The sequence below is a fragment of the Cryptomeria japonica genome, chromosome 2 (assembly GCF_030272615.1).
Source record: "Cryptomeria japonica chromosome 2, Sugi_1.0, whole genome shotgun sequence".
Taxonomy (NCBI): Eukaryota; Viridiplantae; Streptophyta; class Pinopsida; order Cupressales; family Cupressaceae; genus Cryptomeria; species Cryptomeria japonica.
In genome coordinates this window covers 501,705,590-501,777,678 of record NC_081406.1, presented here as the reverse complement: position 1 = coordinate 501,777,678, position 72,089 = coordinate 501,705,590, and the positions used below count along the sequence as shown (strand labels likewise).

The 72,089-nt window shown below is 38.0% G+C and overlaps 1 protein-coding gene across 1 annotated transcript; it reads right to left on the bottom strand.

The window, feature by feature from the left end:
- Nucleotides 1–18,902: 18,902 nt before the first annotated feature.
- Nucleotides 18,903–65,127, bottom strand: LOC131078910 (protein THYLAKOID ASSEMBLY 8-like, chloroplastic). Its single transcript, XM_058016741.2, has 2 exons — nucleotides 64,541–65,127; nucleotides 18,903–19,528 (listed from the first exon to the last, which is right to left on the bottom strand). Exons 1-2 carry the CDS (start codon nucleotides 64,931–64,933, stop codon nucleotides 19,118–19,120), a joined length of 804 nt encoding a protein of 267 aa, XP_057872724.1. The 5' UTR covers nucleotides 64,934–65,127; the 3' UTR covers nucleotides 18,903–19,117.
- Nucleotides 65,128–72,089: the final 6,962 nt, after the last annotated feature.

Genomic DNA, 72,089 nt, shown 5'->3' with positions numbered 1-72,089 from the left:
TTATCCTGTTGTGTCTTTGGCTTGAACTGCTTTTTGTTCTTGTTGGAACCCTTTCCTTGATTCCCTTAATTAGCCACCAAAGCTTTGGATTTTGAAGACTTGACAATCCCCATGCTCATCAACTTTGATTGCTCTAACATCAACATTTTTGTGAATGAATCAAATGTTGGTGCAGTGAAAGAACTACCAATTGTCAAGCAATAGGTTTGGAAGCTAGAAACAAATGCTATATATTTTTATGGAAGCTTTCCCAACAAATTGTCGACCAACTGTGCATCCTTCTTTTCAATGCCAGAATCATTGAGCTATGCTCTTAGCTCATTTGCCTTAGTGACATAGTCTTGGATTGTATCAAAATTCTTGGGATCCAACATAGAGAGATCATTATCAAGCTAATAGCCCATAATCTTATCAATTTGACCATATAATTTACCCAAGATATCCCAAGCATCTTTATTTGTTTTACACTTTTCAATGTGAAAGATGAGATCCTTTGATACATATTTCCTCAAAGTTCCAAGAGCCATAGTATTTTTAGTGAGCCAATCCATTTGAGCATTAGGATCACCTGGTGCCATATAAGTTCCATCAATATAATGAGTTAATCCTTTTTCCATTAACTTACTCCAAGCATCAATTTTCCAAGAAGCATAGTTATGTGGAGTTAAAAGTGGAAATTTAGGAGAACCCGTAGCAAGAAAATGAAATAGCACAAGATAGAGAGAGGCACAATCACACAAAACATCCCCCCAAATTCACTCAATCGAAGAACCCCCCCTCCCCCCTCCCCAAATGGTGATTTGATACTTTATACTTAGAGCATGTACAATGGGCCAATTGCAAACAAGGGAAAAGTGGGCTTCTGATTTCAAGATTACAACTACCTCAAATAGGCTATAGTAGACTTAGACCAACAATGCACAAGATCTAAACTGAGATCTAAGCAAGTACATGTGCTAAATAGGTAAAAAAAGACAATTCTAAAAGTGATATTTCTACTCAAAATGGTGAAAACTGATAGCACCACATGAAAGTAGACAAAAAATAATGCACTTTCAAAAAAAAACGACACCTGAAAAAGAGTCTAAGCCTGAATGGAGCCTAAGAAGTTGCAGAATTTAGGATTGAATAGGTATTGTAGCATAATAAAATTGCGACCCTCGCAATTTCGACCACATCTTAGGCCCTCACTTATGCGACTGCATCTCTCTACTCGACTGAGACCCCTCTATGTACCTTCATCCCAAGTCTTCTCCCATCTCAACCCTGATGACACCTCAGGACCCTATCCAGGCCCCAAGATAGGGTGGCCCTAAGATGGGTCCATTCGACCCTTGAACCCAGTTTGTTCCTCGGGGACTTAAATCCCCCGATGTCGGCCTTCAATGAGATGAAAATAATTCTCCTAGGCTAGTATAAAAGGGGATCTAGCTCTCTCATTTACATAACAAGGAATAAGCAAAAATATATACAAGGATAAGGAGAATAAGCAGGATTCGAGCGGAAGGTCTCCATTATCATCATTAAGCATTCAAGTCCTCAAGCATCCATCAAGTTCTCTTCTTCATATGTCTTCTTCATTCATCCTTGGAGCAACATCATAACATTCATTTGCAACCATGTGTGTGTGTTAGGTTTTTGTCATGCTACATGCCATTTCATACAACATTTATGATTACATTCAAGAAGCAAAGCAACAATCATCAATCAATTGCAGATCTACAAGGTATACATTTCCATTATTTACATTTAAGCATTTGCAATTACTTTCTTTCAAGGTTGATTCCTCAACCGGGGTTTGACTGAGGCAAATCCCTATCCAGAACCATGCTTCCCTTCTTTTTTGTGTGTAGGTTGCAGGTGAGCAGCTGTAATTGCAGGTTTGGACTTCATTTGCAGAGACAAAAAAACCCTTTTCTACGTGTGGATTTTTCAGAGGACCAAGTACACTTTCAACTTAGTCCCAATGACTTTTCTCCAAATTTGCAAGGCAGATCCGTATCAATCTAAATATCTCAGATCCGAAGTTACAACACGATCCTAGACCGGTAGCTCCCTATTTCATCCATTTTTGTCTCCTTTTCTACATAGTCAACAAGTCAACATATCTATTTACAAAAAGGGGTAAATCACATTTCGACAACTTGCAATCCACTTGGTATTCACATCCTTATTTCCCTTGGATTTGGATCTAGTGGATTCAGCCCCTCTTTTGAATGTAAAGTATCCCTCAAGTGAAAATCATCCTAGTGGTTTCCTTTCTCTCTCCTAGGTGGGGAACCATTAGGATCCAATTTTCCACTTTACAAGTATAGTTGTGAAAAACTGATTTTTTTTGAAAAATCTATCTACCAAAATCAAAAACTAACCATACCACTGTAGAGAGCATGAAAAATTAGCCCAAATAAAAAAAATTGCACTGAAAAAGGCCTCAAAATGACCAAGTTATGAGCCTTCAAAGTTGGACTGCAAAATCAAAAAGCTCAATGGAGGGGTCAAAAATTTTCAAAAAGTGTTGATACATTGCTGACTTGGCAATTTACTTCATTAAATTTGACGGTCGTATGACCATCGTGCCAAAATACCCCTTGCCTACGTGGCAGTCTGTATGGTACAAATTGTTATCGTGACAATACTATCAGATGACATCAGTTGTATGGACAATGTTGACTGTGAGTATGGACTTGACACGTGTCAGGCACCAATAGGTATCATATTGTATGACTACTCATGTGAATGCTAATGTGGCGTCTGCATGGCAGTACGATCGACATTGAGTTGGTAGTGTAAGGAAGATTGTGTCAGCTTACATGGTAGGATGATGTGGCTTGCAAGGTTGGCACCGAGTAGGCATGATCTCGAATGGTGCAATGACATATGGTGATGTTGCAAGTTGTGTGGCACAAGTGATTGGACGTTACATGGCGATGACATGGCAATGCAGGAGCAAACCGGAAGGTGCCATGTGGCGCAACTCAAAGTCATCGGTGAAGGCGTTGGTGGAGGTTGGGAGCTCTGGCAGTGGCATCGGAGAAAGGGTGGAAGCCAGTAGTGGAACCAGAGAGGTGGCGGCCAGAGCAGGCGCAAACTAAAGGCACTCGAAGCAGAGGAGCGATGGGCAGCGATCATAGCGAGGTAGAGACATTAGCAGAGCTCGAAAGAACCTGCTGACAGCAAAGGACAGAACACAACACTAGAAGACTAAACATGGCATCGGAGATCCTGCATAGGTGACAAGGTATATCACCTACATAAAGGCAAATATAGGGTATGATGGGGGTAGTCTACAAACCCCCCACTAATAAAAAATTTTATTTTTGAAAAACTTTGAAATAATAAAACTGCAATTTGTATATATATATATATATGAAAAAATGTCGCAGAAAATAGAAAATGACTTTAAAAAAAAATCATATCCAACTAGGAAGGTAGGCCATATGGTCTACCCACTACAAAAAAATTGCCCCAAAAATGACTTTTGCCCAATATAGGCCATTTAGATTCAAAATTTATGGAAATGGCCTCCCAGACGCACTAGTGAGCTCAGATTTGGCGTAGGATGCTCCCAAAATTTGATACTTCTCGGATTTGAAAATATGTGAATCTACAAATGCACCAAGAAGGATACACAATGATGCTCCAATGGCTCTAATACCATGTAATAATTTGCCAATAACAACCAAGACCTAGAAGCCAATGAATAGTAGAACACAAGAGAGACAAACATAGACAAAAATAAATTGTATTCTCATCAAGATGCAAATATTGATCAACTATACAAGGAACATGAGCCTTCTTATAAAGGTAAGGCCATAAGGAAATGAGAGCACACCATCATGACATGTAACCCAATGAGATACAAGGGTAGGTAGGAGAAATAATAGAATATTCCACTAAAGGTGGATCACCCATCGGAGGTGGAATGTGATAACAAGATGACACCACAAAAGGTGAAATTTCTCCTACAACCATCTTCCCTAGATGCACAATTCTCTAAGTGTCTCATATGCAAACTACAATGAATGCATTATCTTAAGTCAACTTAAGTGTAATTATGAGACATAATTTTCACCAACATTCATGATTTCTTAGATGAGATAATTGCTCTTTTTTATTTTATCAAACTTGATCTTCATTCTAGTTATCATCACATTAGAGTTAGAGACGAAGATACACACAACTTCCAAACCCATCAAAGCCACTATAATTTTTTGGTGATGCCTTTTGGCCTCACATATGCACCATCTGCATTTCAAAGTTTGATGAACTCTATCTTTAGGTCATTTCTATAGATTTTCTTTTTTGTCTTTTTAATGACATCTTAATATATAGAAAAACGTGGGAGAACAAGTTCAAATTATATTTTGGATATTCTTGGAAAAAATCAAATTTATGCTAAGTCATCCAAGTGTGTTTTTGGAGTAAAAGAGGAGGAGTAACCTAGGTCAATTTCTTTCATAGGAGAGATTTGAGGTGAAACCTTACAAGACCAAGGCCATTGTAGAATGGAAAATTCTTTAACCCTTAAGAATCTATGGGCTTTCCCAAGGTTTATTGGTTGATATTGTTCATTTGTAAGAAAATGAAGCAACATAGTAGCACCAAAAGAAAATTTCATGAATGGTACTTATAGTGGAATGACGCAATCGTCAAGGCATTTGAGAAGTTCAAGGAATCCATGTGCATAACTCCAATTGTAGTTACCCCATATTTTTCTAAAGACTTCAATTTGGAATATGACGCTTTTGGGTTTGGCATAGAAGCAATACTCATGCATGAGGGAAGACATTTAGAGTCATGGCCTTAAAGGTAGTAATTTTTCTAATCTCATTTATGAGAAGAAAATAATGACTATCCTACATTTAATTAAACAAAGGAGACCTTATCTAATGGGAAGGCACTTTAAGTTAAAGATAAATCATGATAGATAAATGTAGGAATGCAATTTGTCATCTACAGGAACAAAAAAATGTCACAAAGATGTTGGTATATGAGATTTAATATCATATAGAAGAAATGAAATGAGAATGTTGTAGCTCATAATCTATTTAGGAGGAATGAACCCACAAAGTCATTAATGTGTCATTTCTATATTGTAAGCAAATTAGGTGGATGAGGCATAAGAAAAATGAGAGAACATGGATAGTCAAATTCACATTCAAAAACTCCAACAAGATGCAAGTGTGCTATACAAATATAAATGTAAAGAAGATGATTTGTGGTGCAAGAAAAATTGTACCTATGTAAGAATTCAACCTTTAAGGTTAAGGCTTTGGTAGAGCTCCATGCTTCACAATTTATGCTTCTTGGAAACTTGTCATATAATCAAGCAATTTTTTTTAGGGATGAGTTGAAAGGGAATGCCCATAAACTAGTGGTTGAATGCATGGTATGCCAAAAAACAAAGGGGAAACATTTGGGTTTGCATCCTATCTTCACCACAAAACTACTCAAACCATACTTTCCTCCTCTAGAGCCTACACAATCTCAAAATCCAATAGACTGGACCCTACTCAAGTCCTTCTAACAATGAAGGATGTCATCATCAACACCACAACCACTAGTCTTCGCATACAATCATTGACTATTATGTAGATTCAAGACCAACCAATGTGTTGATCAACCCAAATGATGAAACTTGGAGAAAATGTATGCACAATTTCTCTTCAAACTAATGCAATGGATATCATTGCTTTTCAAGAAGGGACAAATAATTTGGGTGCAATCACACACAGCTAAGATGTTGCAAGTTTGCTCGACTTACAAACCTGCCTCCACTCAACATGCACCAAACATTCACAACACAACTTTATGATGGACAATTATGAGTATTGCTCATAATAAAACCCTCACATAATACTAGTCACCCATATAACACAATTTGGCATATGGGTGCGCATGCCTACACCACATTTGTGCCAACCACAAGTTCAACATCTATCAAAGCATAGCATAGCATAAATCATGGAGCTCTACCAAAGCCTTAACCTTTTTGTCTATCACATTTTTGTCTATTTAAAAAGCATAGCATACACATGTAAGACCTATTAGCATATTGTTGAAGACCTAGTTGATAGCCCTTTGTATAAATAGTTGTCAAAGTACAAGGTACAAAGAGAGAATTTCCTACCAAGTTGTTGAGCAGATAATACTATACATATCTTTCATGCAATACAATTACATTGTAAATTCTTTCGCTCTTCGGGAATATGATTTGCATGCTAGGCTAGAGTTCTATATGCATATTCTACAAATTATATAGATTGTAACACTAATTTGCATCTTTGTCCTATAATCCTTTAGGGGGTTCAAATCATGTCATTCATTCTTCATTGAGTCTTTCACATTTTAAGTCTTGCTTTGGTTTGGTGCCACCAAGTCCACTTGATATTTGTTTTGGATAGTTACAAAAGGGGCTAGAAAATGAAGACTTCAAGATTGATAAAGCTCACAACTTTGAGGAGGATGTGAGAAAAATACACCTTCAAGTTCAAAATAGGCAAAAGGAGTCTCAACTCAAGTATAAGAAACATCGTGATTAGCACAAAAAAAGCATAATTTTCATGTTGGTGACATGGCTTGGATCTACATGGGCAAAGATAGACACCAAGGACCTTCACATAGACTTAAAACTTTATCATATGGTCTAATTTCAAATCATTGAGTAGGTAGGGCAGGATGCTTCTCATTGGAATTGCCAAAGTACATGAAGGTATTTTCAATTATCGATGTTGACCGAGTGTGCTTGTTCAAGCCTTCTATGTTGGCTGAAGAGCAAGGAGGATGTTTTTTTTCATTCATTGTGTGATTTTGAACCAAAGTAGATGAATAAATTGGAGAAGTCATTCTTAATAAGTTTAGGTAGACTAGGTGAGGAAAATGGGAGACATCTAGTTGATTAGTGAGAAAGGGTAGTTCTCAAGCAAGGCTATGAAAATGTTGGAAGACATGGTAGAGAAGCTCCCACATTTAATTATGTCATGCATCTTTTTGGGATGCCTCCTTGTTAGGGAGGCATGGCCTAAAATTAGCTTGCAAGGAGAAGATCTTAGTTGTTGTGCAAGAGGATTTCTATTGTTATACAAGCAATCTTAGTTCTATGCAAGAAGATCATAGTTCCTACACAAATGATCTTGGTTGTTGCCCCAAGTAGGTGTGTTTGTTGTGCAAGTATCTCTCTTGATGCATAAGATGTTTTTCTAGTTGTGCAAGTAGATGTTTTTGCCAAAATGAATATGTAGAAAGTTTTTGAGTGGAGGAAAATGTCTACAAGTGCCTTGGCAATGATCTAGAATATTGTTATGAGATTTATGGAGACATGTAGCTATTACATTTCCTTTTTCAAGGCAATTTTGGTGTTGATGACATGCCAAAGGTTATTTTAGGGTAGTGAAATGAGATGAGGACAATTTTGACTCTTCTAGCAATCATTTGAGTTTGTAAAGGATCATGTATGTTGCTTTTCTAGTGTTGGATTGTGTTGTGACCTTTTCCACACATCGCCCCATTGCTACTGGGGACCCTCTGATTTTCTGCTTTCTAGGGTTTTGTTAGCGTCCTGTGACCTTTTGTTGCAGTTTCACCAAGCCTTGTCCAGTTCAGAGCATTCCAGGCCCTGACGATTGAAAGTTAGTTTTTGCAAGTTATGTGATTCCAAAGTATGAACACCGTCAGAGTGCTTAGAGAGACCAAAGGACGAAGATCGCAATTGATTTGGACGAATTTGGACAACTTTCTATTTTTAGAAAGTTTGCTTTTTTTGCTTTTTCCTATTTTTTAGGAAGTTTCGTTTTTGGCCTTTTTAGCCCAATCCCCGGTATGGCTATTTTTAGAAAGTTTTTCCTATTTTTTAGGGATGTCTTCTTTTTTCTTTTTCGAGATGCAAACTTGGGGTTTGCACTTGTGCTACTGACCAGCTTCGACCAGAACTCAAAAATTCCAAGTTTTGACCTAAAAAAGTTGAATCCCTAGATTTTAGGCTTTTTGCTTTTTTCGGGATGCAAACCTAGGGTTTACACTTGTACTACTGACCAGCTTCGACCAGAACTCAAAAATTCCAAGTTTTGACCTAAAAAAGTTGAATCCCTAGATTTTAGGCTTTTTGCTTTTTCCGAGATGCAAACCTAGGGTTTACACTTGTACTACTGACCAGCTTCGACCGAAACTCGAAAATTCCAAGTTTTGACCTAAAAAAGTTGAATCCATAGATTTTAGGCTTTTTGCTTTTTCGGGATGCAAACCTAGGGTTTACACTCGTACCACTGACCTGCTTCGACCGGAACTTGAAAATTCCAAGTTTCGATCTAAAAAGCTAAATCCCTAGATTTTAGGCTTTTTGCTGCTTCAGATAATCCACCTAAGCATGGATTTCAAATTTCAAGTTAATCCAGTTAAATTAGATTAAGCTGTGAAATTTCGAAGTTCCTCTGAAAATCTTCTAAGTCTGGCTAACGAAAGGTTTTGCAGGTACAAATGAGGCTGTCCAGAAGTCCACCATGTGTTGAAGAGGCCATGATGGCCAGCACGCTAAAGTCCGCCCATGAGGGGATGTGTTGAAGACCGCCTTGCATGGAGCAACCATCAAAGTCCGCCATATATGCATTGGAGGTCATGTGAGAGACACCTTCAAAGTCCGCCCAAGCATGTGGAGAGATAGAAGAGCCAAGTCCGCCAAGGTTAAGAGGGTCAAGGTGAAGGAGCCTCCACCAAAGTCCGCCAAGGCTAGAGGGGCCATGAAGGAGCTAACACCAAAGTCCGCCCAAGGAGGAGCACTCTCCCAAGTCCGCCAAAGTTTGGGGGGTCACATGGGTGCTAAGCCCAAAGTCTGCCATGAGTTTGGAGGCCATGGGTGTCATAGCCAAAGTCCGCCAGGATGATGGAGACCTTGAAGGTGCCTACTCCAAAGTCCGCCCCACCTAGAGAGGCCATGGAGGAGTCAACACCAAAGTCCGCCAAGGTAAAGGAGGCCATGTGGGAGCAAGGGTTAAAGTCCACCCCAATGCCTTAGCCAAATTTTCACTTTAATGGAGGCCATGAAGGAGTTCTAGCCAAAGTCCGCCATACCTTGGAGAGGTTGGCAAAGTGCGCCAAAACTTGAAAATGGAAATTCAAAATTCGAAAAAATCCACCTACGCATTGAAAAATCAAACAAAGATGCCAGTGATGTCACTAAATCCACTGGGATTTTAAAATTAAATCCAAAATGAAGAAATATCTAAATAAAATAAAAAAATCCTCAAAATAAATCCAAAATGGAAATTTTTTTTTTGAGAATATTGAGAGAATATTAAAAAATTATTGAGATACTAATTCAAAATGGAGAGTTTTTTTTGAAGGGGAATATTGGAGGATTGATGAATATCTTCAAAAACTTAAATCAAAATGGAAAAAAAATTTAGAATTAGAAGTATGAGTTGGATGATTTTAGGGGTTTTGCTTAACCTTGTCTACAAATACTTCATTATCAAATTCATTATTACACCAAGAAGTTCAAAATTACTAAGGAGAGCTTAGTAAAGTATGTCAGTTTGAAGATCATCTGGAGAAAATTCTAGATATTGCTGGAAGTGGGATAATATTTTTGGCAGAAGGCTTACAGATTTATGGAGAAAGGCATCTTTTCTAAATTTTCTCAATATTTTGGAGAAAAGTCTAGCCTTACTCCTATCCAAGTCAGAGGTGAAATTAAAATTGTGAATTTTTTGAATATTTTCCAGAATTTAATAAATGATTTTTTTCGAAAATTTTGGAGGAAGAAAATCATTTTTTTTGACTAAGTATGAAATTTTTTGAAAGTTTTGACAGTTGGTGGTAACCACAACCAACTTTAAGACTGAAGGTTTTAAGGTGAAAATTCAATTTTTATGGCTAAGTATGAGAATAAAAAAAAAAAAAAAATGGAAAATTTTCCAACACTTAGCCATTTCGCAGCCCCGTTATTTTCAAAACTTTGCAAATCATTTTCTGACTTTAAAATTTCCATCGTTTGCCTATAGGTCCTAAACATTATGAAATTCCAGGTAGACAAAGATGCTCCTCCAGAGTCGAGAATGACTTCCAAGTGGAAGAACATCAGCGACACCAACCTCGGAACATCAGCAACACCAACCTCAGACACGTCAATCTGAGGGAGTTTAAGAAGCGAATGTTTGGTTTGGACAACCTTGTGCCTACCACCATTGCGCGAAAAATGATGAAGAGTGGTATCGTGCACGTTGTCGGCTTCCTCCCCGCCATGCAGTGCAATGAACTAGTAGTTGAATGTGCCAAACACTACAACCCCATCAGTAAGGATATTGTTGCACCTGATGGAAGAGTGTTGGCGAATGTCAGTGATGAGGCCATCAGAGAGGCCTTCAGGATCCCCGAGTACCACAATGCAGTATATATGACAAAGGACGAAGTTGACAATCTGTACCACGACCACCTGGAGGAATATGATGCCATAGTTAACCATTCCTGGCTAGACAAGCCGAGGAAGGGCACCTCCAAACTCCAGAGAAAGAGCCTAGTGCGAGCATACTTCAAGGAGGACATTGGGGACATGATTGTCTTGCTCAATAGAATAATAGGAAATCCTCAGGGAGCTCCATTCGAACCCTGGATGTATTATTTCATTAATGAAATAATCAATGGAGTGAGAATGATAGACTAGGCCTGTATGATCAGCGACAACCTAGATAGCCAGCTAAGGAATCTGGAGGTGAATAGGACTTTCTTCATGAGTTCTTACTTGTTCTATTCTTTAGCCAGGACCTACAGGTACAAAGGTCTCACTTGTAGAGGAGAAGTTGGGAACAATGAGAACCAATTTCCGGTATATGATTGCTATCCCCAGCTCCATATGGAGGAGAAGTTCCATTTCAAAAGGGTGAATGATACCTTCCTGATGCACATTACCCGGACCCTTCAAGGTGGCCTGCACCAGAGGCTCTCTCAAGAGTTTATGGACTTCATCGGTCGGTTCAGGTATTGGTACATCCAATATCCAAAGTTCACTTACCTCCGAATTCAGGGATTCTCTGGGCCCCCATACAAGCTTCCAGCTTACCCTACCAACCGAGTGGTGTTGCTCGAGGTTGTGAGACAATTGGAGGAGTATATAGTGATTCAAAGGGATAAGCAGAAGAAGGCAGGGACATCCTCACTTACAATTGGTAATGGGCTAGAAACATGTCCATCATCACAGGCTGCAGCTACCGCTGAGAAAGAACTGGCCTGGTATCCCTTCTACCAATACAAGGCAAGAAAAGATTTCGATCCATTCCATAGGATAAAGAAGATCAAAGGGACAACGTTCGAGCACAGACTGGATCTAGAAGACTACTGGGCTAATGCAGCTGATAGTTTCGAGATTCGGAAGAGGTTCTGGTCAAGAATTCCTTTGAGTATGGTGAGAGCAATAGAAGTATTCAAAGTTGTCGATCAGGTAGAAGAAAGCCTAGAACTTCAGCAGCTGGGTTTTGAGAAGATGAAGAATGAACCCTTAGTCTCCATAGATTGGACAGAGGGAGAAAAATCAGATCTAGCAGACCTCATGAGGTCGGTGGTTGAGTACTCAAGGTGGTGGGCGTCTGAAAAGACAAAACAATTGAAGGCCAAAGGCGTGGTTTTAACTTATGAATTAATGGGAGTAGATGATACTCTGCCCGTCAATCCTTGTACCTCCATCGATGATGCTCGGAATCCTGAAAGTGTTGGATCTCAAAAGAGAAAGGAGTTGGGTGGAAGCTCCACAAAGGTCACAGGGAAAAGGGCTGTAGGTGAGAGAAGAGAATCCAACGAAAGTCACTCCATCCTAAGTGTTGCTTCCATTGCGCCTGATCAAAGTACAATGGGGAGCAAGAGATGAACATCTATGTGATTGATGATGAAGTAAGAGTGCTTTCCCAGCCAGTTGAGGAAGTGGTGGAGAAGGTCTTCCGAACTCCGGAGAAGCAGATGATGAGTTTGATCGGAAGACTGTAGAACAATCAACCATTCCTAATTGGCTGAGAGCAAGGATAAAGGCCAAGGTTCCCAAGGATGCCCACTCAACCGAGGAGGTTGCCGCAGCATTCCTGGAGAAGGTGAATGAACCCGCTATAGCTAAACCGCCCAAACCAGCCAGGAAGTTTTCCCTGATTCAGAGAGACAGTGTTGGATTCAGGACAGTCCAAATAGCAGTGCCCAAAGAAGGGAAGACTAGGGACAATGTCACCGCAAATGATTACAAGATTACCACCATAGAGATGGGTAAGCCTACCCAGGACCAGGAGATCCAATATTTTGATGACTCCTGCAACGTTCTAAAGATGAGGCTGGCTCATGAAAAAGAAAAGAGGAAGAAAGTGGAAGAAGAGAACCAGCAGTGGAAGAAGTATGTTCTCCATCTTACCAGCCCGCTCAACCATGAAGTCCCCGCTACTCCACCACAGCCTCTTCAGCAGGGATCAATGAAGGACTATGATGATATGAAGGGATCATACACTCAAGAAAAGGAGTGGATTTCAGATGCTATGATACGTGCTGACACCCTAGTAGAAAACTTAGTATCAGCACATGAGGCAACTTCTTTGTTGATTGATTGTATCCAGGATCTAACATCCAATTGGGAAGAAGTGGATGAAATTCAGAATGAAATACTCCCTCACCTGAAGGTTATCCAAGGCATGTCAAAGAAGAGCTTAGTGGATGCAGGCATCATATAGACAGGAGATAGGTACGACTTCGGCACGTGGTACTATGCTCTGGTCACTCGGATTAAGGTTCTGAAGAAATCTGAGACCAAGTGTTTTGAGACAGAGGCAAGGGTTAGAGAGATCCTGGGCAAGGTATTCCGTGTGGCATCAAAGATCTGGCAGAAGGAAGCCTAAGGGAGAAGCATTTACAAGCAGAGAACCTGAGAGCCAGGATTCAGGCAAGCTTCTTCCGAGATTCAGGGATGATTAACAAAGGCGATCTTTCGAAGATTGCAAACTTCCTCTCCATCGATGACAACTTCCTCACCCAAGCAGTGGAGTGGGAAGGCATCCTTGCCACATGTGTCGACGATGTGGATCTCATCGACTTCCAGATTGGCGGTTTGCCAAGTGTCACCATGGAGGAGGTCAAGCTCGTGGTGTCCAGATACATTGAATCTCTGAAAGAGGAAAGTGGCCACTCACCTCAGTAAAATTAGCAGCTGTGCCACTTGTCACTCTTTCATTTGCTTGAACTGATAGTATTTCGGGAAACCCTAATTAGGGTTTAGGACTTTCAATCTTGGCCCTTGATCGTTGTTTGATCTCGGTCATTCATTTATTTTTGAGAAATTATATAAGGTTGCCTCCTCTCATTTGAAAAGGGTGAGGTTTTTGATGTATTGTTGCTTAAGGTCATTTCCAGATAATATATTGCATGTGCGCTGCTTTGTAATCTCTATTATTTGAATGATTTGCATGGTTTCAATTGCCTCAACACTTAGTTAGAAATAATTTAGATTTGCTTTCATTGTTGTTAATTTGAATGAAGGATTTGATAAGTGTTAATTGATGGTGTATTTCCGCTCATACTTTTGGTAAATGGATGATTTCCATTCTACCATGCAAAGTTAGTCTGAGCCCATCCCCTGTGCATCCCAACATCTCGATCATAAGCACAACCCATTGAAGATTGCACCGGCCTTGTGTAGTTGTCCCTAGTGTGGCGAAGCAAGGTTTGGTTTCTCGAAAGCACCCAGTTGATACCGTCTCCGAAATTCGTAGGATTAGATTAGCCTTCCTAAACCCTATCCCTTTTTCCATTTCTTTTGAAAGTCTAAATCCCAGAAAATTCCCCAAAAAAAGAAGAGCCTAAAATTGCTAAATCCATCTAAGTCCAGCAGTTCAAGATACTTGTCAAATGTAAGTCCCCCTTGAAATTTCAGCATACACTACCCAAGAAGCTATTCCACTAAAGTCACTTGTTCACACATATAGACCTTGGATTCAGTAGTGATTTTTCAGGAGAGGATAGAATACCTTCGGGCATCCTATCCTAATGTTTGGTAGATGATAAAATAGACACCAACAGGTTGTGTTAGGGTAGCAAACATTATTTAGAGGGTTGTTTTCCTTCAAAGCCACACAAGTTTGCCTCACCATGGAACTCTACCAATTCATGTCTATCTAGTAGGCACTAATCAGTTGGTTTACTCTATTGCTAATTGTTATAGCTAAAATGAAAATCAATTGGATTTCTTACAAGCATGTTTGGATTGTTAAATGTTTATGCAAGGTTGATAATTGTCATTCTAAGGCAACTGATACATCTCCAACTATTCCCAGACAAGAAAGGAATAAAGGACAATCAAATACATCATGTGTGGGATTGATTGACAAAATAATTATTCATTATTGTGTGAAGGGGAATGGCAATGATGTATGCCTCTTGTGGAGTGCAAGAGTAGAGTGGAGAAGGGGCAATATATTGATGTTGTAAAAACCCTAAGAAAAATAATAACAAAATTCGATATGTAATAGTATTGAAAGTAAGTGTAACGCTAAAAGAATACCTTAGAGTTTTTTACCCTCTCGGGTTTTGTTATGTTATAACGAGTGCAATGTGTTTAACCTATGACACGGTTGCTTTGTGTACATTGAATACTACTATAGGTGTGAAAATCCTTTAGGGCAACATGTTGGGAACATAGAATTGGTACTAACATAGAAATCCATTGATAATTTATCACTAGGAGTATCAATCTAGTGATTTATGGATCAATAGGAAATCACTAGTCAAGCCACGTAACACCTTTTTATGAAAAAAATTATAAGCTTTTCTCTCTTTATTTATTTTGATTTTATCAATATAAAGAAATAACTTTACAAATTTCAGCAACACTATTAAACTTCAAAAAATGCTTGATTAGGAGTGGAGAGATTTGGTGTTATTCTATTGGATCAAATCAACTAACACAAGTGCCACAAAGCATTGAAAGAAAATGTCTTGCATATTACAAGGCATTGAGGATCAAGTAATCTACCAACACAAAGACATTACTTCATATATCATAAGGGGAACCATAGTTAGTTATGGAAATCAATTAAGATAATATAGAAACCATAAGAGAGAATTATTGCCTTTAACTCTATGACCTACAAACCAAACTTTACATTTCCACTTTACTCAATAGCTCAATAATTATCTTATATATGTGTTTTTCAATTTTTAGTTGTTCATTAATGGCAAGATATCAACTCCAACACTTTGATAGGCCAATTAATTAAGGAAACTCCTATGTTTAGCCTTGGAATATCAACTTCATTATATTACAATGCGTCCAATGGCGTGAGTAAGTAGACAAGACAAGGTCCTTGGATTATTTCAGGTACAACAAAGTAAGATAAGGCAATCCCCCAAACCTACATGCATGGACTTTTACACAATATTATCTTAACCAGTTTAATTGTTGTAGTATTCCTTCTAGATTCCAACCACATTTAGCATGAATTGGACAACAATAAAATAGCTCTATGAGACATGGCAGTTTAAATCATTTGGAGAACTGGATCCAAGCAAAGATTGACACAATTTGCACTATCATAGAAGAAAATAATTTGGGCCTCCATGTGGCTATGCTATTAAATAAACTAGCTTCTATTTTGGCACCTAAATAAGAAGCTTGGCTAGGAGAAAAGAAAAACCAATCTCTAAGCCTCTTCAATGCACTAGATTTTTCCTTGTGCAATTTAGAATTACAAATTTTATTTATATAACATAAAGGTTGTTAATGTTATGGTATGGTAAAGACAACATGAAGGAAGGTTTTTGCAGCTACTCAGTTGTAGTTTGTATAATGTTTAAAAAATTCTATTTTGGCTTGTGAGCTAAATTAGAAACCTAGATAATTGAAGAGAAAGTGTTTATCGATATATTGTTGTGCCTTCCTGACAACTTCAATGGCTTTAGGTCTTTGCTTGGCAAGTTTGTAAAAATAAATTCTACTAAATATAGCACAAAGCTTTTTAGTGTTACCTAAAAATTTGTGGGAGCCCACAAAGCTTTTTAACTATGTTGCAAGGTTTGACATGATCCCACATTTTTATAAACAAAGTTTCAAAATCCCTAATTTCATCCTTAAGCGAAAATTGTGAAAATGGTGTGCACAATGAAGGTGTATGTGGTTTCAAAAACCTTAAAGGAGCTCTAATCCTCAAACAACCCCTATATTGCGAGAGGGAACACACTTAGGGCATTGCCCCTTGACCCTAGCAGGGGTGTTGCCCCCAAATCCCCACAAAGAGTGCTGCCCCTCAACCCCAATAGGGGCATTGCCTCCAAACCCCACGAGCAACAACTAATTATCATATGATCACTAGTTATTGGGATCTCTTATCACGTAAGAAACTTGATTACAATGAAGGTCGACGAAAAATTGGGATCTAACACTTGAGTGTGCTAACTTACATTGTTGCACAACTTGCCAAAAATGAAAAATCACTTTAGATTAGGCAGGTCCTAAATATGACATGGTTTAGTAGAGCCAGCATTTTAATTCATTGTAATTTAAATGAAATTGAATCGGATGTTGACTTCGATGCTGTCAATGGAAAGCAATATGAAGATTATTGAGTATTGATTGTAATTTTCATTGTGTATCAATATTTGATGTCAATAAATTATGAGTCTTTTCTTTTTCCAAATTATGAGGTATTTAAAAAAAAATTATTGGCAATTTGTTTTTAGAATATATATATATATATATATATAGATAAACCCATACCGGAGAAAAAAAATAATGGCGTGCCGACATACCCAAACCTTGAACTCGTTCCCGATCTTGTACGAAGACTGACAACTTAGCTTTTTAGTAATATGGTCCCCTAAAGAATCTTGCAAATAGATAAGAGGCCTTAATAGATCTCCAATACTAATTTAATGTACTGCAATTATTGTAATTGGCCCGAACCTGTTTCTTCCTATAAAGTTACCTAAAAAATTTAGGGAGCCCACAAATGCTTTCATAACCAATCATTTACATGCTAGTTTTGTATTCTTTCTTTGATACAAATATAATTCAAAATAAAAAACCGAGAACATTGAGATTATGCATATAATCTTGCTAAGACGTAATTCTACCTACTCTCCTACAAGTTCACTAGCATTCAATTTCACATATTGGCATGCTTTGTGCTTTTCCAGCTAAACATGTTTCTTTCATATGTGCAGAGCAAGCAAGAGTTGTGCCTTCTCAAATTCTTCTTAAACAATGAATTCAACTTGATATGGAACCAGTTAAGTCCCATAAGCCAAGAGGAGCTCACTTTCACTAGCGTAAACCAAAATACTAACGGATTTCACAAGTATGGGAGTAACGCTTTTAGGAACTCTTTCAGACAGATCTAGACAGACGTGCAAGGCCATGACACTCTTCCTATAATTCCTCACAATTTCCTTTCTCTTGAATCTTAAGCTGTTTGGCCATTGGGCTTCTGACTGTTTTGTCAGAGGACTGACCCTACACAATGAGGTCTCCAAAACTGTTTAATTAGGTCAGCATGAGGGCAAGGACAAGGATCTTTGATATACTTATTCATGTGGCTGGCCAGAAGCATAGAAAAATACATATAATTATGCTCTTGGCTTAGTTTGGGACCTTGAAGTTTCTCACAGACTTGTTCAAAATTCAGGTGATTTTCTCACACAAGATGTAGTGAATCACATTAACCAAGACCGGAGCCATGCTCAGAGATCTAGGTACATTTGTTTGTGCTCATAATTGGAAATTGACTACTCTAGATACACATTCCATTCATTTTTTAAATTTTGAAGATTTGGAAGAATGAAACTACAAAGCAATGTTGGACTCTTTTGATCAGGCGTGTTTGAAATCCTGACCATCTACCTGTTCCAGTGACCTATCTAATATACTAAATTCATGATTTAAACTTTGCACTGTTCGTGCTGCATTACTTCACACATTATCAACAATATGTATGTTCTAAGTATTACACATGGTCACCCAAAAGCTCTCATGTATAGTGTTAAGATGTTCAATATTAATACAATGCTTCTTCAACATATATGAATAAAATTCAACAATCCTAGACGTGACAGTATTACCTCCCAGTACAGAAACCTGGAATAGCAACCTTAATTTATTTTTAACCTAATAAACAACAGACAAAATACAAATGTTTTCTTCCTACTGTGTACCATGTATATTGCATGTCCATAAATTTCCAAAACAAAATAAACTCAGATACATCCACAGCCAAGTTAGCTCTACTCATGCATCTGATTGTGGTAGCTGCTAGAAATCCAGCAGGAATGGATTTCAGGCAAAAATAATTATAGATTGCTGTTGAGGCACCTCTATAAAGTGGGAGCTATATGCTTTCCATATATACAAGGCTTTGCTACCTTGTGATCATATGATAACTGCTATTTTGCTGAAGACTGATGCTAGCTGTGTATTACTGCATTTAATTTCTCTATTGTTCCAGCTTGTGATCATGTGATGCCTTCTATTTAGTCAAGACTGATTTGAAGTTGCCCAAAGAATTCTATATTATTAAAGGCGGGGCTGCTGACACAGCTTCTATTTTGAAATTGCCTTTTCTTTGCCCAGATTAAGGAAATCAGTTGCCATTTAAAAGGATTTTGCTGACTTCCATTTGGAGATGTAGATTCGTTTAACCTACTGAAATTCACACTTAACATTGTATTCATGCCTACCTTATTTCATTGTTATGCTAACAAACTGTCCATTTTTCCTTTTTGGGGTCATATAATAATAGAAGAGAAAAACTTCTGAGATCAATGAAATCAGAAAAGCCCAATACACTTGAGAGCTGTTTTTGAACTTCAAGAAGAAAAGAATTCTGATATGGTTCTTTCATCTGTCTTCATAAGCAACAAGATTTTAAGAGCAACAGGAAAAACAATTCACTAAAAAAATATGAAGAAACTGGAGCTAAAGGAATGCTTCTTAATATTTCAAAGTTATTACACAACGATAATGTAGTACATTTGCAAGTCAACAATGATACTGCTAACATAATTGTTATGACTGCTGCATCAATGAATGCATCCGTTCCTTCGCCATGAGCTTGCACCAACACATGGCAGACTTGTGTGTCTTGGTCTACAACCATTCTTGCAAAGGAAACTGACCCTAGCTCGGCAATATTGTAGTCACAACTTCCTCCGCATCGTCTTCAATAACCTCCAAGGGCTCACCCAAATATTGCACACACTCTTCCTTTACAGCATCAGAAAGTTCTAGCTCCCCTAGTCCTTTGAGGCCTTTGAACAGCACTGTAAATGTTGACTTGTCTGGGTGGCATTCTGTCTGCTTCATCAATTCAAATGTTTTCATTGCACTGTCAACCATTCCAACTTGTAAAAAAGATCCTATTATCTCTGTGCAAACCCTTGTATCAGGTCTTAGCCCTTCTTGTTGCATCACTACCAAAAGCGCCTCCACATTTTCAATCAGTTTGTTTCTTCCTAACATCGTTATCATGTCAGCATAGAGGTATAAACTGGGCTTGTACCACATTTCCTTGCGCACTGTTTCAAATACCTAACCAGGTAAGCCCACCTTCCATGTCAGGGTGCATGCAGCTAAAATTGAACTGACAAAATTACTTATTAATTCATACCCATTAAACTAAAGCTCTGAAATGTGCCCACACAATCACTTCAAATATGTTCACATTCATCCATCCAAAATTAAGCCACATCATGGTGAATATAAAAACATTTACACCATACATATCAACACATTACAGACCAGCATTTATTTTCAAGTCTTTATAGTTAAATATTTAACTGTTGAGTAATAGAAGACATTCCAACTGGTTCTAATTGAGTGACCCGTTGGAGCAGTTACCCAAGGATGGCTCAAGTTCAAACCCATCTGCCTTGCTACCAGATATAATGCAGAGATTAAAAGCATACTAGATCCAAATGAAAACATATTTCCTAACCAAAGGAAAAATAAATATGGTCTATCAGATCTGTTACATGTGATTGCTTATATCTTAAAGGCTGGTATGTTCACTTGTGTGAATCAATGGTAGCCTTGTCTGTTGGAAAACAAAATACAAGTTCAAACCCATCTGCCTTGCTACCAGATATAATGCAAAGATTAAAATCATACTAGATCCAAATGAAAACATATTTTCTAACCAAAGGAAAAATAAATATGGTCTATCAGACCTATTACATGTGATTGCATTATATCTTAAAGGCTCGTATGTTCATTTGTGTGAATCAATAGTAGCCATGTCTGTTGGAAAACAAAATACAAGATGTCAAAAATACAAATTACATAGAAGACAAAAACACATTATTTCGAAGAAAGGATCTTAAAGCATCTATAGCTTCTTTCATAGAGGATTTTTTATTTATGGTCGATTGAGTTTAAAGAGCTTAATCAACTCTTTCCAAAATAGAACACTATATTATTGTAGACATGAAAAAATGCATTCCTATTACTTTTACCAACTCATTTTGGACCGACTTTAACCCTTTGTCCCTAATGTAATAGTCTAGCTTTCAAAAGGCATGTTTCTATGCAAGAGTCTGTAATCATCCTAAAATTGAACTAAACCCGTGTCCCCATTCCCCAATGGTTCAAACCCAACCCTTGATTCTCCTTGTGAGATTTGGCTGAAAAGCCACCCAAGAAGCAAATGAATGAAGGAAAGCAAAAACAGAAATCAGATATGAGCTAAATAAACTGTATTCAACTCAAGGGAATGCAAAGCATACAATGAAATGAGAATGCCCATATGAGAGCGATGGGTGATTATATATAGGACTTATCATCCAAGAGACTAAAAACACTACCAATGTGGAATAAAGTGAAAAAGATCCTAAGTAAACTAAGTGTGAAGAGAGCTATTGTGGAAAACTAGCTAATAAAGAACTAGATAGCTATAAAACCCTATTCACACTAACACCCCCCCTTAAGTGCAACTTAGGGAGAAATGTAGACAAAGATGGGCCCCAACAACAAGGCCTGATGAGGTACCCATGTACAAAAGATCCTCTCAAATAGAAAAGGAAGGACAAAACCTAGTGGGAAAAAACTCTTGCCAAGAGAGGATGACAATAAAAAAAATCTCAAAGAAGAATGTGAAGGACAAAACCCTAGGTGAGGTAAAAAGTCCCCCACCATAAGAGAAACTTAGCATTACCCATTTGTTAAAGGAAAGGAGAGCACAAGCAGAAACCAAAACACAATCACATCAAGAGACCCCCCTTGAATTACTCAATGAAGAAGCCCCCCCAAAGCAAAAAGATTTGGCACTTTATAAGTAGTGCGATTACAATGGCCACTAGCTATAGAAAGCTAAGTGGACTTGATTTCAATGCCTTTACAAGTTCTCACAAAATGAGCATATATTGATATTACAGATTTAGGCACTAAACCAATTGAGATAAACAGCACTACTGCGAAGTACTCGAAAAAATATGCACTTTCAAAACAAGAATCGTCTCACTCCAAGGTCGTATGCAAAAGATACGACAAACACAAGTTACCATTAGTGATCAAACAACCTGTGGCGTAGAAATCGAGGCAACTTTAGAAATCAAGGTGGCCGTACAAAAATGGCACAACAATTGAGGTGGCTGTATGAAAATCTAGCATGAAAATCAAGGTGGATGTACAAAAAACCGACACAAATCGAGGTGATCGTATGGAAATTTGACACGGAAACCAAGTCGATTGTATGAAAATTTGGCATGGAAAGAGGCCGCCATACAAAAAATTCTTGCAAAAACAAAAACCTCAAAAAAACCCCAAAAAAGAAATTCCAATCTCCGATTTTGACAATATCATATGAAAATAGGAGATTTTGGGCCTTCCAGATGCAATGGCACAAAAAACCTCAAAAAAACCCCAAAAAAGAAATTCCAATCTCCAATTTTGACAATATCATATGAAAATAGGAGATTTTGGGCCTTCCAGATGCAATGGCACAGTCCATTTTGCCTCAAAGTGCCCCAATTTTTAACAAGCCACAAATATCTCTAAAAACCTGCAACTAGCAAGCAAACACAAGAACCTCATAGAAACTAGTGTTTTCTCCACATTTTTTTATTTCTCCAATTCCAAAGAAGAGCATACTCGTGCTTCAAAAAACAACCGTACGCTCTCAGATTTGTTTAAAAAAATGCTAATGCACAACTCATAACCGCTCTGATGCCATGTGAGATTTGGCTGAAAAGCCACCCAAGAAGCAAATGAACGAAGGAAAGCAAAAATAGAAATCAAATATGAGCTAAATAAATTTTAATCAACTCAAGAGAATGCAAAGCATACATTGAAATGAGAATGCACATATGAGAGCGAAGGGTGTGTTGAAGGGATAGCTTCGGTCAAAATCCTAGATCAAATGTGAAAGTGGCCTATCGGCCTTTCACATTTGATCTATAAATTAATCTTATTTAAACTTATCATATTCCAACCATATCAACAGTTGTCTGATTACGGTTAGATCAATTCATAACATGATTTGTTAAATACCGATCATATAATCAACTATGTTGATTATCGATTATGCTTATCACCGATTCTATTATCGAGTTAGTTAATTGTTAGTGAATTATTGTTATTTGTAATATTCCCACTTATTTTTTCGGTTTTCACGCACAACAAATATTACAATGCACCCGTTAAAGTTAGGAAATATAATCCCAATGCTACTGAAAAGTAACCCTTCCACTTTCTGATCACCAAGAGCCCAATGTGGGAAGGTGAGAGCATACAGTGATAAGGGGTTCGTTAGCTCACTAATCCGTTGGAACTTACAATGCAAATACAATACCGGGCGGCAAGCCAGCCCCTTCCACTTTTTAGCAAGATGAAGAACAAGAACTTGGCAGTAAACCAACCAAGGCAACAAGAGCATAACAAGACCAAATCACTCTACCGCTTATGCAGCGGGAGGACTTTTACATAAAACTATCACTCAACAGCATATCTCATCGGGAGGACAATATCACTCAACCACTTGCTCAGTGAGAGGACAAAACTGAATTACAAAACATACAAGCGGCTAAGCCATCCTCTTCCACTTGTTCAGAAGGAAATGCAACATAGAATGAATTGGTCAGTACTACTGAAGCAATTCTTACAAAGATAGAGATGCGAAAGAAGATAGAATGAAGTACATATCTCAAGAATTCACTAACACACTCTCACCATAAACACTACTTGCTGTTCTGAAATCAGATACAAGGAAAACGCAGAACCAGCCATCCCGAAACCCACTAAAATGCTTGTAACTCTCTCAAAACCGAATAGAATCATGCCAAACCAAAAGAAAATGAAGCGTATGACATAAACAAACAAATCAATACCTTGAAACTGCAACTGAAGAGAAACAACAGCAATGCACGCAACCCAAGGCAATTCTGGAAATGGCGTTTTGGCTGAATAGTTCGATCTGCAACAGTAAATTGGAGAGTTCTCCAAATGCCACACCAATGTAGGAGAATTATTGTCTCTCCGATATGCTTCCAACAAGCCCTCACCCAGAATGATGCACTCAACACACAGGTAGCTATGAGCAAAATACACTTCCAGCTGGCACACACTAGCAACACCAAAAAACTAGCAGCACACAGCTCTTCACCAACACACCCAAAAGTCACCAAATAGCTCACAACTACGAACCACAGCTAGGAGTGATATCTCACACTCGAAACCGGAAGGAAAGATCTAGGAGGTATTCACCCTCGAAGAAGTCTGGAGTCATTCCGACAGCATAACGATATATTTTCTCTGAATAAACAAATGAGGAGCCAAACACCTATTTATATAGCTTTTCAACTCTGAAATTCAAATGAAACTGCCTCCAAATTCACCTCACTCAAACTGCGTTTCATTTCATGTAGTGGACCCAAAGTGGCGCCCACTTCCCAAGTCCAAAAATCGTGCCTAAGAAGAAGACCACGATTTTGGCATGATATAATTTTGGAGTATTTCAAAAATAAAGTCTCCTTATATCCATTAAATAATTCGCCTAGGCAAGACTTAGGAAAAATATCAATTTCTGCACAATTCCCCATAACATCAATCAATAATAAAATAATTAAATAATAACCTTAGAATAAGGAATAATATTTAATTAAATCACTTATAACTCCAGTACTGATTATCAACAGAATCCAGATGAGGTTGAGCAATGAGGATCATTGAATTGTGTTGGAACGGGACCAAATCCAGAACCGCCAAAAATAGAATGCCCCAAACTGCCACTTACTAAAAATAGTAAGTCATGAAATAATGCTCTGAAAATCGTTATCTTCGCAACCAGAGAAAGAGCTTGGTGAGCTTAGCAACTCTGTACCATCCTGACGGCCAACCCCTAACTTACTAAAAATAGTAAGTTCACATTCCACCCTTGACAAGTCTGGTCGGAACTCCAAGGAACATGGAAACCCTTAAATCCTCTCTCCACATAGCCTACGGGTCTCCGGAATAGGCCAATGGACTACTGAATGCAACATCACAAGGAAGGGGTCATTACATTATCGATTATTCATAATCGATTATGCCAAGTTTGTTTGATTATACAAAACCCGATTATATAAATCGGTCTGCATTAACTAAACATTGTTTGCCTTCGTGGCTCCTTGTGGAAAAGTCACGACTCTATTGGAGACTTTAGAAATGATATATTTGTCAATGCGTTGTCCTTGGTAAAGGTAATATGGACAGCGATAATATTATAGTCTTTGCAGATGGTGAGGAAGTTGAAAACATACACAGTCGATATACATATGTTGGTGCAAGTCGTGACACACAAACGATATACATCTGTTGGTGCAAGCCGAGACAGTTGATATACATCTGTTGATAGCCGTGAAAGTCAATATTCATCAGTTAGTGAAATCTGTGAGAAAGTCGACAAGCAGCAGTCGGTCATCTATCTTCTGCAGTCAGTGGAGATAACAACAGTGGATAGATAAATTTGGATTAATAACAAAACTGATATCCAGAATTAAATAAAAAGATAAAATACTTGCTTATATAAATCTGATCCAAAACTTAACAGGGTGAGTATATATAGGACTTACCACCCAAGAGACTAAAAACACTACCAATGTGGCATAAAGTGAAAAAGTCCCTAAGTAAACCTAACTAAGTGTAAAAAGAGCTATTGTGGAGAACTAGATAGCTAAAGAACCCTATTCACTAACACTCCTATTCCCAATCCTGGGTGGCCCTAATTTTGGTCTAGAAATGCTAGGGTGGCCTTGACCCCAATTTTCTAAATTCAAATGTAATCATAGGTTCAATCTATCTTGGCTCTAACTAGCCACTATCAGCTGACTCCCACATGAAATATTCAAAATTCAATAGGGTGTTGTATAAGAGGATGAAGCCCTAGGTCATATAGAAATCCAATACATCCGTCCGAGAACACTCACAAAAGTATATCAATCACATCTAGAGAAATCACTGCATCAACATTTGCATACACGAGGATAGATGCCAAGGCATTTGCATTACACAGCGTGTCTTCAAGCTTGTTCAAACATTGTTGAGTTGATATAGAAGGCATAACTGCAATTAAGACAAGTCAGAGATTCTCCCACTTGATAGCAAATCCTACTGGTGCTTCTTAAGTACCACCTAGTCCAAATATACATAGGCAAACATGTTTCGAAGAGCAAGAATATAGTTCAGGGGTGCAAGTTACAAGATACGTCACACATAAGTTGAAGGCAACAAATCCCTAATTCAAGGCCACCAATACAGTTTTGACCCCTCAGAAAGCACAAATCATTTTCTAGTCTTTCAAGGCTCCACTAATATAAATCTGGTACCGAATTCCTAAGTTAAATGACATAGAGAGAGTTACAAACTTACAACAGAATATTCCTCAATGCACACAAAGATAAAAGCATCTATCCCACTTTGTCAGTTTAAGCATTTATTGCAGTGCTTGTCTAGACTCGACTATTTTATACAGGTTAATCTCTAAATTGATTGTAAGTGATTGATTTATTAACCTAGATATTTACAGGAGATTTTTTAGCTCTTCATAAATTGGTGAACACAACATTTCCTACATCCCCAGCGTTTGGACTGGGGTTTATATTTTCTGGTTTTTGTTCCAGATTTGATTTTTTATGAGAATCAAATTTTCTGACCAGATATTAAACTTATCTCGGTTTGCTTTGTCTTTTAGTTGCTTTATCTTTTTCTTGGATGCCAAGGTCTCAATCTACCACCCACATTCCACTAAGAAGCGCTAGGCTCAACCCTACAGCCTTGAATCAAGTTGAAGATATTGTTGAGTATATGAATACCACTGATTATTTTAATGGGGAGGAGCTCTTGACCATGATGCTCATGTTGCACAAATGGATAGGCAAGACATGGCTCTTACTGCAGAAATTACTTCCATCAACTCTTGCTAACTTGGATAATGATGCTAATCCTTAAGGTTTGATTGATGTCTTTCATATTTGTCGATAACCAAGCCATATAGATATAAGTATTACGGTCTACAGGTCAAAAGATAAGCTCATCAAGTTCTTTGATTGGTGTTTCTCTTCCTCCTCCTTCACAGGCCTCTTCGTCTATTGTGTCTTTTAACAGTTCTTCTACCATCATAGGCATGCCACATGTGTCTACTCCTACCGCATATCCATGCTTTATAGCTCGTACCACCGATGCTCTGCTTATGCCTGCTTCTCATTTCAACTCACCACTATTTTTCCCTCTCATATTGTCAATCCACCTTCATCCATCATTTTCCAACTTATCTATACCCCTCTCATCATCTCTAATGTGGCTACATACACGCCCATTCCTACCATTCCTCCTAATGTTCATCTTTCTACCATAGATATCATTGACATTCTTAACAGACTCGATGAGATGCAAAGTAAAGTTGATACCCATTCCTTCTAATGTTTATCCTTCTACCATAGATGCCATTCTTTAAAGACTTGATGGGATGCAAAGTAAAAATTACCCCGCAGTAATCAAAAGGACATCACAAAAGAATTCAAAGCATAATCCACTTTCAAATGAGATTCTTGCCTATTCATTTCCAGTGTGTTTTCTGGCCCCTTATTTTCAGGTGTATAATAGTTAAGGGGACCCTATGAGGATAAGCTTCTTACAAAGCTCTTTCCTAGAAATTTAAAGGATTATGCAATTCAAGGGCTTTATTCTCTTCCTCATGGTTCTATCCATTCTTTCAACAATTTGGTGAATGCTTTTGCGCAGCACTTCAAAGTTAATATTAGTTTAAATATTAAAACTTTTAAAGGTTACACTTTCAGACTTAGTGGAATGCAAACAAGAATCAAATGAGCAGATCTGACAAGGGCTTATTATCTACTACTCAAGAGATGATGCATCTACATAGTTACACTCTTTTATTGATTTCTGTAACAAAGCGAGACATATTGAATTGAAACTCTCTAGGCTAATGTGTTTAAATATTGACCTTCTGATACCCATTCTCAATCATCATATCCTTTAAATTTCCAACAGATTAAAAAAAGGGTACGGATAAACAAGAAAATAGAAAAAATGCTCTTCATGTTGTTAATCTACAGTCACCTTCTAATGTAATTGCTGTAAAGCCTCAAAATCAAAGGAAATTTGCTCAGCTTCAAGCTTCAAGATCTTTCACATGTTGTGTTACAAAGTCTACTTGGTGTGAGTTTGATTACCCTTCCTCCTATACAAACATTGGATACCTCAAAGTTTGTGCCTAAAGGTTTCAATGAAAACATTTTTTTCTTTTCCTTACGTGAAGTGTTATGCTACACGGCATTGTGTTGCATTGAGACATAAGTTATAAACGATGGGGTCAATTTTGTTTGGTCCCCCTAATCCGAAGTAGCAAATCTAGACAAACCCTTCCCAAAACATAATCAGACTAACAACATAGATATACTTAAATTACAATCTGATATTGATGAGTTAGTGGACATTGATTTACAGGCTGATCATTCTAAGGAGGAGTTTGTGGATATGCTTAATAGGGAGTAAGAACATGCACAATCAAGTGTTTCTCTTAAGAAGACAAATGGATTACTAGTTGAAGCTATGGGTTGCATCATTATGAATTTGGCTATTAATCCAAAACAATCCCTACTTTATGTCATATTATTCCTAATTCAGATCAACTTCATGTACTACTTGGTCATTATTGGATAGGGAAGCGCCAAGTGGTTCCTTTTATGTTATTACATTAGTGCATAAAATTTAACAGGGTTAAAATTATCACTATTTCAAGAAATGCACATGGCCACTATAATGATCAAGTTATTTTACTTTGGATACATTCATTAACACACTTAAGAGGCCGATTTACGAATGTAAGGATACCTAATATGATTTGTGTTGTCCTCATATTTGCATTTTCAAAAATGTGACAAACCCTACAATTTTTTGTCAAAAAATGAAAATTTTACTCTGACATGCTTCTCGAGGTAGAATTTTGCCCTACCCCTAGACTGGACTAATCCTCAATCCATCCTCAAACCACGTTTCGAGTTCGTTTGCTATGTTTTTTCTTCAATTTCGGGTTTTTTCTTCTTGACAACAGCTGGGAAATTTTCTTTTGTTACAAGTTTTAATTTTAAGTTATTTTTGTGACTTGTTAAAGGAATTTTATTTTCCGTTTACTAGTCTTTTGTTGAGTTGTTTAAAAATTGTAAAAGGAGTTTTATTTCCCTTTTACATGTATTTTAAACTTGTAGTTTTCTCTCACAAACCCGATTTTGCCTTAATGCATGAAAAGTGAACATATTAAAACTTGCAAATGGGTTTTAGAAACCCGATTTCATATGTTCTTTGCAAATTTTAAAACTTGTTGCCCTTCTCCAAGAACCCGACCAGCTATTGAAGTCGAATTTGTTGAAGGATTTAATCGATTTTTGTGGAGAGATTTTAGGAGGAAGGCGTTTTCAATCCTAAGCTATTTTCATGTATCTTGAAACTCTTTTTGTGCCATATGGTAGTCGTTTTTGCTGGTTCAAAGGCGTTAAAATAGCAAACACGTGTTCTTCAAATGCCACGATTTACCTCTTGGAAGTGCCACAAATCCTCCTTCTCCTAAGTCGTTTTGGCTTCTCTTACCTAGGCATGGGGATTGGAAGCTTCATTTGACCGATTCTTCATGCATTTGTTAGGCGTTTTTGCTGCATATGGCATTTTTGTAAAACGTGGCTAGGGTTTGAATCATCTTCTTTTGTCTATTTAAGAGATTCATTCTCTTCTTTCAACTCTTGGGAGCTCATTTTTGTTGATCAAAGTATGTTTTCTTCTCTTGTTCTTGCTTTCATTTCTTGTTTTAGTTTCCTTGATCAAATTGTATATCTGTTAGTTTTGTTTTGCTCTTGCCTAAAATCAGTTTTGTGAGAGATTTTTCCCCTTTGTTCCAAGTTTGCAAAGCAATTTGCAAATTGCATTGTCTTTCCTCATTTTCCCTCTTTGCTTGCATTCAGGATTTAAAAACCCGATTGCAAGTGAGATGAAAATAGTTGATCTACCCCTTTGGTTAAAAGACTTAATCCTCTTTTGCCAAAACTTCAAATTTCAAAGTTGTAAAAAAACTTGTCTTTCCAATTTCGGGTTTTAAAAACCTGATTACAAGTAAAGGTTTTTCCCATTCCCATGTGGTTGAAATGAAGACGATCTTCCAAAATTTAATTCATATCCATCCGCACTCATTAACCTTGATCACAAGCTTCATTCTCATCATTTCCCACATATCAAGATCCCTATTCCCACCATTTCATCCACTCATTTACACCTTCATTCATTTTTCCCATTTAAAGTCTACTTGTAATGCAGCTTCCAGAACCCGAAATTCACTTGTGAGCCCATTTTTGCATCAGTTTATCCCTTCCCTTGTCCATTCGGTTTGCACACATGATCTACCAAATCAATGGATTAAGGCATGGGCTTTATTTTGCAAACAGATTGCAAGATTGGAGAATGATACAAAGAAGAGATACAACAACAATTCATGGTTGAGAGCATAGAATGCTTTCAAGACAGAGATGGTCATGACATGAAAAGAGGAAGGCAGCCCTTTCCCTCTTGAAAAGCCAGTACTACCCCAAGCAAGAAGATAAGGTTGAAATTCGTTGGCCAAGGACACAAAGATCATTAAGGATGCAAATTCTCGTTCCGGTTCAAGATGTCTTCACTGATTCAGAATACTTCAAGTTCTAGCATCCTGAAGCAGCATGCAGATCATCACAAACAAAGGATGAAGCAGTTAGAGTCGTGTCTTTGGACACATAGAATAGTTTTAATTATAACTTTATAATTGCAAGTTAACTCATCACTTGCACTTTTGTGATTACATGTAAAGCAACTACAAGTTGAGTTCAATTAGGATTGTAGTTGGAATAAGTCATGGTGGTTGAGAGAATTTCTTAAGTTAGTTGGGATCCTCCCACCTTTTTCTCAAGGCTCCTCTCCTATAAATACTTGTTTATTGTAATATATATCTTTCGGCAATGCAACAAAATTCTATCAGTTTGTATGTGCACTCCAAGACTTTGAGCTTAGATGTAAATCAGATTGCTTTCAATAAAAGAGGCAAGTTGTGTTGAGACTTTGTGCCAATTCAAGTTGTTATGTGAAGACATTTTCTGGAGTTGATTGTGATTTTTGTTCTATTGTTCAAGAGAGATTTAAATTCAATCTTGCAAACTTTGAGCTACTAATTGTATTTAGAGTTATATGTTTGGTTTTCAGATTTGGTCTTGCAGACTTTGAGTTGCTTATCATATTTGAAGCTAGTGTGGAAAGCTCAAGAGAGAAGATAGCTTGTAGACTTTGTGCTACTTCTATTTTTAAGAATTGTGCATGTAAGGTGAAGTGCATCATGTAGTTAGACTTTGAGTTGCTACATACTGTGCTTGGTTACTAGAAAATCATCTAAAAAGGTTGATAGGAGAATAGATAGTTGAAGACTTTGAGCTTTCTTTTTGTTTTCCCGTCCCGGGGAAGTGACGGAGGTCTTTGTGCCTTCATGGAAACTTTGCTTCCCTTTATGTTCCAAAAATCCTACAAAAATGTCTCATTTCTGTATTTGCTGTTATTTATTTCCAATTGCTATTACTTTTCTGTGAAGAGAAAAGAGTACAGTTTTTCTTGAAAGAAAAAGAAAGACTATCGTCCCACCCATATTAGATTAGTTTAGTTTGTAGATAGGGGGAACCTTCCCTAAATTAGGAGAGTATCATACTCATACACTGTGGCTGAAACCACAATTTTTCACATCCCCCAAGTGTACAAAATTTTCAACCAACAATTTGTACAAGAGCTAACAAAAATGAAGAGAAAAGATAGGTATTTGAAAGACCAAAGCAGCCTTGAAAGATGCCAATTGAATCCTTGCTCAAGATATTTGGTTTGTTTACTGATTTTCTTTGATCAGCAAAAAGGTAGTTTTGGTTTTGGTGTGGGTTTTTGAGTTTTTTTGTTTTTTAGGTGTTTTTGCTTGAGTTTTTGACAATAATGAATATGGAATAACTTGCAATACAAGAAGGCAACAAACTGAAATAGAGTTGCAGAACTCAGAATTATTCATCAGCTAATTACATTTGCAAATGAAAGAATTATTTTTAGTAAATGAAGCCAGAGTTGGCTACCAATGGTCCAAGCTTACCCGATTGAGCCTCCTTATTGAGCTAAAATGAAAGAATGACTGATGTAGAAGTCTTCTCAAAGCAATAAAGGCTCCAATTGGCTTAATTACATTCAAGATATGTTACCAAAACAAATTGGAGGAAGAGCTTGCACTGCAAAATGATTTCTTGACCAATGCTAGGCTAAAACCCTCAAATTCAAGGTGCTTTTCCCACATAAATATACGTATTGCTTTCACAGCTGATTAAATAGCTTAAGTAACTGATGGATTGCTGTTGCTATCCCCCAACAATGGATTATGAGCCAAAACCCTGACCCAAAAGCCCTGAAATTATTTTCTAAGGATCCCCAGGCAAGAAGTAATGGTACGGCTGGCCCTGGAAGGCTTGATCTGCAAATTGGTTGGCAAAACTTGCTGGAAGAAGTCTGATAACTGCTCAGATCTATCGGACCAGACCTGACAATGTTGCAAATGTTGAATTCCTGCTGAAAACTGACCCCAATGTCCAATTACTGATCAAATGGTGCTACTGTGGTGATGTTGGAAGTGTGGGATTTCATCCACACAAGCAAATTCTGGAGGGGGTTTCGTCCTCCAATGGCTGCTCAGGCTGATACGTGCTGCTCCAGACTTTCAATATCAAATAGATGCAAAAATAATGAAACCAAGATGTCAAAAAAATGAATCGCTTTCTTCAATTAAAGCTCCCCAAACACCCATTGAACTTCAAAAGGGCATCTCCAAAGATGCCAAGGAATCTCATTTCCCTCCAAATAAACGCTCAGCCTTGAGGGTAGACTTCATCATGGAATTATAACCACCTTTTAAGTTATTTCACCTCCTAGGGAAAAGTGCAATGTAACTTTTAATATAAAATTACTTATTCCAAAAAGAAGTAACTTATAAAGTCACCTTTATTACCTTTTTCTAAATTTAGAAAAAGTAACTTTAAAACATTAATATTATAAAGTTTTATTATAAATGGTTCCCCAAAGTAAAATTTGGCTAAGTACTGGTCCCCATTGGCTAACCAGTCATCCCTTTACACTATGAATTTGCCTACGGAGATGGGTGTCAGGCTAAGTTACCGGTTCGGGCTCGGATTCAGGTACGGATTCGGGGATTCGGCAAAAAAAAATATTCTTGGGTACGGGTATAGGTCGTCCGTATATATATATATATATATATATATATATATATATATAAACTATCACTACCATTATTGATTATTACAATCCATACAAAAATGAAATATACAATGTGACTGCTGCAATGATACATTACAGCAGTTATAAACATATCAGATATTATAGAGAATAATATAATACAACATCATTCAACCACCAAAAAAGGATCCTAAGTTAGAGCACGACAGAGATGAATAAGAATAGCATTAGGACAGAAGGATGAATAGAATAAGGGCATAAATAAAAGCAGATCTGCAGTAGTCTAGAATAGCTTGGTGCGATAGAACAAGAGAATATATGAGCAGCCTTATGTAGAGGATAAGAACAGAATTCAGAGCAAACTGGTGAAGCATATTGGAAAAGATCAGAGAGACATGGGTTTACAAGTTTAAAAAATATTAAAAAAGTATTTTTTTATTGGTTTTTATGTTTTTATGACTCGTGGGCCCCGTTTTTGGGAACCCACGGGCCTGGGTCCGCCCGGGTTCTCCCTGGGTTCCACCTGGGTCCTGCCCAAGTGGATGGGTTCTCTGTGGGTTCTTTGTGGGAACCCATCCACCTGGGCAGGACCCGGGTGGAACCCAGGGAGAACCCAGGGAAGACCAGGACCGAGCAAGAACCAAGACCCGGACCTAGCCTAAAATGACAAGAACCGGTATCTTAGGTGTCAGGCAAATCTATGCATCTGGTTAGCAACTAGAGAAGTGGGGACATTACAAGCCTGCAATTATACATTGTAAAGTGGTGAAAGCCAAATCATATTATGGTAATAAACAAAAACCAGTATAGTCTACAAGACCAGAAAAGCCACATGTTATATAGCCTATAGTATTCGAGTATCAAGGTTTGGACATCTTTTTGCCTCAAAAGGGTTTTCATGAGCAAAATATTTCATATGTGCCAAGAAAGGAAGAAAAATAATATTGTAAATAACTGTCACAAATCTAGTATGTTCTCAAAGGGTAATCAATTACATGGGTTCCGAGAAGATTCAAAAACCAAGTGCAGAATCTACAAGCCAGTATTTCTTCAAGGAAAGATAACCAATGGTTATACTTATGGGTTTCAAAGTCAGAAATTGTATCTCTCTCTCTCACAATTTTGTCAAAGAAACTACTGTACATGGCAATAAAGAAGCTTTACTGAACAGATTTCAAGGATTGAGTACAAGGGCATTGAAAATAATGATTGTAATGGGAATGTGTTGATGTGTTTTTTATGCACATGCGAACACAGAATAAAATACCAAGGTATCTTATCCTCTCTTGAACAAAGTTATTTGAATGTTGAAGATTTGCCTAAGGATCAATCGAAATAACTCCAAGGTTCTGGTACGTAGGGTCTCTACGTGTGGATAAGCACAGTTGGTTTGATGTGATTATGCTGGAATCACAAGGGGACTTACGTTTGTATGCCTGAAAGCTCGATTTGCTGGAACTCAAGTCCTAACTACTCACCGGGATAATACAGAAATAGCAAAAGGTGAAAGGCTCAGAAAGTCTACTCTAAGGCCTAGAATGCAAGAAGATGGATGAATGACTAGTTGGAGTCCTATTGGGCTAGGTCTCACCATCAAACTGAACAATTCGACACTGGCTCAATGCAATTTTCTAAGGGAATTTTGAAGATGTTCAAATCGTTACACCATTAGACACTGATCACCATTCAAGTTAATGCATGAACAATAGACGCATAACAATTCGAAATTAAGCTCATTCAATGCCAGTTGACCACACAGGGCGCCCTTACAATCAGTAAGAGGCTGGTTTGGACTAGGCGGATTCCAAGCGAGTGCATTTAACAATTTTTCTCCATTCAATCTAATTATCTACCATCTAATATGAAGATTCAACAAGAAACCATGCACATTGCAAAGAAACGACATATTTCACCATATCTTCAATGAAAATGGAGTCTTTTTACAACCAAGGCAACAATTTCTTGCCTTCTCTTCCTACTCTATTCTAATTACTATCTAAGCTTCTATTCTTCTATCTTATTCACAACTAACCACTATTAACTATTGACTCCCTATTAACCTTTACAAATGAAGAGCCAGAGCCTTATATAGAGAGCTCTTTACATTTCAATGGCTCGGATTGATCTAAAATGAATGGCTAGGATTACAAGATAGAAAACCCTAATTAGGGTTTGTCACAACAAACTCCTTTAGCCAATGAGAAAATTACATTTAATGCATGAGAACCGATGGGAAACAAGGGTAGGTACATCGAAGTTTGTGCCTTGGTGCATAAGCGGGAGTCACTGAATCTGGACATGTTGATGTGGACCTTTTTGACTAGAGGAATAGTGACTGGGATGCCACCTTGTCTGGTACTTCCTTTGTGATGACCTTTGGTCGATCCTCCTTCGTCCTTGATGTATTTGAGAAACGATGTACCTTTCCTTGGCTCTCTTGTGCTTGATGAGGCTTCTTCACGGTCAAGTCATTTCTTCTTCTCTGCCATCTTGTGATTTCTTCATGTGATAGAATGAGGTTCTTCAAGATGGTCAACTCCATTGCTTGCAATTCCTTGAACACTTGAAGTCCTTCAACTTGGAAGTACTTTGAGTCCTCTCACACGCATTTGAAGTGTCCTTGATGATGATGAAACTTGAAGAGGTCACCCTTGTCCTGTCCTGATCTTCCTCCATCTTGATTTTGTTGATCTGCAAAACGAACAAAAAAATGGTGTCAAGCACTTATGATATATTCATCCTAACATGGTGTTTCTCACTTCAAACCATTAACAAGAAGGCATTAGGATCAATTTCGCTTTGGACCCTCTGGAAGGACAGGCCCTATAATGAAATTCGCTCTAGACCCTCTCTAAGGACAGGCCCTATGATGAAATTCGCTCTGGACCCTCTGAGAAGTACAGGAGCGAATTTAGCAATTTCACTTAATTCCCTAATCATAACTTGTTCTTCAAGGCATTACACTTCATAATTGTGCTCCTTCTAGGTATAGACAAGTCGCTTGCTCCCAAAAATTGCTTAGGAACGGGGTCATTCAAGGGCCTAGGCAAAACAAAAGACCTCCTAGGAATTTCGCTCTGGACCCTCTAAGAGGGTCAGGAGCGAATTTGGCATTTTTGGACAAATTCTTCACATTTTGTAACCACAACTCACTCAAATGCATGCCTAAGGAAGCCTCTAAGTTCAATCCACCTCAATCAACGCTAGGCTTGATACAAAATTGGGAGCAAAAGGAGGTTTCAAAAAAATTAGCTCTGGACCCTCTGGAAGGGTCAGGAGCGATTTTTGTATTTTTGTCTCAAATTCATCATTTCCTTTGCTTCAAATCACTTCTCAAGGCAAGTATAATCAATCTTCTCTCAACCATGCCTTAGGAACCAAGATTTCGACCCAAACAAGGAGCAAATAGAGGTTTAGGAAATTTCGCTTTGGACCCTTTGGAAGGGTCAGGAGCTTAGATGAAATTCGCTCTGGACCCTTTGGAAGGGTCAAGAGCGAAATAGTTATTTTGCTCAATTTTCCTTCATAAAACTTCATTTCTCATCCTTTTCTCATCAAAAACAAGTCTTTTGCCCTCAAAAATGCTTAGGAATAGGTTAGTTCAAAGGTTTGAGCAAGGTACAGGGCTTCTTGAAGAAATTCGCTCTGAACCCTTTGGAAGGGTCAGGAGCGAATTTTGCATTTTTAGGCTTAATTCACATCTCTTTTCACTTAGCTTTGTCTTAGACTTGAACTTTGATCCTTTTCTCTCCATGATCTTGCAAATTTGCCCTTACTTTTGCTCAAAATGACAACCATTCAATGACTTTGGTGAAGAATTAGGTCTCCTCAAGGATTTCGCTTTGGTACCTTTGGAAGGTACATGACCCTTCGAGAAAATTCGCTCTGGACCCTTTGGAAGGGTCAAGAGCGAAATTTGCTTCTCTAGACTCAACTTGCCTTGGACTTGTCTTTTCCACCTTTCTTCTATCACAACTAAGTCAATTCACCCTCAAATCTACTTGAAATGAGATTCATTCAATTGTTTGAGTGAGATAGGAGGTCCCTTGAAGGATTTCGCTCTGGACCCTTTGGAAGGGTCAGGAGCTTAGATGAAATTCGCTTTGGACCCTTTGGAAGGGTCAGGAGCGAAATTCATATTTTCACTGAATTTATCCTTCATTTTACTTTTGTTTTGACCTTGGTCTATGCTAGGAAGGCATCTTGAGGGTTTTCCTTGCTCAAATTTGGGATCAAAGCACAATCCTTGGCAAATTCGCTTAGGTACCTTTGGAAGGTACATGATCTCAAGAGGAATTCGCTCTGGACCCTTTGGAAGGGTCAGGTGCGAAATTTGACATGTTAGTCTCTCCATCAGGATTCATATATGGAATATAACATTTAAGTATAAGAAAGAAGAAAGAACTTATACTTTAAGTTATATTCCATATATATTGTCAGGATGTTTGAGAGTGGTTTTGGACCTCCAGGAGTTATAATGCAAAATCTACTTTTTGGAGAATTCTTCAATTTTCCAGACTAGTCAAATTTCAAGATCAGGATGACATTCCAGACTCCTTAAGGTGAATTCGCTCTGTCCTTGATGTAAGGGATGGGACCTAGGAGGACATTATGCATTCAACCAAGGTTTGATTTAGCAACTTGAAGTGTGACCGGATAGTACACAAAAAACACCCTAGAAATGATCTAAATAACCCTTAATCATTCAATTGACCTAACTTCTTGAGGAGATCCACCAGACTCAATCCCTTCAATGCAGAGGCTAAGACACTAAAACGACTAACAACAAAACCAAAAGGGCTAACCCCAGAAAGCAAAAAGTGGGGGTCCCCATTTGCAATGGGGCGATGTGTGGATACGTCACAACAGAATGGTCTTGTGGAAGAAGATGATTCTTCCATGCTTTTTAGTTTACTTTCTTATGCTTTTTCATGTCCTTAGTTATGTAGGCAATAAAAAGACACCTTTAGTGTTGTGTGTTGACACAAGTGATTTTGAACATTTGTTTTTGGTTCACATCAATTTTTCTTTTGTTTTCTATGTGTTTTCTCTATGGATTGGAATGATGCAAAGTTGGAATGCTTGGCAAACACTTTAATTGTGTTGACTATTAGCAAGAAATTTGGGAACACAGACCGAAGTTTTGAGCCCCAAGTACTTTCTGATTATTGTAGTTTATACCCTAAACTCAATCATACAAAGGGAGCATGGATTAGATCTGGACAAAATACTAACTAGTTAACTGAACATAAAGAACATACATAACCCAAAATGGATAGTACTCCAATGTAGTTATATAATTAATGTCTATTCAATACATTCATATATCCTTATATCTCCTTATATATCTTCCTCTATACTCTTCTATATCTATTTATATTCTTATACATTCTTATCACATACTCTTTTTCCTTATACATACATGCCTCTTTTGACATTTACATCTGTCTCTATACAAATATCTAGATAATGGGATGTGACCCATCTATCCTATCCCTATCCTAAATGGTATCTTTTGGATCTCATGCTCCACAAGTCTTTTGCAGCAAGATGTGGTAGGATTTGTTTCACGGTATCTGGACTCCTTCACTTTCTTGCCAACATCATCCTCCCTTCCAAAACATTGACTTGTCCTCAAGTCAATTCTCGTCAAGAATAGTATGATAGTGTTTAAGTTGTGTTCCTTTTACATAGCATTGTAATATTGTGCCATCTAATGTCCTTATTTGAATTGCTCCCGATTCTAGAATGCCCTTAATTTGATAAGGTCCTAGCCATCGGACTTTGAGTTTGCCTTGCCTCTTGAATTTGTTGTCATAGAGTAGGACCAAATCATCAACCTTGAATTGTTTAGACCTGATGTTTCAATCATGCCAAGTTTTCTGTCTTCGTCGCTTTGTCAAAATATGGTTTTTTGCTAATTGTCTTGCTTCATCTAGTTTATCCAATTCTTCTAGGTACTGCTTAGTAGATTCACCATCAGTGAGTCTTCGTGTCATTTTTGTCCAGAGGTTATGGACTATGAAATTTAAAGGTAGGCTGCCTTCCATTCCATAGACAAGGTCAAAAGGAGTGTGCTTGTGTTGGACATTGCTGCTGCTAGGACATGTTGTTGTCATTGATGTCAACATATTCCTGTGATTTATTGCTCCGGTGATTGCAAATTTGTTTATTGGGATTATGGTTCGATGTATGGAGTATTTCTAGTGTCATTATAACTTTCTGTATTGGTTTCAGTGATCCGGGAAGCTTAATTTATCATACCATATGATTCGGTTTGCAGTTTTGTTTTCTGATCAGTGCTTTGCACAATTCAGTATTTCCTCGGGTATATTCCGGTGTGATCAGATCTTGAGCTGATTTTTGGGAGAATGTTTGGGACGTTCATGTGTATCTTTCTTCGTGACAGTTGTTGCTATTTAAGTGTTCTTGAGGTTCAGATGTTGATCGATGACGATTTGATAAGTGGTGTTGGTGCAGCTATTGCTGATGATTCTAACGTGCTTGCTAGTGTTTCCTAATTATGTCCTATTTGTTTTGATGATCCGCATTGATCGTTGTGCAAATTGTTGGTGATTTTGCTGATCCGGTGATGTTCTTCATGTTATGCGGTATTCCTGGTGGTGTAGCGTGTTGCGATTGATCTTGGTGTGATTACCGATGGAGATGAGTGTTTGAAAATTTCAATTAGGTCCATATTATGTCATGTATATTATTATATTGGTTCGGTAGTCGATCTTTGTATCGTGTGATGTAATTTTGTAATTATGAGTTGAGGGTTTAGCCGACCTTGTTGTCAAGGTTGATGAATTGTATAAATAGGTGATTTAGGAGTCGAGGTTGTGTCTGCATTACTAGAGAGTGGTGTATGTGCGAATAAGGATTCATCTATCGGTGTGGTGTATTGTGCAGAGATTGGTGTTGCAGAACAGACAATTGTGCTTAACCGGAACTGTCATCAGGCATTAGCAAATGCTATTATTGCAGTTCCTTCCTTCCGGATTGTAGTCTGAATCTTGTTGTAAGTCAGTGAGACTTCCCTAAGGGTTGTAGCCTTCTGGGTTATTGTATTTTGAGCAAGTGAGCTCTAGGCAGTGTGCCTGAATGCTGGTGTATTCCCCATTGTAATATTTACACATACTACTGCAGAGTATCATCTTATTGTGGGTAGGTTCCCACCGTGGTTTTTTCCCTTAACCGGGTTTTCCACGTCAAAATCTTGGTGTTGTGTGTTGTGTGTTGTGTTATCAATTTGTCTATCTTTGTTGTTGCTGCAGTTTATCAAATTTGAATTTGTGCTTAAGTTTGTAGATCCAGTGAAAACCGATTCACCCCCCCCGCCCTCCCTCTCAGTTTTCCTTCATTGTTGTTGCAATAAGCCCAAAGTATCGCAAGAATTTTAATGTCACAGTCTATCCTATTCACATCAGACATCTTGGTCAAAGTATTTCCAATAATCTTACTTAGTGCTTGGATGGCCCCATTTGCTTGCGGATGATATTGGTGTGCTGCAATTATGAGTGATAATGAAATTAGCCACTAACTCCTTTATTATTTTGTTGACTAAGGTTTTCACCTAATCACTAGTTATTCTTATTGGGCATCCAAATCTAGTAAATATACTATGATAGAGGAACTTGGTTGCAGTATATGAGGTACAGGTTTTGGTGGATTCAACCTCAGTCCACTTAGTTAGGTAGTCTATTCTGGTGATGATAAATCTAGCCTTGGAAAATTTCACCGAGGGATCTATAGGTCCTATGAAATCAATAGCCCATTCCTCAAATGGGACTTGTGCTAGAACCGGGTGTAGGGGCATTTCATCTCAAGTAGTAGCTCCTCATGTCCTTTGGCACATGTCACAGTTCTTTGGGTAGTTCTTGTCATCCTCGTATATACTAGGCCACCACAATCCTACTAGAAATATTTTTCGGGTTGTAGTGTCTCCGCAAATGTGTCCTCCAGCAATGTCATTATGTGCCTACCTTAGACGTGTTCATACACTACCCTCCGGAGGATGTTATTTCTCCCCTTTTTAGATAATGTGCCTTCAATAAAATTAAAAGGAAAGGTCTTTCATAGTAATATTTGCTTATCACATGGTGTAATGGTGGAGAGTAAATGGGCAACATCATGAAACTCCTTTGGTACCACAGTTATTTGGAATAGATGAGTTCCAAGTAAATCCCCATCATCGGACTTCTCAAGTTCTTCACCTGTATCAATTCTAGATAAGTAGTTTGGTCCTTAATTATTCTTTCTTAGTTTCACCATTATAGTAAAATGGCATTCTTGAAATAGCAATAATCATCTACATATCCTTCCTTGTATCACCTATTTACTAAGCAAGAATTACAAGGGCACATGGTTGGTGTAGAATGTGAATGGTGTGGACAGAAGGTAGCGGTGGAAATTGTGCGAAGCATAGACCATAGTTATTGCCTATCTTTCAATGGTAGTGTAGTTATTTCAGCTTGAGAGAGCTTGCAGCTGGCAAAGGCAAATGGATGGTCTTTATTACCTTTTGGTTGTGCAAGGACTGCTCCTATAGCTATTTTGGAAGCATCTACATGAACATGAAAAGAAACTAACCAATCTGAAAGATCCCTGATGGATCCCCTTGCTGATCTACTGTAATTTTTAAAATAATAAACTATATTTTCCTATGATTTTGCTGATGGTCTTACAGAATAGAGAGAAGTTGCAGAATGTTTGGTTTCTTTTTGTATTTTTTTTAATATATAAGCAAGTAATGAATAAAGAACAGCAAATAAGGAAGGAAGCTGAAACAAGTAAGAACATTCAATTAAATCAGAATTGATATAAATCGTACCAGGCAGATTTCTGATTTATAATATCCAGATTATTCCCTACGCACTGGGGATGTGCTTACATCCAATAATGGCGCCAACTGAAGGGTAGATGATGAACACAAACCAAGAACACTAGCTATGGCCGAATGAAAGTCTTCACCACTTCCAACGTAAAGTGTACCTGCTGTAATGGTAGCATCAAGCTGAAACAATCACGCCCCAGCTAGGAAATTCAACCACCCTGCTGAAACCCTCACCAAGCAATCTGAATCTCCACAAGGAATAGCGCATACACTCTGACCAATAATGCCAATGCCAAAAGAATCCACTGCCAATCAATAGCTGAGGGCTATGTCCCAGCCAGTACCAATCATGGGGTTTGCGTCCCAGATTGAAGAATTGCTCTACCAAAGCAATATCGCACCAAACAAGTTTTCAATATGTCAAAGATAATGAGAAATTAGGTTTCCTTATCCTTATATCTCTTTCCTTCCAAATCAAACCCTAAAGATATATGAAAAGTGCGCTTTAATATAAAGTCATATTTCCCAATATTGGGCGCCCAAGTATAGAGAAAACACCACTTTTTCAATACAAAATAACTCTAAGCGTAAAAAGGATCCTGGCAAGTGAAAATCATTTAGAAAAGTTAAAGACCTTTCCAACGAGCTATAACACATGGGCATACGAATCCAAATGAAGCCAAAAACCCCTTATTACTCTGAAATGGCTATAGACATAGCCTTATTTAAAATATTAAAACGCTAACTTAGGAAATATTTAAATATATTAAAAATATAACCCAAATAGCTACAGAAAGCTCAAAACACACCAAAAGCCTGAAACTGAACCTGTCACCTGTCTGTGACTGATGTCGGAAATCATGGATCAACTGGCAGTCTCATCCCTAAAATCTAGGGATGCTCCTAGAAACTAGGAAACATACCCAAATCTCCTGAAACTGAAACCAAGGAATGGTCTCATGAATAACCTCACGACTGGCAACTGTCACGACCTCCTAAAATTTAGGGATATCCTCGAAAATCTAGGAACTACTCCAAATTGGCTCCAAACTGCCTGTAAAGCCAAAATCCAGTCACTATATGCACTGAATGAGTCCCAATCAACCTCTGCTAGCCTACGAGACTCCAATGATAGGCCAACTCCTCTGTCTCTAATGTCCACTCTAGAAAGGGGACATGACAATCATCCCCTCTCGGAGTTGCTTGCCCATAAGCAACTGAAACACCAATCTTCCACCATCCCAAATAAGACGTAAACAAATCATTGCATGTAACTGCTGCTCATCTCTGATATAAACAACATGCAATACCCCAATCTGGAATGGCTCCTCAAAACGCTGAAGTACCTGTGTTGTCAAATCAACACTGCCTGGGTCCCAAAGCGATGCATAGCTCCCGCTGAATACCTCAAGTGAGCAATGGAAAACTATATAATCTCCATAGATCAAATATCCATAAATGCCAAGATCACTAGTGTGTCTGTGATCACCAACATGCATAACATCCGTCATAATATCCAATGAATGCCAATCCATGGAAGACCCTCTGTGATCTGACCCCATCTGACACAAATGACACACAACTGCCACACATTGCTGCTGATGTGCCAGAAGATCTAATACCAACTCACTAGACAATATATAATACTAACTAAAATCATCACTGTCCAAGCTGGCATCTAAAAATATGTATTCACCAACCAGCAATGAAACAATCACCCTGTCTAGAGAATCAGGTGAAACTGCCACATCAACTGGCTCAAAGTACACACTAGGAGTAACATCACATAACTCATCCACGTCAGCAATCTGATGACAATCAACCTGTGGATCAACTGTCGTCCCACTTTGCTCGATAAACTGAGATGGATAGTGGGTAAACTCCAGCTCCATCCTCGTGAAATTCCGAACATACCGTCCAAGTGTCAACAACCACTATACACCCACGACTACATCTATACTGAAGTGAAGCAACCCATGTAGGATCCACGAAAGAAAGGTACTACACATGTCTATACCATGATCCCACACAAACCACCTGTAGGACATAAACTGCTCCTGCTGCTCTCCTCTGATATAAGTGCCATATAATCTTAATATCTGGAGCAACATACTATAATCCCTATAAGATGTTGTATCAAATGAATCAACACCTGGATCCCAAATAAAACTAAATCCACATCCATCTGTCATGAAGAGACAATGATAGTAAGAGGCGTCCTCGATACTGTGTCTCTCTACAGCCACTGTGAAACTCTCACACCTGTGATAACCATCCACAACAACACACCTGCTAATCCATGTATCATCCTTCCCCCATGATCCTAGATGAAGTCTCTGTGTCAAGGAGATGAAAAACTCTGACGGTCGCTGCTCATCATAACGGTTGATTGTTTGCTGATCCCGCAAACAATCCATCCCAAACTGCTGGATCAGGTGCCTGCAATTCTATAACTCTATCCTCTGAAGATGGGAGAGCACTATCGCAACATGGATAGTATAAGTCCCGAACCAACTCACATCTGCGAGCCATCCAATCATCTACAATCGGACTAAAAGAGAAATGAAGTGCACTCCTCGCAAGGTAATCTAAATGGACTCTCGTAGGCTCACTCAATGGCTCTATGTCATAATCTTGTCCATCAAACTCATCATCACTCCCACTGCTCTCAAACCATGAATCCGAAGACAACTCATATGTCTGAGATCCAAAATCCAAAATACACCTCAACTGAGCACTATGGCTCTGCGGTGAAACATACTAGTTTCCCTCGTCAGCTGTAAGAGGTGTAAAAGAAGATTTGCTTTCCAAAGAAGGAAACAAGTCAACAGGAGTATCATACTCCCAACCAGCTGACAAACTGCTAGTCGCTTGTGAAAACAATGATGGAGTAATATCGTGAGTCAAATCACAACTCTCTGGTGAATCTCGCAATGTCGCAATAGAACACTATACTGTATCTGTCGCTGATGATGTCTGTGCCACTCTCAATCTATCAGAAAGCTCCTCCAATCTGGAGTTCGCTTCCTGAAGGGACAACTGGGTATCCTCCCATGCAACAACAGTCGCCTCAAGCTCCTAAGAGAGGATATCAACTTCCTCCTCTTCCCTCAACAAAGCACCATAACTAATAAAATCCCTCTGAAGGAGATAATCTCGGTCAGCCACTAACTGTAAATACTCATGCTTCAGTATCCCAATGGCTCCATAAAGAGCATGAAACTCTGGTAAGAAGAAATCACTGCTGCCCTGCTCATCAATCATGAGAGTGCTCCAGCTATGTGTAGCCAACAGCTGGCGAGCGACATCGAAATGCTCAAAAACTGTGTCTATACTCCTGTCATCAACCTTGAGTTGTCCAATCAGGTGATGAGGAGTCCGAGAATGTTGGCTCTCATGTAACCGTACAAACTCAAAATCTACATTGTGGAAAGAAGTTGTATCTGTATCTTGTACCTCTTTGTAGTCAACATCGTGTATGCACTCGGCCATGGATACAACCTCATCCAAAGTACTACTGCTCTGTGCCTCTGAGAACACCACATCCGTCAATGATGATACTGCTGAAAATGCACTGTCATCACTCTCTTTTGCATCCCATGTGTCCGCACAACCCACTGGCTCACGATCCTGGGGTCCAATGCTACTAAGAGAACATACTAGGCTGGATTCTAAAGTCTGATCTATAAAATCAGAATCATCATGATATGAGTTCTCAACATTCAAAGCATCATTGGTACCTGAATTTTGAATACCTTCATGTGACAGCCCATTGGCACCATCTTGTAAAAGTGTAGACATTGATACCTCAAGCTGATGCAAAGGTACCTCACTACTGTCATGAAAATCAGAATTCCTAACCTCTAAATCAGTTGCCTCTTGGGAAATCCCCTGCACGGAAGGTGAGGACAATTCATTATCCAAAGCTGTCCTAATGTCTTCTTGAGTTGAATCCACATGTCTAACAAAACCATCACATAAATTCTTGTCCCACTCATCGGAACTTGAGGGCACCAAAACATTCTTATGTAGAGGTATATTACCCCTAAATGAAAGTTCTTTGTCCATTCCTGATTCCTGCACCCTTGATTCTTCTTTCCTTCTTTGCCACTGATCTGAACTTGTAGCTACCAAGTTATCTTCGTCTGCTCTGGGTACACCCATAAATTGTGTGAAGGAAAGGAGCTCACGTATCATCTTAGGAAGAGAACAATACTGATGATAGCTGCTCATAACTGTATCATTAAATATCTTGGCAGGAGGCATCCTACTTTTACGTGTTGGAGAAGATGAAACTTTGGAGTGCCCAATTTTAGTTCTAGCCATGGTATTTACTTGTACCTAAACTGACATCCCAACAAATCCCAGAGGTCAAAATAAAGTTTGTTCTCAACAATTTTGGGACTTTGGCCAGCGTATTGTCTTACCAGCTGTCAACTGTAAGCATAAATGTGTAGGCTGACAACTACCCAGTTGCTGATATGAATTATCAAAACCTTTTATCAAATACCCAGATGTTGGAATGAATTATCAAAACTTTTTATCAACTATCCAGATGCCGAAATGAATTATCAAAACCTTTTATCCAGTACCCAGATGCTGCAATGAATTATCAAAACTTTTTATCCAGTACCCAGATGTGACAATTTCTCATAAACCCTACAGGCTGGCAGGATGTAGGCTCTGATACCACTGAAAGATCCCTGATGGATCCCCTTGCTGATCTGCTGTAATTTTTAAACTAATAAACTATATTTTCCTGTGATTTTGCTAATGGTCTTACAGAATAGAGAGAAGTTGCAGAATGTTTGGTTTCTTTTTGTATTTTTTTTAATATATAAGCAAGTAATGAATAAAGAACAGCAAATAAGGAAGGAAGCTGAAACAAGTAAGAACATTCAATTAAATCAGAATTGATGTAAATCGTACCAGGCAGATTTCTGATTTATAATATCCAGATTATTCCCTACGCACTGGGGATGTGCTTACATCCAATAATGGCGCCAACTGAAGGGTAGATGATGAACACAAACCAAGAACACTAGCTATGGCTGAATGAAAGTCTTCACCACTTCCAGCGTAAAGTGTACCTGCTGTAATGGTAGCATCAAGCTGAAACAATCACGCCCCAGCTAGCAAATTCAACCACCCTGCTGAAACCCTCACCAAGCAATCTGAATCTCCACAAGGAATAGCGCATACACTCTGACCAATAATGTCAATGCCAAAAGAATCCACTACCAATCAATAGCTAAGGGCTATGTCCCAGCCAGTACCAATCATGGGGTTTGCGTCCCAGATTGAAGAATTGCTCTACCAGAGCAATATCGCACCAAACAAGTTTTCAATATGTAAAAGATAATGAGAAATTAGGTTTCCTTCTCCCTATATCTCTTTCCTTCCAAATCGAACCCTAAAGATATATGAAAAGTGCGCTTTAATATAAAGTCATATTTCCCAATATTGGGCGCCCAAGTATAGAGAAAACACCACTTTTTCAATATAAAATAACTCAAAGCGCCAAAAGGACCTTGGCAAGTGAAAATCATTTAGAAAAGTTAAAGAACTTTCCAACGAGCTATAACACATGGGCATACGAATCTAGATGAAGCCAAAAACCCCTTATTACTCCAAAATAGCTATAGACATAGCCTTATTTAAAATATTAAAACGCTAACTTAGGAAATATTTAAATATATTAAAAATATAACCCAAATAGCTACAGAAAGCTCGAAACACACCAAAAGCCTGAAACTGAACCTGTCACCTGTCTGTGACTGATGTCGGAAATCATGGATCAACTGGCAGTCTCATCCTTAAAATCTAGGGATGCTCCTAGAAACTAGGAAACACACCCAAATCTCCTGAAACTGAAACCAAGGAATGGTCTCATGAATAACCTCACGACTGGCAACTGTCACGACCTCCTAAAATTTAGGGATATCCCCTAAAATCTAGGAACTGCTCCAAACTGGCTCCAAACTACCTGTAAAGCCAAAATCCAGTCACTATATGCACTGAATGAGTCCCAATCAACCTCTGCTAGCCTACGAGACTCCAATGATATGCCAACTCCTTCGTCTCTGATGTCCACTCTAGAAAGGGGACATGTCACAATCTAGGAAATAAGTATGGAGCTTCTACAATTATTTGTTTCAAAGCGCCAAAGGATTGTTGGAATTGGTTATTCTAGGTAATAGCTTTATTAGTTTTCTTCTTGAGTTCTAAAAGTGCTACAATGGTAGCATAGCCTTTGATAAATTTCCAATGGTACCCGGTATATCCTAAGAATGTTTTAACCTTTGATGTAGTTTTAAGTGGTGGTAATGTCATAATCAATGCAATCTTCATTGGATCCACCATCAGTCCTTTACCACAAAGATGCACTTCTTAATATTCAAGGATATTTGCGTAATCCTACATTTTTCTAGCATGGTTTGAAGTGACTGAATGTAATTCATAACTAAGCCATAGACTATGCAATCATCTAGGTATACTTCCAGAAAATCATGGATGAACTCCTTAATGGTATTTACCATAATTCTACTAAAGATTGTTGGCGCAGTTTTTAGTCCAAAAGGCATGATTGTATACATGAATGATCCTGTTGTGACCTTTTTCACACATCGCCCCATTGAAGATGGGGACCCTCTCCTTTCCTGCTTTCTAGGGTTTTTTGTTAGTGCCCGTGGCCTTTGTAAGGTTTTTTGTTAGTGCCCGTGGCTTTTCTAGGGTTTTTTGTTAGTGCTCGTTCTTAATTTTCTAAATTATAAACTCTTATAACGTCGGTCGTACCATTTCCAATACATGAATTCATTATATGTTAACATAGTAGTATATACGTTAACAATAAACTATAAATAAATATTGAATTAGGGTGTTTGCCACCGGTCACACCCCTTCTTGTCATCAGGCTGAGATCAGACGATTTATCATAAATCGCGATCAGTCAAGCAAATAATTTGTTTTGTTAATGTGCAGTGATATTAGGAGTGGTACGTAGGAAGAGATGTGTCTTCCCACGTGGGAAGACATATCTCTTCTCTACGTACCCTCTCATTCACTTAGATATATAACATGCATCCAACGGGGAGGAGGACAATACCGAAATTAATAAGTGTTGTGCTTCCTTCATTCGCACTACTGCAGTTTGAAGTAAATTCCAGACTATACCTTTCATCTGTTCTAGCCTCTTGATCACAGAATTTTATTAAACTTAACATGGTATCAAAGCTAAGTTAAGGAAGATCAAATTAATTCTGTAACGATCATATAGACATTCACCGGGCTCTTAGTAGATCACATTCCTATAATCCTAATGGCAACCGGAGTTAGGTTTGAAGATCAACTAGATGGAGCATCAAATTTTGTATCTTGGAAATCCAGGATCATGCTTGTTTTGAAAGAAAATAAAATTGACTCCAATGTCAAAAGTGAAATTCCTGAACCCTCTGATGATACAGAGAAAATTCAGTGGAGCAAGGACAGTGAGAAGGCTCTTAAGATAATTGTGGATTCAGTGAGAGACCACATTGTGCCAGTTATTTCTAAATATGAGATGGCCTTTCAGATGTTCAAACTTCAAAGCCCTAGCTGACATTTATGAAATCAACAACACTAGCAGGGCTCTCACCTTGAAGAATCAACTACACCATATAAAGATGAATAAAGGAGAGAAGTTACATCCTATTTCTTGAGGATCACTAAGCTTAGGGATCAACTATCCACTATTGGACATCTAGTAGACAACAAAGAACTTGCTATGATGGCCCTAAATGGACTTCCTCCCTCATGGGAATCGTTCATTCAAGGAATCAGTGCTCGTTCTAAATTTCCTAAGTTTGATAGATTGAAAACCAATTGCATTCAAGAGGAATCTTGGCTTGTCACAAGAGGAATAAAACAAAACAATGGCAATGAGGACATTCAAGTTCTAAACTCAAATTCCCACAAGAAAGGAAAGAAGAAGAACCTTAAGAGAAAAAGGGACAACGGCTCAAATGGAAAGAGGTCTTCAAAGAAGAAGAGTGACATTTCTGAAGTACAATGTTTCAGATGTGACCAATATGGGCACTATGCAATGAAGTGTCCAGGATCAAGCAACAGGCTTCAATGGTAGAAGTTAAGAAAGGGAGTGATTCCGAGAGACTAGTCTTCTACTCAACCCTCTCTAGTCAAGTCACCTCCAGTTCCAACACATGGGTGATTGACAGCGGAGCATCTTGACACATCACTGGATTTCGTGAGCACCTAGATACACTTGTGGAAAATTCAAATAAAGAAGTGACAATTGGTGATGACTCAAATTATCCAGTTATGGGAATAAGAACCTACAATATCAACCTAAAGTCAAGCATATCCCTACAGCTGACTAGAGTTCTATTTGTACCTGGTATAAAGAGAAACCTTGTCTCAATTTCTACACTTGAAGATAAGGGTTACAGATTAACCTTTATGGAAGGAAAGGTACTTGCTTGGCCAAAGAACTCCACCATCAAGAAAGCCCACACCATTGGAGTAAGACAAGGGAGCCTCTACAAACTTTGCACCACTCCACCTCAAGCCTTGATTCATGAGACTCCAGATTCGAATGAACTTTGGCACAAAAGATTAGGGCACCTTCATTTCCATGCCCTACCTAAGATAGAGAAGATGGTGATTGGCTTACCCAAGCTAAGTCACAGTTCTGAAGGAGCATGCAAGGGGTGTGCCTTGGGAAAGAATACTAAAGGGTCTTTCAATTCTAGCAACAGTAAATCCAAAAATGTATTAGAAATAGTTCATTCTGATTTATGTGGACCCATGTCTGTACCCTCCTTAGGAGGATTTTTATATTATGTAATATTTGTAGATGATTATTCTAGGAAGACCTGGATATATTTTCTGAGGTCCAAAGAGTCTAAAGAAATCCTTTCTAAATTTAAAGAATTCAAAGCTTTTGCAGAAAACATGACAGGTAAGAAAATCATAACCTTAAGAACAGACAATGGGGGGGAATACACTTCTGATATGTTTAAAGATTATTGTATAAATGTTGGGATTAAGAGGGAGTTAATTGTACCTTATAACCCACAACAAAATGGGGTAGCTGAAAGAATGAATAGGACTATAGTAGAAGCTGCTAGGGCTATGTTGTTTGACCAAAATATAGAAACCTCATTTTGGGCTGAAGCATCTAGGACAACCATGTACATTCAAAATAGATGTCCTCATTCTCTTCTTGATAATAAAACCCCTGAAGAAGCCTTTACTGGTAACAAACCTGACATAAGTCATCTCCGGATCTTTGGGTGTCCAGTCTATATTCATGTTCCCAAAGAAAAGAGATCAAAATTAGAACCTTCTGGAAAGAAAGGAGTATTTGTTGGGTACAATGAAACCTCTAAGGCTTACAGAGTATACATACCTTGACAAAGACAAATTGAACTAAGCAGAGATGTCATCTTTGAAGAAGACATAGCATTCAAGAGGTCCAAAAGCTCTAATGAATTAGAACACCAAGATCCTCCTACAAGCATGGATGAGGATCCCACCCCTGAGATTCAGGGAGAGACCCCTGAAAACGTTGAGCATGAAGTTCAAGACTTACCTTTAGAAGAACATTATCCCGAAACTAGGAAGAGACCACTTTGGGCTAAAAAGATGCTTCAAGAAGCTGAAAATTATGCTGCTCCAAAGGGGACCTTCAGAGAAAGTAAGAGACCTAACCTATTTTCCAGTTATGCTGCCTTGATGAGTGAGACCATTGATGCAGAACCTTCCTGTGTTGGAGATGCTCTCAAGCATCAAGTGTGGAAAGATGCTATGTCACAAGAGTATCAATCAATTCTAAAAAATGATTTCTGGGATATTGTGCCTAGGCCTAAAGGCAAATCTGTGGTATCTTCTAAATGGCTCTTCAAAATCAAACATGCAGTAGATGGCAGCATTGAGAAACACAAAGCAAGGTTTGTTGCCAAAGGTTTCTCACAGAAAGAAGGTATTGACTATGAAGAGACATTTGCTCCTGTTGTCAGATACACTTCTGTCTGAGCAGTTTTGGCTATTGCAGCATCTAAAGGATGGAAAGTCCATCAAATGGATGTTAAGACTGCTTTTCTGAATGGTAAGATTGAAGAAGAAGTTTATTTGGAGCAACCTAAAGGTTTTGTGATTCATAAGGCTGAATCACATGTCTGCAAATTAAAGAAAGCCCTATATGGACTGAAACAGGCCCCCAGAGCATGGTATGAAAGAATTGATCACTATCTCTTGGAATTAGGGTTTTCCATGAATGAAGCGGATCCAAATCTCTACTACAAAGTAATAAATGGTGAATTATTAATTCTTATTCTTTATGTTGATGATCTACTAATCACAGGAGAAGATAATCGTATTTTTCGGTGTAAGAAAGAATTAGCCTTTGAGTTTGATATGAAGGATTTAGGAATTCTTCACTACTTCCTTGGATTGGAAGTTTGGCAACAGGCAGATGGTATAATCCTTAATCAAGGACAATTCACCATTGATCTACTCAAGAGATTTGGAATGATGGATTGTAGATCCATGACCACACCTATGGAGACAAATCTGCACAAGCTAAAGGAAGCAGTTGTAGAATCAGAGTTTGCAGATCCTACCCTCTACAGACAGATTATTGGATCTCTGATGTACTTGGTAAACACAAGACTTGATATATGTTATGTTGTTAATACACTTAGTTAGTTCATGTGTGCACCTAAGGAAATACATCTTGTTGCCGCAAAGCATATTTTGAGATATCTTCGAGGAACTATTGGTTTTGGTCTTAAATATAAACATGTAGACCTTGACCTACATGGATTCACTGATTCTAATTGGGCTGGAAGCGTAGTTGACAAGAAAAGCACATCAGGATGTTGCTTCAGTTTAGGATTAGGAATGATCTCATGGATATGTAGAAAACAGTCTTCAGTTGCTTAGAGTTCTGCAGAAGCTGAATACATTGCAGCATCCATGGGAGCAAGAGAAGCAGTATGGCTCCGGAAATTACTTGTAGGACTGTTTGGTCAGCCCTTAAATCCTACTGTCATCTATTGTGACAATCAGAGTTGCATCAAGCTTTCAATGAATCCAGTATTTCATGATAGGTCTAAACACATTGAGATTCCTTATCACTATGTTTGAGATATGGTGGAAAGGAATGTGATCCGACTAAATTATATTAGTACAGGTGATCAGATTGTAGACATTCTTACCAAGCCTCTCTCCAGGATCAAGATTGAACACTTTAGAGATAAACTTGGTAGGGTTGAAAATGTTATTTAATTTTGAGATAGAGTCTCATTTATTCTGATATACTAATATATTTAAGATGTTTAATGTGTAAACTCTTTTATTTGTCATGTGTGTGACTCCATGACTTCATGGGCCCTCCTGTGAACATTATTGAAGGGTGACGACTTTTCAATAATGAACACTTGTTTCAAATTGATATTGTAAGGTGACGATTTTACAATTATCAATTTATCTATCTTGATGGATATCATGTGACTTGATATTTGTGGACATGTCATGATAGTAATACACTAAGTCAATTCATGTGTGAACCTAAGGAAATACATCTTGTTGCCGCGAAGCATATTCTGAGATATCTTCGAGGAACTATTGGTTTTGGTCTAAAATATAAACATGTAGACCTTGGATTCACTGATTTTGATTGGGCTGGAAGCGTAGTTGACAGGAAAAGCACATCAGGATGTTGCTTCAGTTTAGGATCAGGAATGATCTCATGGATATGTAGAAAACAGTCTTCAGTTGCTCAGAGTTCTACAAAAGCTAAATACGTTGCAGCATCCATGGGAGCAAGAGAAGCAGTATGGCTCCGGAAATTGCTTGTAGGACTATTTGGTGAGCCCTTAAATCCTACTATCATCTATTGTGACAATCAGAGTTGCATCAAGCAATCAATGAATCCAGTATTTCATGATAGGTCTAAACACATTGAGATTCCTTATCACTATGTTTGAGATATGGTGGAAAGGAATGTGATCCGACTAAATTATATTAGTACAGGTGATCAAATTGTAGACATTCTTACCAAGCCTCTCTCCAAGATCAAGATTGAACACTTTAGAGATAAACTTGGTATGGTTGAAAATGTTATTTAATTTTGAGATAGAGTCTCATTTATTCTGATATGCTAATATATTTAAGATGTTTAATGTGTAAACTCTTTTATTTGTCATGTGTGTGACTCCATGACTTCATGGGCCCTCCTGTGAACATTATTGAAGGGTAACGACTTTTCAATAATGAACACTTGTTTCAAATTGATATTGTAAGGTGACGATTTTACAATTATCAATTTATCTATCTTGATGGATATCATGTGACTTGATATCTGTGGACATGTCATTAGAGTATATATCTCTGAGACATTATGGTAGATATCAGTTGGTTGGTATCATTAAATAAACCATAATTATGATAGAGATCTTCATGGTGAATATTATGGACATAATATTCGTGGACATGCCATGAATCATTATCAGTATGGTAGGCATCATGTGACTTGATGCCAGTGCACATACCTTACTTGATAACTATGAGTTATGGTGAGTATCATGAGACTTGATATTCATTGTTGAACCATATCTCTGGATATCACTATGGTCTGATATCTCTTCCCTTCACAATCAATGGATGAATTGTGATTTTTCTCTAACATGAAAATTGTCCTCCCTAGTTAAGAGGGAGTGTTAATTCTTGTAACGTTGGTCGTACCATTTCCGATACATGAATTAATTATATGTTAACATAGTAGTATATATGTTAACAATAAACTATAAATAAATATCGAATTTGGGTGTTTGCCACTGGTCACACCCCTTCTTGTCATCGGGCTGAGATCAAACGATTTATCATAAATTGCGATCAGTCAAGCAAATAATTTGTTTTGTTAATGTGCGGTGATATTAGGAGTGGTACGTAGGAAGAGATGTGTCTTCCCACGTGGGAAGACATATCTCTTCTCTACGTACCCTCTCATTCACTTAGATATATAACATGCATCCAACGGGGAGGAGGACAATACCAAAATTAATAAGTGTCGTGCTTCCTTCATTTGCACTACTGCAGTTCGAAGTAAATTCCAGACTATACCTTTCATCTGTTCTAGCCTCTTGATCACAGAATTTAATTAAACTTAACACCTATAAGCTCCCAGTCTACCCTACCAACCGAGTTGTGCTACTAGAAGTTGTGAGGCAACTAGAGGGCTATATGACAGTTCAAAGAGATAAGCAGAAGAAGGCAGAAACATCCTCTCTCACGATTGGAAATGGACTAGAGACATGCCCGTCATCACAAGCCACTGCCGCTGCAAAGAAAGAGCTGGCTTGGTACCCTTTCTACCAATACAAGGCAAGAGGGAAATTTGATCCATTCCATAAGATGAAAAAAGTAGAAGGAATGGTATTCGAGCACAGAACTGATTTGGAAGATTATTGGGCTAATGCAACCGATAGTTTCGAAATCAGAAGAAGATTTTGGTCAAGGATTCCCCTGAGTATGGTGAGAGCAACAGAAGTATTCAGAGTTGCTGATCAAATAGAAGACGGTCCTGAGCTTCAGCAGCCGGGCTTTGAGAAGATGAGAAATGAGCCACTAGCCTTGGTTGATTGGTCAGAAGGAGAAAAGTCAAATTTGGCAGACCTTATGAGATCAGTGATCGAATACTCCAAGTGGTGGACATCTGAGAAGACAAAGCAACTAAATTCCAAAGGTGTTGCCCTGACTTATGATTTAATGGGAATGGATGACTCTATGTCTTCCAATCCTTGTATCTCTACAGGCAATGCTCGGAATCTAGAAAGTGTTGGGTCCCGGAAAAGAAAGAAACTGGTTGGAAACTCTGGAAAGGCCAAGGGAAAGAAAGTTGTTGGGGAGAGACGTGAATCCAACGAAGGTCATTCCATTCTGAGTGCCGCATCTGTTGTGCTTGACCAGAATGCAGTTGAAGAACGGAAGATGGACACAGATATGGGAATAATGAAGTAAGAGTGCCTTCTCCTTCGATTGAAGAAATAATGAGATAGGCTGTCCAAAACCCGGACAAGGAACAAGTTCTCAATAAAGCCACAGAATTTGAAGAGCCTGAGCCCCCAGTAGTTTTCCTTGATGGTATAGTTACTGGACCAGGAGGGACAAATGGTGGATTTGATCAAAATACTGTGGAGCAGTCAACCATTCCTAATTGGTTGAGAGAAAGGATAAGGGCTAAGGTTCCTAATGAAACCCATTCTGAAGAGAATACAACAACATTTTTGGCAAAGGTGAACGAACCAGTCGTAATTAAACCACCTAAGCCAGCTAGAAAATTCTCTTTGATTCAAACGGATAGTGCAGGGTTTAGAACGATTCAAATAGCTATGCCGAAAGAAGGTAAAACTCGGGACAATATTGCCCCAGAAGATTATAAGATTACTACTGTAGAGTTGGGTAAGCCTACTCAGGACCAAGAAGTCCAATACTTTGACGACTCTTGCAATGCTCTCAAGACAAGGCTAGCCAAGGAGAAGGAAAAAAGAAAAAGAAGATTGAGGAAGAGAATCAGCTGTGGAGGAAATATGTTCTCCATCTAACCAAGCCACTTAACCAAGAGATACCAGCCACCCCTCCACAGCCTCTTCAGCAAGAGTCAATGAAAGATTAGGAGGACATGAAGGGCATGTTCACGCAAACTAAGGAATGGATCCTAGATGCTTCGGCACGTGCTGACATACTTGTGGAAAAATTGGTATTAGCACATGAGTCAACTTCTTCATTGGTCAGCAGAATTCAGGACTTAGTTGCAAATTGGGAAGATGTTGAAGAAATCCAAGATGAAATACTTCCACAATTGAGGGTTATCCAAGGTCTATCAAAGCGAAGCTTGGTAGATGCAGGTGTCATCCAGGCTGGAGATAGGTATGATTTTAACACTTGGTATTATGCTTTGGTCACCAGGATTGAAGTCCTGAAGAAATCTGAAATTAAGTGTTTTGAGATGGAGGAAAGTGTCAGAGAGATTTTAAGTAAGGTGTTTCATGTGGCATCAGAGATTTGGAAGAAAGAGGGTATACAAGAAAAACACCTGCAGGCAGAGAACCTGAGAGCCAGAATTCAGTCGAGCTTTTTCAAAGACTCGGGGATGAGTGATAAGGGCGATCTCTCAAGGATTGCAAGTTTTCTCCTCATTGACGATAACTTTCTTGTCCAAGCAGTTGAGTGGGAAGGCATCCTCGCCACGTGTACTGATGATGTGGACATCGTCGACTTCCAGATTAGTAACCTGCCAAGTGTCACTATGGAAGAGGTTTGGCTCATCGTGTCCAGATACATTGAATCTGTAAAAGGGGAAATTGGACACTCACCTCAGTGACAATAGCAGCTATGCCACATGTCACTCTTTTGTCTGTTCTGACTGATAGAGTTTTGAGAAACCCTAGTTAGGGTTTATAACTTTCAATTTGGACCCTTGATCATTGTTTGATCTCGGTCGTTTATTATTTTCTGAAAACTATATAAGGCTACCTCCTCTCATTTGGAGAGTGTGAGGTTTTTGATATATTGTTGCGTGAAGGTCAGTTTTTCAAATAATATATTGCATGTGTGCTTTCTCTTAAGGCTTTGTAATCTCCTTTGTTTGAGTGATTAGCATGGTTTCAATTTCCTCAACACTAAAGTTAATTTAGATTTGCTTTCATGTTGCTAGAATTGAATGAAGGATTTGATAAGTATTAATTAACGGTGTATCTCTGTTCATACTTTTGGTGAATGGATGATTTCCATTTCACTGTGCAAAGTTAGTCTGAGCCTATCCTCTGTGTATGCCAACATTTCGATCATAAGAACAACCCGTTGAAGATTGCACCCGCTTTGTGTAGTTGTCCTCAGTGTGGCGAAGCAAAGTGCGGTTTCCTGAGAACATCTAGTTAATACCGTCTCTAGAATTCGTAGGTTTAGATCAGCTTTCTCAAAAACCCTATCCCTTTTTCCCTTTTTGAAAGTCTAAAGCTCGGAAAATCCAAAAAAAGAAAGAGCCTAAAATTGATAAATCTATCTAAGTCCAGAAGCTTAAAAGACATTCATAAACGTAAGTCCCCCTTGAGATTTTCAGCATACACTACCCAAGTAACTATCCCACTAAATTCGCTTGTTCGCACATATAGACCTTGGAATCAGCAGTGATTTTTCTGGAGAGGATAGAATACCTTTGGGTATCTTATTCTAATGTTTGGTAGATGATAAAACGTACACCAACAGATCCCCACTCTATGCCAAATGTTGTTTTAGGTTGATCTTCTTCCCTGATCCGGAACTTATGGTATCTGGAAAACCCATCAGTGAATGAATAAATCTCTCCACTAGCAACAAATCCAAGATTTCCTCCATGAATGGGGTAGGAAAGAGGTTATGAATGCAAGCTTTATTCAGTTCTCGAAAAATCTACACATATCTGCATTTCTCCTATCTTCTAATTTTGTACTATCACGGGGCTAATCCACTCAGAATCTTCTGTCGGTTTGATAATTATTGTGGCCAACATTTTATCTAGTTTTGTCTTGACTCTTATTTTCATGGCTCCCACTTTTTCTTTTATGCCTTTCATATCGGTGAATGTTCAAGGGAATAGATATTCATATTTTGATAGCAATTCAATGATAGAGGCCACAACTAGTTCTTCCCAATAATCACCAATCTTCACCATTTTAAGAGTATGCATGGAGGCTATATTTTCTTCTCTTAGTTTGAGAGATTGGTTATAATAGTATCTTCAACCTTGGGGGGTCAAATGAAATGACTCCAAGATGACAACTTTGCTCACTTAAGCACTTGGCACTAGGCTTCTTCATGATTAATTTGACTTTAACCTATCCTACTTCCAAGCACCTACTCTCTAAAACAACTTGCCCTAAACAAAAATCTCAACACTTCATCTCTGATTTTGCAAGACAACAATGATGATCAAATGAAATGATCATCCTAGACGTTCATCTCAAAATGCTAAGGAGAGAATCAACTCAACCCACTCAATTCTAAAGGATCAAACTGCAAACCTAACCTAAACCTAAAACTAAAAGCAAAAGAGGGGGTCCCAATTTGTGATGGGGCGATGTGTGAAATGGTCACAACAGGCCCCTTAAGGCAACACTTAGACAATTATTTTGAATGATTACTTTGATCATGAGGTTGGTTTTCAGGGATACGTGTGCATATGATGTGGCAAGTTCTATGTGCGTAAAATTTTGACTTAAATAATGAATTTTTCATCACCCCTCCTCTTCAGTGCATATGAGATAACTTGTCGCACAACCCTAGATGCATGCACATGGGTGCAAGTGGGGGGGAGGGGGGGGTTTGTTCCTACTTTAGAAAAATTCTATCTCCTCATGGGCGCATTTTGACGCCTGGTATGTACAATGTTGAGCACAAATGTCACTGGTTTGCAAGGTGAGGGCTACCTTTGAACTTATGCACAACCTTGACCTAGGGCACAATTCAACCTTCTGTATGCACAACCTTGACCTAGGGCGAGATTTAGGGGTCCTAGTGCACAAAACACATAGGCGCAAATGAGGAGTAAGTGTGCACAAATGTGTGCACGGCGCATATAAGAGGTATGTTTGCACAAAACCTAACTTACACAAATTTCCATACTTATTCCATGGGTGCAATCTAGCCCCCTACATACATTTGTGTGCACAAATTACAACCCTACTCCACACACACTCAAAACACATTGTTGCTATGCACTTCCTGACTTCATTACACATCATGGACATGACATTGCATCCTAACACATTCCAAGTTTGGGTCAACACACTCATTCCCTAACCGACAAGACTAAACCATTCTCACAATCAATGCTTAAAGACTACGACCATTGCCAAGCTAAAGATGAGTAAACTAAAACACCTAAGCTAACAAGCAAAAAGTGGGGGTCTCCATTTGCAAAAGAAAGAGAAAAGAGATAAAGAAGTCAATTGGGAAGAGCTACTTGCAAAAGAGTATTTTGATAAAAAAAAATTAGAAAGAGATGAGAGCAAAGAATAGAAGCCCTATCTAGTACAAAGTGTGAAAAAGGAAAGGGATAAGGGTCCACCTATCCACAAAACTAAAGTAGAGAAGGACACCAAATTGGAATTATCAATAAAAAATCTAGTAGTCAACAAGCACACTACAAAGGTTATGGAGCACATATTCCTATTAAAATCATTGTAGGACAGAAGAGACATTAACGAGGATAAGTAGAAGTTATTAGATTTTGCATCTTCATTGAGGAAGGATGTATTAGATTGGTATAAAAAAACTTATCTCAGACATAGGAAGAGTTGGGATAAGTGAAACGAAATTTCTCAACAAACTTCGACACTTTGGATATCCCTATGGAAAGTGTTAGTAAAATGAGGGACTTGGTACAAAGGGAAGATAAATCTATGAAGGCTTATGATAAAAGATTCAAAGAAGTTTGCCACAAATTGGAGGAACTACTATCAGAAAGGCAAAACATCAAATGTTTCTTATCCAAACGATAAAGAGACATAAGGGTAGCATTAGATGGAAGAGTATTTGATTCTTACACAAAATTGATCACCATGGCATACCGCATAGAAGCCTAGTCATGGAATAGACCTCAAAAGGATGAAACAAAGGAGACTCTTGAAAAATTACAACTAGCGGTAGAAAAACTGACATTACAAAATAAAATTTTGGCAAAAGGAGAAGTGAAGAAAGCTAAGGAGATATGGTGCACTTATTGTTCAAGGGAAGGTCACATCCAAAACGATTGCCCTAATGCTTAGGAGGAGAGGACTATAACAACATTACATGTAGAGCTCAAAATCATACTAATAAAGACAAATTCATTATATTGTGGAACTTGCAAAGAATGGGATAGCCATCTCACTAAGGACTGTTCTGGAAATTAATTTCAAGTTCGGAATGCCGCAAATCATCATCCAAGATGCCCAATGAACCATAATTGTATTGCAAAGATGGATAGAAACATGACATATGTTAAAGGACTTGTATAATAATGATGTTGGATACAAACAACCACCTTGGAGAGATAAGAAAAATGCTCATGCCTTGCAAAATATCCCACTGCAAGATTATATTGAGGACAATAGACAATTAAACTATAGAGGAGGAAGAGGATGTGGTAGAAACAATCACCAGAGGAATGATGCTGCATGCTATAACTCTGGGAATGTAGGCCATTAAGTTACAAAATGTTGGGCCGAGGAGAAGAAGTGTCCATTTTGTGGAGATGATTCCCATGACATCTATAAATGTGATAAAGCACAACAGTTCTTCCAAAATGCAGCACCACAATCAAGAAGCAATGATCTACAAGGGTATAGAGGAGCTAGAGTCATAAGAAGAATGCCACAACAAGAAGTAAGGGGTTGTCAAAGAATGTATTTTTGGTCATTTGATACATAAAATGGAGAATGCTCCATGGAAGAACAACAAATGCAGATTAAGAAGTTTGGAACTAAGAAGAAAAGGCTACGATTTTGACTAGACAAGAGATTGATACCGAAAAGAACAAACAAAAAGAAATTGAAGAAGTGAGTGAGGAATCTGGCCTGAAAGAAGAGGAATATGATTACTTCCGGCCAAGCAAGCAAAATCATGATAGAGTGGTGGAAAGTGCAAGACAACAAATCATTCAACAAAATGATGGTATAGCCTGTTTTTCTGAAGAAGATATTATATTAAAGAATTTGGCCTCTTTGGCCTAGCAAAAAGACCTCCTAGTCAAATTAAAACAATTGGGGAAGTACCGAAATAAGCAAAAACACCAATAAGTCCATCAACTTACTGAGGACTAGAACTGGAAAGCCCTCTTTTAATTATCGCACACCTTAGTAATAGAAAAGTTAAACATGTGATGGTAGATCTAGGTGTGAACATTATCATTATTCCAACAACTTGGGAAAGATTGGGCAGACCCAAGTTGGTCGAAACACAAATGAATGTCAGTTTGGCAGACGGTTTTGATATGGAGACTTTGGGAACATGGAAGAATGTAGAAGTAGACATCAAAGGGCTAAAACAAATTGTAGATTTTGAAGTTGATGATATGAAAGAACCTTTTTATAGTTATAGAGCATTGCTAGGACTGAGATGGTTTGAAAATTCAAATGGGACAGTAGACTCAATGAAAGAATAAATGCCCTCTGTAGACAATACAAGAATAGTACACATCCCACTAACCAACATATTAGATAGGTCCTATGTGGAAACAATAGAAGACAATATCCATGACCTATCTACTCAATTTCCAAAATTTTCAGCACTGCACAACCTCCGCAACGCAAGATATTCAGATTTAGAGGGGTATTTATGATACAAAGCCATTTGAAAGATACGCCTGAGAGAAATCAATAATAATACAAAACATATTAATCACATCAAAAGGGGTATATAACATATAAAGTTACCAGGGTTTTCAGTAGTAGGAGATGTAAAGGAGTATATAATACACATGGAAAGAACATTTCAACATGAATCAATGAGGATTGCTGCACTTTAGGACACCCTAGTCTATAATGCAGCTTGTTGGTGGAACACACACAAACATACTATCCTTGATTGGCATGCCTTTTGAATTCTAATCAAGGCTCAATACATGCAAGGAGAATATGCCCTAATCCCCAAATATGAAGGATTAAATACCCCAAAGGATCACATTCAAATTTGCATTATCACATGGCAAAGGTATAGGGAATATGACTACTATCTCTACATCAACTGTTTTACTAGACTTTGACACTGATAGTCCAAATTTGGTACATTAATCAGGAAAGAAGAGTAGAAACTAAGGAGCGGGAAGAATTGCAACAAGACTTTATTCACACATTTTCCTTTTGGCATGATGATGCAAAAATACGTACCACCCTAAGAAAAATCAAAGAGATCATTTTTAAACCAGCTCCAGAGAACACTAGTCTTCAACAAAATCAACCACATAGAAGTCAAGGAATCTGGAAGCTAATTGAATGGTTAGAAGAACAAACAAACTTGGTAAAGAACAGGTCTTATAAGGTACAAAAAGATGCGGACGAACCAGACCCCAAAATTGAGATCATTGTGGAAAGAGGAGAACAGGAGTTACAATTGAAAAAAGAGGTGAGACAAGAAATAAGGGTGTTTCAACAAATTTAATGGATTCTACTAAGCCTTACAATTGAATGTGCAATCATTGGAAGAGTCAAATTCTTCCATTGCCAAATTTTCCTTTTTCCCATGCCATCTCATTTCATATGGCAAGTTCATCCTATTTCAAAGAAATGTTGAAGAGGACAAATGTCGGTTCCCCATATGCTCCCTAGAGAACATAGACTATGTACAACCTTCATAAAGATTATTCTAAAGTGAGTTTGTTTATGAAACACGTGAGGCAAGCTTGGCTAAGGACAGGTTGCTAAGTTATCATGAATGGGTGGATTAATATTAGACATTGGTCACTTATCAATATTATAGTTACATATGTGGATGGCTCTTATTTTCTTATAACAATTTATTATTCAAGAAAGTGCAAGGATGCAGACTTCTAATCTCAGCTTTTGAAAGAGGCCCTAAAGGAGGTTGGGGCATCAAATGTTGTACAAGTTGTCATCGACTCAACACATGTTTATAAACTAGATGGCATAATCATAGAGGTACTTACAAACACATTTTTTGGACACCATGTTGTGTCCACACGTTGAACAAAGCATTGAACGACGTGAGGAAGATAATTGGATGAAGGCAATCATGGTAGAAGTTAACGACATACAAATGTTCATTTGCAACCATCACACATCACTCACTCTGTTCAAGACTTTTCAAAGAAGGAATTCTTCAAACCTATGGAGAATAGATAGGCCATTTACTTCATCTTGTTAGGTTGAATGCTTGAGGTTAAGGAGCATCTACAATTAATGATGGTTAAAGTTGAGTGGGGTAGGTGCGCAAAGGCTAACATAGCTAAAGGGAAGAGTGCAAAGTTGAAGATCCTCAATAATGATTGGTGGTCCACATTGAGGTAATTTACTAACTCAGATTTTTTTCCCTTTTTTGTATTTTATTTTGAAAATTTATAAAACTTAATTTTAAATCAGAAATGGGCCTTATTCTTTTTGAATATTTTGTTTGTAAACACATTTTCTCTTTCACCTCACTTCTTGTGCAAGTAATTAGGTCACTTGTGTCATTTATTAGGTCGCCGAATGTGAAGGTAATTAGGTATGTTGATACAAACTCTCTAGTCCTAGCAAAATTTACGAGAGATTTGATAGCATGCTTGGCTAAATAAAGCAAGCAATTCATAGCAAGGACCCTAATTCAAGACTATATGAGGAGCATATTAGGTCCATTGTGACATGCATTAGAACACTATGAACAACTTGATACACATGGCAGCCTATGCTCTATCCAAAATAGAATGCAACAAGGACTAGGAGAGTGCTTCCTTTTGAAAATGAAGAGGTGAAAAAAGGGTTTATGAAGGCCCTTCAAAAATGTACAACACTAAGGAGGCATCCAAACTTCAAAAGCACTAGATTGCTTTTGCCAATCATTAGAGTCCAACATTTAGGAAACTAGAGGCCAAGACAGACGAGGCTACATTTGCTCAAAACGACCTTATTGGATGATGGACATGGCATGGCAAGGATGCCATTGAGTTGAGGATGTTTGCCACCAATCCCCTTTCATTGTTTTCAAGTTCCTATGTTGTAGAGAGAAATAGTCCACATATAGCTTTATTCAGTTTGTTAAAAGGAAAAAGCTTACCTCTTGACAATTGGAGATGTTGGTAGTCATGCATAGTGCCTTGTGATTTCAAGACTGAAAGGATCCTAAAAGTAAATATTGTTAAACTCTAATAACATGTCGGGATGTTGATCCTAAAGAAAAAAAAAGGCAAGACGGGAAAATACCTGCAGAGCCAAGTCACATTGGTCTTGCCTTTGAAGCTCGCCTAGCACGGACAGAAGGTCTTTCTTAAGCAATCGAGCAATTTTGGTTTGAAAGGCATTTTCGAGCTTGTGGGTGTCTTTCTTTGCTCTCCTGAGAGCCTGTACTGCTTGAATTGCTTCATTGCTAAGGAGCCTTCCTCTCCATAGAGGCCCCCGGTTTTGACCCTTGTCCCTCATAATTATTACATTCCTTCGCTTCTGAATTGACCATTTTAGCCCGCAACTTTTTTTCCCTCCGGAAATGAGAAAATTTTGTGAACTCGTCTTGATGTTGAACTTGGGATTACTTTTCAAGGTAGAAATGGGGATTGCCGTCTGAAGTGTCTGGAATTGATAGATAATTGTAACGGACATATTTTTGAGTGCTGCATTCAATCAGGATTCCCGTACACTATGTTGTTCTCGTGAAATTTGTCACATGAATTTATGGTTCCATTTTCTTACGCGAGAGGCGTTATAGAACAGCGGGGGGTGTCATGTAGCGACCTGTACATAAACCTATACAGGTTTATCCATTAATGAAGGGAGATGGACGTGAGGGCTAACTTCGTCAGTTATATGGAATATTGTAAGACTTATTTTTTTAATTGTAAAATGGATATTTAATATCTATAATTAAGGTTTGGAGATATGATTGGTCAAAATAACATATCTAATGGGAAGTGTCAAAAAAATGACTTTTTAAAGATTCAACCAAAATCAAATCTAAAAATCTTCAATACTTGAATACTGAAATACCATTTGTTATAAAAATGTGTCTATATTTTTCTGTGAAGTTAAATTTATTAAATAATAAAGTGATCTTGATTTATTTTTAAGAACACTTATTATTGTTATATCTTATCTTTATATTCAATTAAAAAGAACAAATAATTAAAAACATAAACAAATATTATCTTTTTTATCATAACCAAGGCTTTCACGAATTTACAACCCCCCTCCAGGTTTTCAACGCAGAAATCAAACAAGTACGAATTAAATAAGCCAAGGAACTTTAATCTTCAAAAGTATACATCGAGGGCAGACTATTTTTCAATGACTCATCCTCGATAGGCTACAGGAGCTAGAAGGGTTCCCTTGGGCCCTAAATACTTTGCTAACAGATCCATTGGTAGGCAAGCAGATTTTAAACCCAAAATCAAAGATTACAGGGCGCAATGGGTTTATTCAAATGGCAAATGGGTTGATAAATGTTGGCAAAATCAGAATAAGAAGTATAATCAATCAATTGCCTATAATGGCTGGCAAATTGTCAAATCAAGGAAAACAAAGAGGGTTGAGAAACTTTCACAATGCCTCTCAGATCAAACCCGCTCTTACCAGGCAAAATCTAAAAAAGGATGGAGAACTAATTCGGGAATGGAACCTAAATTATCTGGCTCTAAGGTTGCTCCCATTAAGAAACCTAACGGGGGAAATTTAAATTATGGCAATTTAAGAGCCAAGCCAAACCCTAGCAGGATACCCGTTCGCAAGGTTTTCAATAATCCGATCGACCCTAAGCTGGCTCCAGCAATGGATCATTATAGCAGATATCTCAGGCAAGCAGACTATCTTAACAGAGAAAATAGCACATATTTTGTCATTCATACCAAGGTCATCGATGATTGTTGGGATAATTATAAAGATTTCGGGCTATTCGCGAAATGGAGCAGTCGGGGACAACCGATTAACATGATTGAACAATGGTGGCATTGGGCTTACCACTAACAGGTAAGTATATCTATCCTTCCTAATGATTTTCTCTTTATCAAATGCAGAACTAAGGATTTGAAAAAAGAACTGTTAAATGAGAAACCGGTTATTTTCAAAGGATACAGTTTTCATTTCTTGGACTGGCACATTAATTTTAATCCATTTGAGTATAAACCTAAAAAAATTCCTAGATGGATCAAAATTGACTATCTGCCTGTAGAACTGTTAAATTTTGATACCCTAGCAGAAATAGGAAATGAGTTGGGATCTTTTATATGGGTAGAAGAAAATTTTATGAGTTCAACACAAGTGAAATTGCTCATAGATATGGATTGTAATGACAAAACCTTAGAACCCCTGAAATTAATCACGGCTAAGACGGCTTATAAATTAGAGCTGATTTTTACAATGGGGTTATTCATGGTAATGTGATTTCTGCTAAGGCAGATTTAGACATTAAGGACAAGTCTGCCTCTTCTCCCCAGTTGGAAACAAGAATTAATATTAATTTTAATAATGACATAGGCAACTTTGTTATAGAGACTGTTAGTCCTAGAGTCATAGAAAACAAAGAAAATAATGAGAAACCCTTTAGCTCAGAAATCTTAAGAACACCACAAAAGATGGACAAGGTAGATCATAATCCCACTCTATCAGGAGTTCTGGAGCCATAGGTGGATCAGGAGGAGGACATGTTTAATTTGGATTCAGGAGTACAAGATCAGGTCCCAAATTATCTAGAAGTGGTATATGGATGGATGGGTTTAAATGATTCTGATTCTGAATTTGAATTTGAGGAGGAGAACAATGATGAAGTTGTCAAGGAGAAATCAAAGCTCATCAAGAAAATATTGGAGTTAGATTCTAAGATCGAGGGGGAAGATAATGATGTAATTCAGGAGATCAATATGGTTGAGGCAGAGAACATGGGCAATGAAGTTAAGCTTGGCTTAGCCTTAACCTACCCTGATAAAGATACCCCAGATTATGGGACAACTCCTAGGAGAAGAGGAAGAAAATCTCTTACAGAACTTAGAGAAAAAGCTAGGGGAAGTAGAGGATCAGACAAAAATAACTAATCTATTTCAGGCTAGGAAGGGGAAGTGCCTTCCTAAAGAAAAATGAAGATTACAACTTGGAACATTAGGGGATTAAATGCCCCTAACAGGGAATGCTTGTTTAAGCGTAGTCTGACTATTTTCCATTCAGATATTGTAATGATACAAGAAACCAAATTAAGGGATGAAGAATGGAAGTCCCTTAAAATGAAATTAGAAATTTGGAACGTGGAAAACAACTTAATAACAGGGGTTGCGGGTGGTCTGGCAGTACTTTGGGATCCAAGAAGGATTAGTTATGAACCAATAGTGAACAATGTGCATTGGCAATGTGGTAAGATCAGTAGCTTGCACACCTCGTTAAGCTTCCTTCTTATAAACATTTATGGCCCTTTGAACACTATTGGTAAATGGGTCATTTGGGCAGAATTAGACACCTTTATGTTGCAGAATTTGGACTCAAACTACATACTAGGGGGAGATTTTAATGCAATATTGAATATGTCAGAGAAATTGGGGGCTTTGCAAAACATTTCTATAGCCTAAACAGAGTTTGGAGAATGGATTAATAGAAATAACATGGTGAATATCAGGATGAATAATGACTCCTTCACCTGGAGCAATAGGAGGATAGGAACTAACTAAATCGCTGAGAAACTAGATAGGTTTCTCTTTAAAGGAGATCTCACAGATTTTCAACATTCTTTGAGCTCTTCTATTATAACCATGGTAGGCTCTGACCATTATCCAATCCAGTTAGATTTGACAGAGGACAAGAGGCCCAAGCGGTTCCCCTTTAAGTTTGAAAACATGTGGTTTCGGGACAAAGAATTTATAGATCTAGTACGTAAATGGTGGAATGAGGAGGAGTTTCAAGGGTCTAAAATATTTTCTTTATTTCTAAATTTAAAAAAAAAAATTGGATATGACGCGGTGGAATATGGAGCATTTTAAGAACATCTTTAGTGAAAAAGAAAGAATTGAGGCTGAACTGAACCAAATCAATGACAACATTGTAAAGGAGGGTATGGATCAAAATAAATATTTCAAAGAAAAAGAATTGCTCAATAATTATGAGGACTTATTGACAAAGGAGGAGATTTTTTGGAGACAGAAGTCTAGAGAACACTGGCTAGGAGCAAGGGATAGGAATTCATGATTCTTTCATAACAGTGTGAAACATAGAAGGAGTGTCAACAAAATTAGCAAGATTAAGGGAAGTAGAGGCACCCTTCTAGAGGATCCATAAGAGATTGCAATAGAAATAGTGAATCATTTTAGGAATACCCTTAATAATTGGGATGGCTCAGATTTAGCGGCCCGACGGGAGTTATTTAGCTATATACCTAGAGTCATCTCGACAGAAGTTAATAAAAATCTTAATAGTAGTTTTAAATTTGTAGAAATTGAGACAGTTGTAAAACAATTACATCTAGATAAAGTGCTCGGGGCAGATGGATTCACTGCAGGCTTTTTTTAGAAATGTTGGCATATTGTTGGTAAGGAGTTGTGGGAAGCAATATAATGTATGAGGAATTCAGGTAGAGTCCTAAAAGAAATAAATAATACGCTTATAGCACTCATACCCAAAAAGGACAGTGTTGAGGAATTGGATGACTTTCAGAAAGTTTTATTATGATACAATATACAAGGTCTTATCTAAGGCACTAGCCAATAGAATCAAGAGTATTCTTCCTTCCATTATATCATAAGAGCAAACGAGCTTTGTCCTTGGAATATCTATCCTGGATGGAGTAATTATAGCTCAAGAAATCATCCATACAATTCAGCATAACCATAAGTCTAGTATGTTAATCAAACTGGATATTAAAAAAGCATATGACAGAGTAGATTGGAGGTTCTTATGTGAATGTTTGGAAGCTTTTGGCTTTGATAAGCAATAAATCAACCTAATCTTTAGCTGTATTTCTACTCCAAGATTCTTTGTCTTGGTAAACAATTCCCCAGAAGGGTATTTTGAGTCAACTAGAGGGTTGAGACAAGGAGACCCTATCTCACCATTTATGTTCATCATTATGGCAGAGGCCTTTTGGCAGGTGTATAAGTAGAGCTAGATCTATGGGTCAAATCATAGGCATTAAAGTAACAAAAGGGGTTAGCAATGTAATCCATTAGCAATTCGTCGATGATGCAATGCTCTTTAGGGATGGTAATAAACTAGAAGCAAGGGCTTTAAGAAAATTCTAGATCTATATGCTTCGGCTTCTTGACAAGTCATTAAAGTTAATAAATCGAAGATTTTATTCTTTAACACAAATTAGCATAAGGAAGCTGAGCTATGTCAAATTCTAGGTTTCAAGAGAGGCAAATTCCCTAGTAAGTACTTTGTATTCCTTTAGATAAAGGATGTAGGGTTAACAAGCTATGGGACCCAGTTGTGGGAAAAATGTAGAAGAAAATAGAATCATGGAAAGGCAAGTGGTTGTCCAATGCTGGTAGAGCTATAATGCTAAAATTAGTCTTGTCAACAATTCTGACATTTCAAATGTCTTGTTTACCTTTAGGCCAAGGTGCAAGAGGTAAAATGGAAAAGAAAATGAGGGATTTCTATTGGCAAGGGGTCTCTGAGGATAGAAAATTTGCACTTATCAATTGGGATAAGATCTATAGGCCTATAAGTTCAAAAGGTATAGGGCTTAGAAATATGAGTTGGCAGAGTAAAGGTCTTGGAGCAAAATTAGTTTGGACTATGTATAGAGATCCGAATAGGAAATGGGTGAGAATTTTACAACACAAGTATCTGTGTGGAAGTGATCGGTGTAGCATTTTTAGATCAACAAATCCTCCTAGAGGATCTAGGGTTTTGAATTTTATCCTGGAATGCAAAAAGTTAATCTTGGATAAGCTATCTTGGGATATTGTGGATGACAGTAAAGCGTTATTTTGGAGGGACTCGTGGGGAGGATATGCAGCCTTGGATGGTCTCCCCATCTCCCTGAGAACTAAAGAGGTATTAGAAAATAAATGGGGTATACACTTAAAATATTATATTGACTGTTATAGCAATGATCCTGCTTTAGGCTGGAAGTGGAAAGGATTGGACAACATTCCTCTTTCAGAAGGAGAAAAACAGAAACTTAGAGATGTCCTATCCTCTAGGAACATAACCATTAAAAAAGGGGTGGACAGATTGATATGAGTAGGATCTAACTTAGGTGAGTATAAAATCAAAGATGGATATTCAGAGCCAGTCAAGTCTCAACATTTGGAAAAAACAATGTTACCAATATAGTTGTGTTGGGATAAAGAGTGTCTTCCTAAGGCAGGCATGTTCTTCTAGGCTGCTCTATAGAAGCGAATGGTAACAGTTGAATGGTTTAAAAAAACCAATTATGAAGGCCCTTCTAGATGTATCCTGTGTGAAAGTAGTGAGGAAACTGTCAATCATTTACTCTTGAACCATCCTTATGCCTTAGAATGCTGGAATTGGTCATGTAAGAAGTTAGATTGGAAAACAGTATTCCAAAATGATATTTTAGAGGCAATGAAGGGTTGGTCATATATTTGCAAGGGTAGTCTTTACAAAATTATATGGAAGGTTGCTCCCTCTATTTTGGCGTGGGAAATCTGGAAGGAAAGAAATAGAAGAATATTCCAAGAGAAGAAGATGGATGCCATTAACTTCACCAATAAAGTGGAAGCAACCATAGTTGAAGTGACAAGTAATAGATTAAGAAGTAAATTGGAGGACAACTCCTTCACAGTTTGGGACACTAAGATCAAGAAGGAATGGTATGGATTAATTATTTCCCCTTGTTATGGCAAAGAAGGAAGGGTAAGTAAGGAATGCAGGAAACAATGTGTTTGGTCTAAACCGGATTATGGCTAGTGTAAGCTCAATTTTGACGGGGCATCTAGGGGCAACCCTGGAGTAGTGGGTATAGGTTGTATCATACATTTTTGGGATGGGTCTATATGTGCGAAATTAGCTAGACCCATTGGCGAAAACACTAACAATTTGGCCGAACTAGAGGCTATCATAGAAGGATTGTTACTATGCAAGGACTTAGAAATTGAAAAAATAGCAATTGAAGGGGACTCCCAAATTATCATCAATGCCTTAAGAACCAGAAGAACCCCTAATTGGAAACTCAACTCAAAGCTAGGAAGAGTCGAAGAATTGAATGACTTCTTTGATGAAGTGTTGATAAAGCATATCTATAGGGAAGGCAACTTGGAAGCAGATAATTTGGCCAATTTAGGAGCGGATGGCATTTACATTGAAAATATAGGATGCTCAAATTAGGATATCTGTTTGAATTTGAACTCTATCAAATATTCCATTTTTTGGCGAGTCTGCATATTAAGTCATATAGATCGAGATATAGGTATTTATAGTTTTGTGTTATCATTTTAAGAAATGGGTTAGAAATCATGGTGGGGCCCTCCTAATAAGAATTAGTAGGATTGAATTACTCGACATACGATGAGATACATTGGCTTTTAAGCCTTAATCATTAAGAGTCAATATCTTGCCACTCATGTTGACGCATGTTATTGTATCGCCTTAAAATGAGGTTTCCTAATTATAGTTGTAGGAATCTTCTAGACACAAATCTTCTTTAACTAAGCAAGTAGGCCTCAGGTAACCGCATTTTAAGCATGGAGTAAAATTTGAAGCTAGTGTTTGCAAAAGATAATTGGCTTATGGCTTTTAGGGGTGGCGTTAAGGCAGAACATTGGAGCAGGATTTTACTATACTTGGACGATTTGTCAGTTCGTGTTGTTCGTGAGAT

Bases quoted from the DNA above. Each gene is read 5' to 3' on its own strand.
- LOC131078910 (XM_058016741.2), bottom strand. From the start codon at position 64,933: ATGTCCGTTACAATTATCTATCAATTCCAGACACTTCAGACGGCAATC. The intron at 19,529-64,540 runs GTATTTTCCCGT...TTACCTGGTTAG, and splicing joins AATGTGACTTGGCTCTGCAG to GTATTTGAAACAGTGCGCAA.